Here is a 72089-nt window from a genome sequence, read left to right as displayed (position 1 = left end):
GTAGTCCTTTGAGTTGAATGAGAACCCCAACGTGCAGAAATGAGGCTCTTCTCTCAAGAGGTTCTAGGGTTGCTTTGTAAGTCTGTGTTTCTTAATTTTAGGCACCCACTGATGGCTTCTCACCCATACTACCTGGCTAAGAGATCAGCAGTAGACAATGTGCCTGAAATCTGTTTTTCACCTTCCCACTTGTGTGGAAATTCTACTGTTAGCAATGTCACCATTGTCGGCCTTGGTGATGTAGTTCTTTCACTTGCTGCAAGGTGAGCCATCTTTAATCTACAAAGGAGGCCTTGATTGCTTCACTCTTTACGAGGTTGCATGCTTTTGCAGCTCCTTGTGTTTGTTTTCATTTCTAATGTAGCATTTAATTAAACATAATCACACAGGGAGGAAAATAAGAACCAACACTTGGGGCTTTTGCAGAAATGAATACAGTCTGATTGGACTGCGAAATTGATCATCCTTGTCCCCTGAAAAAATAGTGTGCTACCATTAAAAAAAAGAGGACAGTTATAGAATGAGCAACACATAGATGAAAACTGAATTTGCTAGCCCTGCTTCATTCAACACAAATGTAGGTAGACAATTGACAAGGTAACCCAGTACCTAATTCAAATTTTAAAAATTCACTATAATGGAGACAAGAAGAAAGGCATTAATAACAGCAATGCCATTGATAAGTAATTACTGGAGAGACAGAAACAAAGAAGTCTGGCAACCTCTACAACTTCCCCATTCATGCTTTTCACAAGTCTCTGAAGAAACAGAAGGTATAGGGAGTGACTCTTGAATTGCTCAGGGAAAAGATGCAGAAGATGATGAAGACGTGGGCCAAACAGTTTGTGGAAGATGATGAGGTAGGTGAGAGACTGGAGAGATCTTTTTTTAGGATATGAATAAACTAGATGTCTGCAGTGAAGAGGAAAAAAGAAAATGACCTTTATGTACAACATAAAGGCAAAGCAATCTTAAAAGAAAGTCTGCAGAAACACAAGCCCACATAGTGTATGTGCAGGACAAAGCCAAAACCACTTGATTTCTCTTCACCTTGTAAACAGCATTGATAATTTTGAACATCTTTACCTTAAAGACAAACATGACTCCCCCTGAAAAACCAGGCTTCCGAGAAATATACCCCCCCCAGACTAAGAATGATAATTTCCTACAATCTAGGTTTCATTACCGTATTTCTTTTTCTTTCTTTTTTTTTCTTGGTTTTCTGAGACAAGGTTTCTCTATATAACAATTACAGTATTTGTTGAACTGCTCATTATACTTAAGTCAATGCCAGTCAGCAATCAAATGTATGTGGCTTCGGGAACTGCGGACCAAGTCACTATTCAATGTTACTTGAACCAAATCTACTGACAGTGCATTTTGAATTGCTATAAGGCTGACCTTCAACTTTTAATCCTTCTGTCTTGGCCTCCCTAGTAGTAGGATTACATGTGTGACCCAACAGCACCAGCTACAAAAGAGCACTTCAAGAGACTGTATTTATTGCTTCTTTAGTCATAATCAGACCTGGATTGCACAGCCACCTCTGTGTATTGGGTAGTCCTTTGAAAATAACCCTTATCCTGTATTGGGCCTGATTCCTCACCTGTATCTCTAACAATCATTAACTGCATAAATATTTGTCTATTGCGGGCCGACACTGTGTGCTAGCAATACAGGCTGGAATAGAAAGAGCCAGCATTTACTAAACGTTTACTTTACACTTGAACTTTTGCTAGGGGAGTTAGGTACACTGATAACCTGTGAGGCACTAGTGTGATATTTTCCAAACCTAGCAAAGGAAGGAACCAAGGCCTAGTGAAACTGAAGTCATTTCTCCGGGATATCAAAGGACTTGGCTAAAGATTGGATAGCTACGTGGCTTCAAATCCTACCATCCCAGTAACCAGAGCCAATTCTTTCTCTTCAAAGAGATAACTATTTCAATTTCTTTTCTTTTTGGTTTTTCAAGACAGGGTTTCTCTGTGTATCCCTGGCTGTCCTGGAACTCACGCTGTAGAGCAGACTGGCCTTGAACTCACAGAGATCCGCCTGCCTGTGCCTCCTGAGTGCTGGGATTAAAGGCGTGCGCCACCACTGCCCTGATTGCTTTATGTATGTCTGTATGTATGTATGTATGTGTGTGTGTGTGCATGTATGTATTTGCAATTACTATTTCAATGCCTTGCATTTTGCTTGCAGGCCAGAAATCCTGGGAAGAACACCCTTTTGTCACCACAAGGGTACCAATACACTGGAATGGGTTAGAGAAATGATCCAGAAACCTACAACCGCCAGACAGCACCTGACTCTCCCACTCTGGGAGTTTCCACACCCAGTAGGCGGGCAAGAAGGAGCGTGCAGGCGGGCTTAGCACACGCACGCCCCTCGGAGCCTCTCATTGGGTATAGTTGAGTTACGTCAGGCCTGAATTTAGGCGCAGGGCGGGCCCTTTCAGCGTCCCAGAGCTCGTCCCCCACCCCCACTCTCCCCTTTCAGCTTCCTGTATCGCGCGATCTTTAATGAAACCAACGACAGGACACTGCCTGCGTCTACAGCAGCCTGCATTGGAGCGTAACTGAGTGGACGGGAGAGGAAAGCCGCTTAAGCCTGTGTTTTCCTGCCCTTGAGCCATTCTAGATGCGGTGAGTGCCAATACCGCGGTCCCCACTCCCAAGTGCAACCCAGAGCCGCTGCTCCCCTCCCTCCTCTGGGGAAGGCCTGCACCCTAGCCCATTCCCAGCTTGCCCCACTCGGGATGCCCTGGCAGGTGCGACGGGAAGATACAGCGGGGGTGGTGAAGAGCAGCCTTCCTAGAAGTGCCCCCCTTGGCCACTCAATGGGATCTTGAAATACTCAAGCCCATCCCCTATACTCGGTCTCCATTTTGATCTCCAGCCACTAACTCCGTCTTAAAAAAAAAAAGTTCGTCTCAAAAGCAAAGTTTCTGCTCTCACTGTGTGTGAAGTTTAAAATTCCCTTCTGCTCTGTAGAAAACACTCTATCATGCGGCTCGCTGGTGTTACAGTTTTTTTTTTTTTATTCCTCCACGGAGGGAAAATGTTAGGATACTTTGTGCAAATAAGTTTGTGTAAAATGTGTAGACGTTTGAGTTTTAATAGTATTTTTGCTGCTAGGAGGAGCATCCCTGTCGGGAAAAATTCTGACACAAAATCAAGGGTCTTGTCTGGATTGTTGTGTATTGACCAAAATAATGATTGCGTGGTAAGAGCTGCAATTATAACAGTTAATATTAAGGTGCACCCAACAACACTGTTTTGAGGCATAGCTTTTCTGCTGTTTCTCCTTTCCTATGGAAATTGCTTATTGACCAAGTTCTCTAGAGAAAAGTACCATCTTGCCACTCCCCCCCCACTTCCCCAAATACACTGAGAACTTTCACATGCCAGTCACACAGCTGCCTTTGTGGTGGAAGTCAAAGTTCATTTCCTGTATAGGAAAACAAAACAGCAGGAGCCAGAAGTGGTGCCACACTAACACCAGCAAATGGGCAAATGAAGTGAGAGGATCACAAGTTCAAGACCGGCTGGAGTTACATAGTGAGACTGTCTCACAAACAAAAAAGAAGAAAGAAAACTCAATGTAGCATTGTGGCAAATTTTGGTGCCAGCATCAATTATGCTTAGTAGATCCACATTTCTCATTTATAGCTTACTTCTACCACTGATAGCCTCTGTGACTTGGGGACAGTTACTTAACCTTTATGGTCCTCCATTTCCCTATTTAAAAGAAGTATATGAGTGGCATGAGAGGAGGGTCACAGAGTTGGGTATTCAGGCCAGATAAAGACAGACTTCAGGTAACCTGCTCTGTCACCCCCCCCCTTTTTTTATTCTTTCTGAGCCAGGAATATGCAGAAGGCCAGCAGGCCCCAGTGATCTCCTATCTCCTCCCGCACAGTATGGGGTTGCAGATGGCTCCTTGCCTTGTCCAGCTTTTTATATGGGCACTGGGACTGCAACTCAGGTCCTCATGTTTGCATAGCAAGTTTTTAATCCATTGAACCATCTCCCCAACCTCATAAACTTAAAAATGACACATAACTACATTTTGTTATTTTTTTCAAGACAGGGTTTCTCTGTATAGCTTTGGAGTCTGTCCTGGAACTCTGTTAGACCATGCTGGCCTTGAACTCACAGAGATTCACTTGTCTCTGCCTCCCTTGTGATGGGCTCAAAGGCATGTGCCACCAGTACCCAGCTAACTGTACATATTTTTTAAAGGAGAGAAATTATGTTAGGTAACTTCTAAGGTCCTTTTCAACCATAAAAAACAAAGTAGAAATCTAAGGAGCACAGTAGAACTTTGTGGAGTTACAGAGGAAATTGGTTAATGTTCAGCCTTTACTAGCAAAAATGGAAACCATATTTCCCAGATGTTTTATTTACATTGGCATTTCTTTCAGTTTCTAATTGAAATTTAAAATGCAGGAAATTTTTTCCCCAGTTTACCTCCCCAAGGAAGAAAATATCTTTTGAGGAGATAAAAATATTCATTACTGTCCCCCCAAATATACCTATATTGACTTCTTTCTCCAAACAACTTTCCATTGTGGGCTTTTACTACATCAGTAGTTAGTATACTGCATTGTAAGACACTTAGTTTTAGGGGCAGAATGATACTAACAACATGTGGTATTGACCACAAGAAATGTGATTTACGGGGGATCAAAAAAAAAAAAGAAATGTGACTTAGATGGTTTAAAATATCTTAAGACATTAGCCACCAGTTAAATAAAGCACTAGGTTGAAAAGAGAAATCTGAGGCTAGTAGTGGTGGTCTATGCCTTTAATCCCAGCATTTCACTCAGAAAGCAGAGGCAGGGGGATCTCTGAGTTCAAGCCCATCCTGATCTCGAGACCACGTTCCAGGACAGCTAGGGCTACACAGAGAAGCCCTGTCTTGAAAAAAGAAAGAGGGAAAAGAGACATTTGAGTTGAAATTGAGCATCTGTTCAACCTAAAGTCTTTTGTAATGGCCAGAGGTACTTCAAAACATAGTACAAGTATGTCACACAAAATTTTTAGAGAATGATGGAAAAACAATCTCTATAACTTTGGTTTCTAGGCTAATGCTTTGATTTGCCTCTTGGTTAAATAAATGATGATGTGCAAACATTGTCCCCCCCCACTGCAAATTGTACTTCATGGAGGAGTTTCTACAATGTTGCCATTTCTACCTAATGGTGACCAAATGCCCCTGAAAGAATTCTAAGAGTACTTGTCGCATATCCTACTCACCTTATCTCAAGAATGTGGACCTGCTTTTAAACATTAGGGCAAATCGTAAGTATATAAGAAATAAGCAAGTGAAATTATTAGACTGTTTGAAAAGTCTTTTTCTTTACAGGAAAAATGCTTTCAGAAAGCAGTTCATTTTTGAAAGGTGTGATGCTTGGAAGCATCTTCTGTGCCTTGATCACTATGCTAGGCCATATTAGGATTGGTCACGGAAACAGAATGCACCACCATGAACATCACCACCTGCAAGCTCCTAACAAAGAAGATATCTCGAAAATCTCAGAGGCTGAGCGCATGGAGCTCAGTAAGAGCTTCCGGGTATACTGTATAGTTCTTGTAAAACCCAAAGATGTGAGTCTTTGGGCTGCGGTGAAGGAGACTTGGACCAAACACTGTGACAAGGCAGAGTTCTTCAGTTCTGAAAATGTGAAAGTGTTTGAGTCAATTAATGTGGACACGAGTGACATGTGGTTGATGATGAGGAAAGCTTACAAATATGCCTTTGATAAATACAAAGAGCAATACAACTGGTTCTTCCTTGCGCGCCCCACTACTTTTGCTGTTATTGAAAATCTAAAATATTTTTTGTTAAGAAAGGATCCGTCGCAACCTTTCTATCTAGGACACACTGTAAAATCTGGAGACCTTGAATACGTGAGTGTGGATGGAGGGATTGTCTTAAGCATAGAGTCAATGAAAAGACTCAACAGCCTTCTCAGTGTTCCGGAAAAGTGTCCTGAACAAGGAGGGATGATTTGGAAGCTATCTGAAGATAAGCAGCTAGCAGTCTGCCTGAAATATGCTGGAGTATTTGCAGAAAATGCAGAAGACGCTGATAGAAAAGATGTATTTAATACCAAATCTGTCGGACTTTTCATTAAAGAGGCCATGTCTAACCACCCGAACCAGGTAGTAGAAGGATGCTGTTCCGATATGGCTGTTACCTTTAATGGACTGACTCCTAATCAGATGCATGTGATGATGTATGGGGTGTACCGGCTTAGGGCCTTTGGACATATTTTCAATGATGCTCTGGTTTTCTTACCTCCAAATGGTTCTGAGAATGACTGACAGAAAGCAAGAGCATGCATTTGGTAACCACATTAAGACATGTTATGGATTCTAATTGATGATGCATCTAACACAGTAGTGTGTTTCTTTTCCTTATCTGGTCATACTGGCATAATCACACATTGAAGTCTACTTGTCCATTTTCAAATAAAATGGTATTTTTCCCCTTAAATCACTTGTGAGAAATTTTAATGTTAGAAATAAATGTTTAAGAATAGCAATTTTGCAAATAATGTATTTATAAATATTATATTTATGTGATAAAGACTAAATTATAGACATTAAAATATGTGATGTATCTTTGCTTATTGGTTTTAAATTTTAATGTACCTTTTTAGTTTTCTAACATACGCAAATGAGACCTCTAGTGCATTTGTGATTAAAATGATACTTTTAGCCTTGTGTCTCCTTACTTTTCTGTGTGGGCAGGGATGTTGGAAGGAGGTAGGAGCAGCATCATACTGTATAGTACAGACTGGTACAGACTGGCCTACAACTGGCAGTTCTCCCTAGCCTCCTGAGTGCCAGTATTACTGGTGTGTGCCACTATGCCCAGTTGTTTCCTTTACTTGGTATGTAGATTTGTAAGCCACATCAATGCCGACTGATTTACTCTCCTATAATATACAACAAAGCAATTAAGAAGTGTTCCTTACCACTGTTAAGACTTCAACTCTATCCTTGAGAGATCATGCAAATTATTTACATAGGTTAAGTGATATTCCTGAAAGTGATTAAGTGGCATTCCTGAGCATTTACACTTTCCATTAACTCTATAATTCAGCATTCAGATCATGCATTTGGAATGGTGGCTATGAAAGTTGTAATGTTGTTTCACTGGTTTGCCCCTTAAGCTCTGAGCTGCAATTTGGATTAAATATATGACCTGTGGTTTATTCATGCCTGCTGGACAGTGAGTTTTATGTAGATATCCTTTGAAAAAACTTGGTTTTGCTCATCTGACTGATTCACTTACCTAAGTTAAATGTGGGGTTTTGTTTTGGTTTTTGTTACTTGTGCAAGTTCTAGGATTTTCCCCAGATTCATGATTGTAGCACATATAACCGGCTTTGTTTTGTTACCATTTGGTATGGGTAGGCACTAACCTCAGCATCCATGTTAGATTACCATATTATTTGCTTAATTTCAAGTGACTACCTAAAATGCTTATCCATTGTGGATATCAATATTCCTGTTCTGCTAAATGTATACTATGCTTGGATCTGGCCTGTCCTATAATCTGCTCTCTTAAATTTGATCCATAAGCCCCTTTAGGACATGAGACTATTTTTAGATTCAGTATTCCTTATAATTGGCCTCATGACTCTAATAAAGTCCTTTAGCTTTAGCAAAGCAGGATGAATTTCCTCAGGAAGGCTTTGAGCTTCAGACATTGATCCTCAAGGGCATGTGTCAAGCCTTTGTTGTCAATGATCTCTGGCCTTCCTTGGGATTTTCAGTAAAGCTGAAGCATTATTAATTTCAAAGAATCATAAATCCTATTTAATAAGCACCGTTACAGGTGCAATTTCTACAGATTAAGTCATGTTCAGTGTGACTACAATGATAAAAAGGCTGAGTATGACTCATTACCCTAACACTAATATCGTTACATTTTGATTACATTTATTTTATTGAGGGGAGGGGTGTTATGCAAGCCACAGTGTACATGTAGAGGGCAAAGGGCAACTTGTGAGAGTCAGTTCTCTCCTTCTAGCACTCAGGTCCTGAAGATCAAACTTGTACTGTCAGTATCCACAAAACACACCTTTACCCACTAAGGCATCTGTCTGGATTTATTTTAAATGTCCTATCTTAGGGACTAGAGAGATGGCTTAGTGTCCCATCTTCCAGGTGACCAAGTTAAGTTTCCAGTGCCCATAATGGGTGTCTGACAACTACCTGTAACTTGGATTCAACACCACCCACCTTCTGGCCTTTGCAGACACCTGAACACACATGACAACAGAAACACATATACACATAAGACATAAGTTTTTCTATTTTTTATTGTTACCTTGCCGACACCAGTGTATTTAAAATTTCCATCTTTGGGCTAGAGAGATGTTTCAGCCATGAAAAGCTAGACTCAAAACCAAAACTATAAAATTTTTATCTCTAATTGCATTAGCCTATTAAACATTGAAATTGCCAGGCCCCAGTACTCAGGAGGCAGAGGGATCACTGTAAGTTCCAGGACAGCCTGGTATAGATAGTGAGTTCCAGGACAGCCAGGGCTACATAGAGTGACCTTATTTCAAAAAAAAATACTGGTCTAAATGTCAGTAAATGCATCCTTTTGACTTCTCAGTCAATAGATGACAAGGTAAACATGGCCATTTAAAATAAAATCCATGCTTGGGTTTTTATGCATGATATTGGATACAAAATGTCTCCAATAATATGTAGCCTCAATGAAATTATGTATATCCAGGCTTGTAGATAAAAGATGGTTCACTAACAGGAAAATTGTGACACTGTAGTTATACAGATATACTTTTCATACATGTCATTTCACCTTATGTGTAAAAATACACATTTAGTAGCTAGAAGCCAGCCCTAGAACACTCTGGAATTAGAGAGTTAGTTGAGAAAAAATAGTTGTCCAATGCATATTAATCATGAACGTGAATATCCTTTACATATGGCTAAGGACTAACATAACAGATACACTTAAACAACTGTCAGAAAACAGCCACCGCTATAATGTAAATGTGAAAAAACTTTTCTATTTTGGTTTTTCTAGACGGGGTCTCTCTATGTAGGAATTGACTCTGTAGACCAGGCTGGTCTTGAACTCACAGAGATCTGCCTGCCTCTGCTGGGATTAAAGTTGTGTGCTACCATTGCCTGGCTTGTAGATGTCTTCTAAAAGTTGAATTTGTGTTGACTTTTTTGTTTAAGTAGATATTAGAGCCCAACTGTAGCAGACCCCAGGCCATTTCTTTGCATGAGCTAAATCCTCCTCAAAAATGAAAACATTGTGTCTAGAATAAAAAGGAATTTATAATCCTTGTTTTTTTCTTTCTTTCTTTTTTTGTTTTGTTTGTTTGCTTGTTTTGTTTTTTGAGACAGGGTTACTCTGTGTAGCTTTGGAGCCTGTCCTGGAACTCACTCTGTAGACCAGGCTGGCCTCAAACTCACAGAGATCCTCCTGCCTCTGCCTCCCAAGTGCTGGGATTAAAGGCGTGCACCACCAACTTCCAGCTGGCTTTTTCTTTTTGATGTGGCAAAAATAAATTACTGTGTATCAAATCTGGCTTATAAAACCGAGAGGTTTTTGGGGGGGGGGAGAGCAGAAGAGGATGTCATATCCTCTGGAGCTGGAGTTGCAGGCAATTGTGAGCCACCTAATTTGTGGGTGCTAGGAACTGAACTCAGATCCTGGTTTTAAAAAAGTACATGCTCTGAAACTCTGAGCCATGTCTCCAACCCATTTGGGGAATATGAATGTTTTAATCACACTTGTGTGTGTGTGTGTATTATGCACAGGCACTTGCCACAGCACATGCCTTCTGCCCCGTGAGTTCCTGGGATCATGCTCAGGTCTTCAAGTTTGGCAGCAAGCACCTTTAGCCACCAAAACATCTCTTCACCAGCCTTGTTTGGGGTTTTTGCTGTTGTTTGGTTTTTAAACACTGACTTTCTTTAACCCGACCTGATTTCAGATTCAAGGGACTCGTCCTGCCCCAACCTCCCAAGTGTTGACATTGTAGACATGAGCCACCATGCCTGGCTTTTTACATGTATTTTTGTTGAGAGTCTAAAATAATGGGAATATATCACTGTACTTTGCTCACATCCACCCTCCCAATACACTTCCTCATCCTGCCTGCCTGCTTTTGCTCCTTCTTCCCTCAAATAGCCCCCTTCTGCTTTCATGGTACACACAATCAAAATTCCAGATATGAGAAAAATGTATATTTTTGTGATCCCCTAACCCACTGTTGTTGCATCTACCCCTCCCTTAAGATTCCCTTGACCCACATAGTCTCTAGCAGAAAAATAGTTTTCTTTCAGCATAGGAACAGTTTTTTAAATTTACCTACTTCCCCCCCTCTAAATTTTAAAACTAATGTTATCAGGGTTTAATTGCTCAGACCTAAAATCCCAGCTGAACGGTGGGGGCAGGAAACACTCAAGTTAGATACCAGCCTTTATAAAATCCTGTCTCAAAAAATAATAAAGATGAGCTAGCAAGATGGCTTAGTGTTTAAAGGTACTTGCCACCAAGTCTGATGATATGAGTTCAATTCCCAGGACCCACATGGTAGAAGAGAACTGGCTCCCACAAAATTTTTCTTAACCTCTACAGGCAGATAAAAAAGGAAAATAAGTATTGAAAATCAGCCAAGTGTGGTGGTGCAATCCTTTAATCCCAGCACTTAGGAGACAGAGGCAGGCAGATATTTGTGAGTTTGGGTCCAGCCTCAAGTTCCAGGACAGTCAGGGCTATATAGTGGGATCCTATCTTAAAAAATAACAAAAATAAAATCAATAATATTCAACATGCATCACCATCAAAAACTAAATACAATATTTAATGGGCGGTGGAAAATTCCTGTATATGTGGGAGTCTTTCTAACTTGTACCATTGTGGCATCTTTACAAATGTTTCCTTTTACATGTCAAGCATATTTTAGCTGAATGCTAGCCCTGGGGCCTTGTGGAACACAACAAGAACCCAAAGTCAATTTGTGTAAGGTTTGCATGGCCTGTAAACCAAACCATTGTTTACATTGTATAACACTGTCCTCTGTGCATGGCATGGCCATTACCCTCTTTAACTCTTAGCAGCTGGGGATTACCCTAAGGAGACCCAAACACAATTTGGTCCATTAATTCTATCATGAGGGGAGGGTCTCATTGAGTCTCACCTATTCCTAAAGATATGCAGGCAGGTAGTAGTTGCTTACAGGGGGCAGCTCACAAGGCCCCCACTCTTCTGTGAAAATATATAGGTAGTTAACCATTGCTGAGAGTGGGACTCAGGAGGACCATATCCTACAGGAGAGAGAAAGTTAACAGTTGCTGGAAGAGACTGAGGCCTCACCCCTCCCAGAAGATGGGCAATTAACAGTTGCTGAACATGGGGCTCAGGAGCTCCCTACCCCACCAAGGACAGACAGGCAGTTAATAGTTGCAGAGAATAGGGCTCAGGCAGACATTCCTCCACGGCCAAGGATAGAAAGGCAGTTACGAGTTGATGAGACCCAGGAGTCCCCAATCCTCCCAGAAAATAGGCAGTCAGTAGTTTAACCAGGCATAAATTGCCCATGCTCCTGTAAATATCCCCCAGTAAGTTCATTGGTTCGCCATGCTAGACAGGATTGAAATCTTTTCTTTGATCTGTAGTTTTGGCGCCTTATATGAGGGAAATAGGTATTTGTTCATCACCCTAGGAAAAGTGACACAAAAATAGAATATGGTGGTCCTTTTGCCTTAAAAATCCTGGATTTTGAGAGATACTTATTTAAATTCACATACTATCCAGTTGTGTGCGTGCGTGTATGTGTGATTCCACACAAGAATAGCCATACCATGTATGCCACTGCATTATTATTTTGGCAAAAGTTCTGGCAGAAAAAGGACTTAAAGGTTTGGGGGTTTTGGTTTTGTTTTATGAATTCTTGGGAGGGGACAGGAGAGATGACTCAGTGGTTAAGAGCACAACTGCTCTTGCAGAGGATCCAGGTTCAGTTCGCAGGCACGCACGCACGCACGCATGCGGCTCAAAACCAACTGTTAACTCCAGTTCCAGGAAATGCAATACCCTCCTCTGGGCACTAGGCACCAGGCGTATATGTGGTGTATGGACATACATGCAAGCAAAACACCCATATACATAAAATATTTTTTTAATTCTTGGATCTGATAAGATATATCACCTAAGTACCCTGCTTACTAAATAAACAAGAACTCTCAAAACGTGAGTTGAGTACTACCTGAGGAAGAGGGGACAAGTTGACTGGCCTAACAAAGATCTTTGAATATTGGTACTGGCCATTTTTCTCCCTGTATTTAAAGTATATGGGAGGAAGCCTTAAGAAATAGTGCCTTTTCATGAGCCCATTCCTGACCAAACATTAAATATGAGTACCACATATACAGTTTAAAATTTTAGTAACCACATTAAAGATTAAAAATAAATGGGTAAAATTACTTTTCCTTAATATTTTATTTAACCCAGTGTTTCTAAAGTACTGTCATTTCCGCATGTAATCTACAGGAATAATTACATAGTTGACATCATTCTTTTTTGGTTGAGTCTTTGAAATGTAGTATGTATTTGATAGTAATAACACATAACAATTCATTTACCACATTAACAGTGCTCAGTAGCAACATAGTGACCACCATACTGCATGGCAGAGGACTACACAGTTTTAGAAATGTGCCAGTTTTAAATGTGAATAGGAGAAAACGCCCAAAAGTCCTGTTTGGGGTTGTATTGAATGAAATGGAAACTGGAACCTGACTTTTAGTAGGCTCCAGGCCATCACCTTGCATGAGTTCAAATCCAGGGACCATCATCTTCCAAATCATTGTATTTGAAGCAAAGCATCAATTAGACATCTCAACGTTCCCCCTTATATATATGAACCCAAACTACTTATTAACTTTAATCATCATTAATATTTTCTCCCAACTACCTTCAAAGCAATTTATTAGGCCTGTCTTTACATCTTGCACTTCTCTAATTGACATGCTTTTTTAAGGACAGCCCATGCAATGGCATAGTCAGTACTCTTGCCTCAGAGAGACCCTCCACCTCAGCCTCCTGAGTGTTGGAATTACTCCCATATAACTAGCTATTCCCTTGTTTCATGAAGGATCCAGCAAAAGCCCCTAAATGCCACAACCTCTTCATGGATATAAATCACCTGGCTTCAAGGTGACTGAGTAGTAGCAACAGCTTAGCTCTCAGAAAGGAGCTCAGTTTCAATGGGTTCTAGTACATCCTGCCATTGAAGAGGAAAAGAACATCCAGTCAGCAGCGTAAGATTGTGTAAGCACTCCCCACACCCCATACAAACACACCCACTGTTAACCCACTGTGAAACAGAAGATTACCAATGTACACTTCCCTCTCATGACCCACAAAGATCATTCAACTGTGGGCCAAGATTGACATTTATGGAGTGTCATGGGAAAGTTTTCTGGCTTTGCAGCTGGGTAGCCTTAGGTTCAGATTCCATTCCTTCCATTTACTAGCTGTTCATCTTCAGGTAGTTTAAATAACCCCTGAGCATTATTGTCCCTATTTGTAAAAAACTTAAAAGCTGCTCCCACAGAACCATAAAAAAATGAATGAAAATATATAAGAGTTTGCATGGTGGACACCTGGGAAATGCTATTTCCCTTTTGCTCTTCCTTATTTGGACACATTTAGTACTCTAAATAGTTAATCATTATCACTCCTTGGAATTAAATATCTTGATGGGAAAATATTAAACTACTGACTTGAATGACAGCTGGTATTGAATATTCAAATTAATAAGGAAATAGTTTTAAGATAACATCTGGGCAGTGCATGCCTTTAATACCAACACTTGGGAGGCAGAGGCAGGTGGATCTATATGAGTTCAGTTTAGCCTAGTCTATAAAGCGAGTTCCAGGACAGCCACAGCTGTTAAACAAACCTTGTATCAAATTAAAAACAAACAAAAAAGATAATGCCTGTTCACTTCATCAGTGCTATGTGATAAAACAGCTTTTCCTGAAAGCTTTTAAACACGTATTTTTAGCAGTAAGCCATAAATTACTTTAAAAAACATAAGCTTAGACTGCTTCCCTTTCCCAGTGAATTAGATATTACTGAAGCCTAAACTGGTTAAATTGATGTGGCTCTTATTTCTCACACTTTAATCAAGAGGTTTCTGCTCACATGGTGGGGGGAATAATGCATAAATGAGACTCCTTCATCCATGCAAATGCTTCAGAGCAGCTGGTACTTGGGAGAGGCTTGTTTGGTGACACACAAAGGGTAATAAAGCCAGGTGCCTCTCTTCAGACCTCATTCGAGAGCAACAAAGAATTACATTGTGAATTCCTTTCTGTATGTATTACAAAATAACTAAAACTTTGTTAAATACAACATAAGTACAATGTAAGTACCCAAATTTCTAATATAGTCTTTCTTGAACTATTTTAAAAAGAATAAAGCAGTATCTGAAAAAAATACATTACAGTCATCTTTTGAAAGCTATTTAGTAGATGATGTGTTAGATGTAGCTATTACTATGCTTAATGAAGCTATTTTAAATCTGTACTCGACCGGGCAGTGGTGGCACATACCTTTAATCCCAACACTTGGGAGGCGCAGACAGGTGCATCTCTGAGTTTGAGGCCAACCTGGTCTACAAAGCAAGTTCCAGGACAGGCTCCAACCTACAGAGAAACCCTGTCTCGAAAAGCCAAAAAGAAAAAAAAAATCTGTATTCAAATACATATATTTTTAAACATAATATTCTTTTTACACTTATTTTTGTTTTATGTTCATTGGTATTTGGCCTGCATGTATGTCTGTGTGAGGGTGTCAGAAGCCTTGGAACCTGAGTTACAGACAGGTGTGAGCTGCCATGTGGGTGCTGGGAATTGAACCCAGGGCCCTGGAAGGACAGACAGTGCTGTCAACCTCTGAGCCATCTATCCAGCCCCAAAATTCAATTCTTTAAATTGAATTTTAAGTCCAAATGCTTATACAAGAAAATTTTTAAAAACTTTAGGGGGACCAGGCGTTGATGGCACACGCCTATATTCCCAGCACTTGGGAGGCAGAGGCAGGCGGTTCTCTGTGAGTTCGAGGCCAGCCTGGTCTACAGAGCGAGTTCCAGGACAGCCTCTAAAGCTACACAGATAAACCCTGTCTCGAAAAAAAAAAAGAAAGACAGAAAGAAAGAGAGAGAGAAAAAAAACTTAATTGGTCCAGTGCCTGCCTACCATGCAGGAAGTCCTGAGTTTGATCCCCAGCACTGCATTAAAAGGGGACCTAATGGTGCACACCTATAGTCCCAGTACTTAGGAGGTAGAGGCCAGAGACTGAGAAGTTCAAGGTCATTCTCCCTACATTGAGTAAGTTCCATGCTAGCCTGAGCTACAAGAGACTCCATGGAAAGAGAAAGGAAGTAGATGAAAGGAAATGGAGGAAATAAAGGGAAGAGCTCAGTTATGTGAAAGCATTTGCTGTGCACTAATTCTCAGTAAATTAACTCTAAGAAAGCTGCCCAGCAGTTGATGGGCCGCTGGCAGTGGAACCAGCATTTTTATTCCTAGTGAACAAATGGGCTTTGGGAACCCATTCGCTATGAATGGATACTCTCTTAGCCTAGATAACAGGGAAGAGGGCCTAGGCCCTGCCCCAAATGATGTGACAGACTTTCTTGATTCCCCATTGGAGGCTTCACCCTCCCTGATGAGTCAATGGGGGTGGGATGGGGAATTTGTGGGGAGGCATGGGAGTATAAGAGGGAGACAGAACTGGGATTGATATGTAAAATAAGATTGTTTAAAATAATAAGAAAAAGAAAAAAAGCTGCCCAGAAGGTACATGACAAAAAATACTCTTCACCCTCACCAATTAAGGTCAGATATGTAAGTGAAGTGAATTTTAGCTTTAAAATGTTTATATAACATGGCGGGCATCGGTGGCACACTCCTTTAATCCCAGTACTCAGGAGGCAGAGGCAAGAGATCTCTGTGAGTTCTATGCCAGTCTGGTCTACAAAGCAAGCTCCAGGACAGACTTCCAAAGCAATACAGAGAACCCCTGTCACGAAAAACCAGAAAAAAATGTTTATATAACATCATTTTCAAATTTTTTACATTTATTTCATGTGTGCATGTACACATGTCACCACGCATGTGGTAGTTAGAGGACAACTTTAGAGACCCATTTTCTCCTTCCACCAAGTGGGTGCCTGGGACTGAACTCAGGTTGTCGCCTTGGCAGCAAGAACCCTTACCTACTGGGCCATCTTGTCAGCCTCCTGGAGAACCAACTGAATAGGTAAAAGCCATTCTACATAGAAACTATTTCTCAGCCGGGTGTTGGTGACTCGTGCCTTTAATCCCAGCACTCGGGAGGCAGACACAGGTGGATATCTGTGAGTTTGAGGCCAGCCTGGTCTACAACAGCTTGTTCCAGGTCAGCCTCCAAAGCCACAGAGAAACCACCCGTCTCGAAACCCCCCCCCAAAAAGAAAATATTTCTCATCATGACAAACTTTAGAATGTCGCTGTAAAGAAACAGAAGAATAAACCCTGAAATTATTGAATAAGGAAGCAAAAATCAACATTTTTTACAAGTCAGGTTGGGCAAGATGGCTACAGTTTGTTATCCTGAATTCTGCAGGCAAGAGGTTTGATATCAAGCCTAGCCCAAGCTATATCATCATACTGGTTTGAAAGTTTCCAAGCCTCAGGGCATCAGCATAAGGCACCATCTATCTTGGGGGACAAGGAACCCTAACCCGAACCCTTTCAAAACAGAAATCAGTAAGAAAAAAAATGGGCTTCCAAATCTTAGACTTCCCCAGTAGGTTTCCTTTGATGAACAAGGAAACTGAATTTTAATTTGGTTTTGGTTTTTGAGACAGGGTTTCTCTTTGGCTGTCCTGTAACTCTATAGATCAGGCTGGCCTCGACCTCACAACACATCTGCCTGCCTCTGCCTCCACAGTGCTGGGATTTAAAGGCATGTACTATCACCACCCAGCTCAAGGAAACTGAATTTGTGTTGAAGGCTTATGTTAAAAATGACATTTACTCCAACAAGAGCTTATTTACAACCAATCTTGCTGAAAATCAAGTCCTTTGCCTGCATGCCTGTGTGAGCCAGAAGTTACTTATTACACTACAGGAAGCTAAATGATAGCTGGCAATGATCACTGACAAGCTATATGATTAAAGATTAAAATAGGAAAAGGTAGAGCTTTGAGTCTTGTAAATCTAGACATTTTCCCTATGGTAGAATTCCAAAAGTACTTAAGTGAACTTGAGGGGAGTAAATAATATATTATACCCTATCATTTATTGGTCCCCATTCATCCTGACTGAAATTAAGTATTTGAAAAGCTGGGCATGGTAGTGCACACTGGTAATCCAAGTACTCCAGGGGCTGAGGCAGGAGGATCAGGAGTTCAGGGCAACTTGGGCTACACACATAGCAAGACCTTTTCTCAAGGGGAACCTTTGAAAATGTTTGCATGGTCTGATAGATTTGTCTTTCTATTTTTGCCTAAAAAAAGCAATGTCGTGCATGTTGATATTAAGAAATCTGCAGTGGGTTAGAGAGATAGCTTAGTGGTTGAGGGCAATTGTTATTCTTATAAAAGGACCCAAGTTCTTTCTCTGAAGGCACATGGTGGCTCATGAAGATCTTAACGCCAGTTCCAGGGAGTCTGATGCTTTCTTCTGACCTCCCTGTGCACCAAACATACAAGTGGTGCACAGACATGCAAGCAAAACACTCCTACATATAAAAACTGTAAAAGTAAATCTGCTACACACCATAAACCATTGAACTAGTGTCCATATAAAACTGACACCTATACTTCTATTTAATTAACTACTTCTGATCTTTCCTTCCTCTAATCAAGCGTTCTTTATCCATTTGAGGCATCAGGTCTCACTATTTCTACTTGCTGCATTTCACAAACACACTAACTGCCAAAACAACCCATTTAATTATAAATTGAACATAAGTAAATGAGGTATGTCATTCTCTCCAACTAGGATTTTAAGTGGAAAATAATTTTACTTTGTCTTTTATTTCTCTGAGTATTTGAGGATAAAATTTAGTGTTCTTCAATTGTTACTCTAAAGCAAATGTTAATTCCCTCCCTGTGACTTTTTTATTTCAGGATTTTGTTGTTGTTGGAAATAGCACCTGCGTAGTCCAGGCTGGCCTAGAACTCACATTCACTTGGGATTAATGAACTGCTCCTAATAATATCAGAAGAAACTCCTGAGAGTTTGTCCCTTAATCTGTTCTATGATAGATTTTTTTCACTGAAAGATGGGCTTTAGAGACAAGATAGAATAAACTGGTCTCCAAGCCTCAATGTATCTCCTCCAGCCTTCTGCGTACTGGGATTGGAGGTAATTATAGAGGTGTACTACCATACCTGGCTTCTTTTTTGCTTCACAGGCACATCTCCATAAGTAACAAGGCTCAATTTGAGTTCATGGTAGTCCTGCTTAGGTCTCCCAAGTGTTAGGACTACAGGCATATGCCACCACACTGAACTTAATTCTAATGCTGATTTTAAAACTGACCCTCAGTTTTATTCATTTGCCCTAATCTGATGTCACTGTAGTCCTTTACTGGAAATTAAATAGTTTTAATACAATACTAAACAAACTGATGTTATAGTTGATAAGTCTCACTATTTCTGCCACAAAAAGTTTACTAAAAATATACACAGAAAGCATAAAATAAAATATATATCATTCAGGCTGGAGAGATGGCTCAGCAGCTAAGAATACTGGTTGGTCTTCCAGAGTTATTGAGTTCAATTCCCAGCAACCACATGATGGCTCACAACCATCTGTAATGAGACCTTGTGTCCTCTTCTGGCCTGCAGGGATACATGTATACAGAACACTGTATACATAATAAAAAAATAAAATGTTTAAGAAGAAAAAACATATATATATGTATATATATACATATATAATTGACATATCAGTCTTCAAACAGACTGGTATGGATGGCTTCATTACAAATTGCTATAAGACTATGATACTTAAAGAATTATAATTGGCCTAATTTAATTTTTGCTGTGCTAATGATTGTAATATTTTAATGTATATGCTCTACAGGATTTCATATATATATATATGTATATATATATATATTTGTTTTTTTTATGAGACAGGGTTTCTCTGTATTGTTTTGGAGGCTGTCGGACCAGCCCGGCCTTGAACTCACAGAGATCTGCCTGCCTCTGCCTCTGCCTCCCGAGTGCTGGGATTAAAGGCGTGCGCCACCACCGCCCGGCCCAAAATATTTTAATGACCTACTCTTATAGCAAGTTTCTGACTGCTTGAGACCTCAAAAGTCATAGTTATATTGACACAAGATTTATATGTTTCACTGTTTTTCTTTTATTACAAATCAATTGTAGTAGATACTCCTTTAGAAATTAGAATCATTTTGAGTTTCCTGAAGAACATTGAGAGACATATTCTCAATATTAAGGAACCTAGTAAACAAAATTAAAATATTTACCATATTTTGTTTGGTCATACATCATAGTTCCATTAATACATAATTGCTGTGCTTATGTTACCATGACCAACATAAAATGAAATACCTCTGCAAATTTAGCAAATTGCTGTTCATTTATCCTCTAAAGCAGTATACCTAGAAATAGTGTATCCTCAGTTATGATGTATTTACATGGAGAACTTGCTTGTATAGAATTATCCAACAAATATCGTATGACTCTATTTGGGGAACATCAAATCCCTCATTTTGGAAATGTTTATGACTACCCTTGGAATAAATCCAATTGGTTTAGTGTGAAGTTGATAATGGTTTTTTTTTAACAGATAAAAGAAAAGAAATCGCCGGGCGTTGGTGGCGCACGCCTTTAATCCCAGCACTCGGGAGGCAGAGGCAGGCGGATCTCTGTGAGTTCGAGGCCAGCCTGGTCTACAAGAGCTAGTTCCAGGACAGCCTCCAAAGCCACAGAGAAACCCTGTCTCGAAAAACCAAAAAAAAAAAAAAAAAAAGAAAGAAAAAAAGAAAAGAAATCATGAGCTGGTCCTGGTGGTGCAGCCCATAATCCTAGTTTCCTGAGAGGCTGAAGCAAGAGGACCAAGTACCAGGACTGTTGAATTCTAGAGCAAGTTCAAGGCCAGCTTAGGTAAATTAAGACCCTGCTTCAAAATAAAAAGCAGCCTGGGGATACAGCCCAGTGTCAGAGCACTTGCTTAGCATGTACAAAGTCTTTGGTTCAAACTCCAGTACTGGGGGTTGGATAGGGCAGGTGCTAACAGAACAGTAACAAAACGTGAGTCTGCTAGAAGCCTGACTATTCAAGCTTGAAAGCACTGAACTGTGGGATAACCATCTAATCTGGGATGGGAAACTGTTACAACTCCAAAGCCTATTAGATTTTTTTTAAAAATTTAATCTATTCTATGCTAGGTGTTTTGCCAACATGTATGTCTATGCACCACGGATATGCCTGGTACCAATGGAGGCTCTTTTAGTTCCTCTGGAACCAGAGTTACAGACAGTTGTGAGATACCATGGGGTTGCCAGGAACTTAACCCAGTCTTCACAATAGCAGCCTGTGCTCTTAACCACTGAGCTATCTCTCCATTCCTACATTTGGATTTTGTTAAAAACTGCATACTGGATACAATGTAAGAGCTACTTGTATGGTTACTTTATGTATAATCTGTAAATTTTTTTTGAGACAGGGTCTCACCATGTAGCCCTGGTTATCCTAGAACTCACTGTGTAGATGACACTGGCCTCAAACTCAGAGATGTGCCTATCTCTGCTTCCCAAGTGCTGTGGTTAAAAGCGTGAGGCACAACACCCAACACAATTTTGCAAAGTTCTGATGACTAAAATTGGAAAAATATCATTAATTCTGACTTTATAAATTGGTCTTGGGGCTATCACCATTGCCCATTTTTTTCTCCATGAAATTTTCTATACCCTTAATTGTAAGACCTTCTTGTATATTTTTTCCTTTGTGCTGTTCTATATAGGAACAATACCTATTGAGCTCAAGTGACCTCAGTGAAAATAAGCCAACTACACAAGAATAGCTGGAATGTAAGTTAAGTGTGACACAGATTGAATTTTGAAACTAGTGTCACATTGCTCAAAAGATAATGGGCCCTCTCTGTATCACTCTCAGGAATACAGGTAAATTAAAGTTTCCTTCAAACATGCTGCATAAAGTGGCTCATCTTTCTGCCAGGGCTGCTACAAAGAGAAACCCTGTCTTGAAAAAAGTGGGAAAAAAACCTGCAAAGGTTTTCACGAGTAGAGAGGCACCCCTGATTAAAACTGATGAGATGAGGCCCCAGGAGAGGCAGGCGATATACTTACTTAGTTCATCAAGGCAACAGTCAGTGTACCTTAGCATAGTAGAAAAGCAAGCACAAATATTGATGTTTTTGTTTACTGAGACAGAGTTTCTCTGTAGCTTTGGAGGATGTCCTGGAACTCACTCTGTAGGCCACGCTGGCCTGGAACTCAGAGATCTGCCTGTCTCTGCCTCGCGAGTGCTAGGATTAAAGGGCTACACCACCACACCCAGCTTGATGTTGATCTTTTAAAAGTGTTCTCTACACCCACTGTGACAATGGTTAGGTACAAGGATGAATTATTCACCGGGCGGTGGTAGCACACGCCTTTAATCCCAGCACTCGCCAGGCAGTGAGTTCGAGACCAGCCTGGTCTACAAGAGTGAGTTTTAGGACAGCCTCCAAAGCCACAGAGAAACCCTGTCTCGAGAAACCAAAAAAAAAAAAAAACCTATCAAAATTGAGCAATATGGTAAGTTATAACTGTCACAATAAGAGGAAAATATTAGACACAGAACTTGAAAAGGATATAGGAAGTAAAATATAAGGGCATCTCTACAGGCTAGGAAAGACAGTGATAAGCATTCTAATTCAGGAAGAAGCAGGAAAATTTCTCCAAGCCTTACCCCAGCCCAGATGAATTATCCCAAGTTACCAACCTTTCTCTCCTCTCGGTATTTACCAAGAACCTCCTTGTTTACTAATCGTTTCCCCTATGTAGGTCCATTACACAGATTAATATATTTCTATTCTAACTGGGAAGTCTCAAAGTCTTACACGGTCTATCAGTGGGGAATGACTTGCCAGTCTGAGGGTCAGATCTTATATCTGTATTCGTCTATGTTATATCCTGGGAGGCCCAGCTAGAACAGCCAGCTGCATGATCTCTCTTTACTATTTACCCTCACCATTCTCACCAACTTCTAACTGTAACATGGGCACCACAATCTTGTAAATGTCTGTATCCATCTGAAAAATAAAATCACAGATCAAGATTGGTAAACAACCAAAAATAGGTGGCTGAGACACTAGCATAACAAGGTCAGTGGGAGGAAGGCCTTTATCACTAAAACTCACAAGTATTCTTTTAACTCCCAAACAGATTACTGTTCTTTCTGCAGGTGGTCCACTGCCCTCAGGATAGTAGATAATACACATTTTGCAGGGAATATAGTGGAAGATAAAGCTTAAAGTTTAAATATTTCATGGCATGATTTGACTCAAGAAGAAGGCACTACAAATGAATCTTAGTGTGGGTAAAAACTGTTTTTTACAGGATTGTATACTATACATTCCTGTGTACAAGGAGCACAGAAACAATGGGGGAAAAATAAAGAACATGGGAACTTCCTAAGACAAAACTACATTTCTTAAATGATTTAACAAGATAAAAGGAAATGAATTTAATATAAGAAATATTAACCAAATACAAGAATCTTGTCTGGCTGGACAGTGGTGGTGCACTCCTTTAATCCCAGCACTTGGGAGGCAGAGACAAGAGGATCTCTGTGAGTTGGAGGCCAATCTGGTCTACAGAGTGAGTTCCAGGACAGGTTCCAAAGCTACAGAGAAACCCTGTCTTGAAAAATAACAACAACAAAAAAGAATCCTGTCTGGTCCCTAGCAAGGAAACTAACAGTTTATAAAACTTGAAAAGAGACAATAGAGGGAATCTGCCATGTTTAGATAGTTGATCATATTACAAAATAAATTTTTAAGCATTTCCAGGGTATTATGATAATTTTTTAAAGACTACCTTTTAAAAGAAACAGTAAAGAGTTACAAGTGAAATAAGCTAAGACTTGCTTCACAGTAACTGGGGAACAGGGAAGAAAACAAGCATAGATAAAGGGAGACTGGTCATAAAGTGAAGCAGGCTGATGAAGGAATTAAGTCTACTATACTATTATCCATATTTTAGAGTATGTTTGAAACATTTCATTATCTAATTTAAAACAACAACAACAAACACACACATAAACAAGGGAACACTGCTGGGTGCCTCTGAATAATGGAAAAAATTCCAAATCTAGCTTCCAGCCTCATAACTAGACAAAATGTCTAGGTATCCAACATAAACTGGCAAACACATTTACTAATCGTATATAACTAACCTAAATAGGACATTGAGCTGTCTGCTGAGTTACTTACCAGATACCTTTTAATGTCCAAGTTTGCTGCCCAATTATAATTTGTGTTTAGGTTAAAATAATTTTGAAGCTAACAGAACTTAAGTATCCGCAGAATTTATTCAGCATAGCCACAGAGGCATTATCTTCATGCTGTCACACACAGACACAAACACAGATACAGCACAATATCCATATTTAGCCCAAGCACATTCCTTTTGAGGCTCATTTATATGTCTTCATATGCCACAGCCCATCATTTAAATAATGGATATTTTCAATGCCAATTCCTTTGTTGACTTTCTCACTGTAGAAGGAAAAAATACATAAACAGGTTTTATGAATTTTATAGGCTTATTCATTCATGAAAAACAAAATCCAAAGTGTCTTGCTACTTTATAACCATTGAACAACATGTAAGAAATTTATTGCTATTATATTATTGTCTATATTATTGTAGCAGTTTGTGTGGTTTTGGGATTTGGTTGATCTGACTTTTATTTCTATTTTATTTTATTTATTTATTTTTTGGTTTTTCAGGACACAGTTTCTCTGTGGCTTTGGAGGCTGTCCTGAAACTAGCTTTTGTACACCAGGCTGGTCTGGAACTCACAGAGATCCACCTTGCTCTGTCTCCTGAGTGCTGGCATTAAAGGTGTGCACCACCACCGCCGATGACTTTTCTTTTAGTTGGCTATTTGTTTTTTGTGGTACTACAGAGTCAAACCCAGGGCCTCACAAGCTACACAAGCACTCCACCACTGAGCCACATAATCACTCTTGAAATTCATATTTAAAGTGATTCTAAAGCTGAGTGTGGTAGCACACACCCATAATCCCAGCACTGAAGGCAGATCAGGAATTCAAGGTTATCTTCAACTGCCTGGTGAGTTCAAGGTCAACATGGGCTACAAGAAACCCTGTCTCAAAAGCCCAAAAAAATTAGCAGGGTGTTGGTGGTAAATGCCTTTAATCACAGAACTCAGGAGACAGAGGCAGGTGGTTGTTTGTGAGTCTGAGGGCAGCCTGGTCTACAAAGTGAATTCCAGGACAGCTAAGGCAACACAAAGAAACCCTGTCTGGGGGAAAAAACAAACCCAGAAAATAAATAAAACACTGACTTTAGCAGTCTAACAAGCAATCAAACAGAATAATACCAACAAAATAGGCAAATATCAATACACCAAATCTCAAAGCAAAATTAGCAGAATTTTGCTTATATAGGTTGGAAACATGCTACATTTTTTTCTATCACCAGATCAGAATGTAAAATAGTGTATAGTGCTGAACTCTATGATTATGTTTTTGAGACAGTCTCACTTTGTAGTTCCAAGTAACCTCAAACTCACAATTCCCCTGCCTCCATCTCCCAAGTGCTAGGATTACAGTCATGTGCTATTACACCCAGCTGTATGTGTGTTTTCAAAACTAGCAGTGAAATACACACCCTTTATCACCAATTTAATCTAGATACTAAAGAGAAAATCCTAAAGTACCATATACATAGGTATAAAACACCTGTTTTAGCACATGTTTCATTTCAAAATGCTTAAGAATGTAACCCTGACAACAAAACGAGTAGTAATGGCTTCTTAAGTGTTAGGAAAAGAAATGAACTACTTTGCTTAGATATTTATAAGATGCAGTATGAATAACATCAAACTTCATCTGTAATTGATGCTTCCTGAGCTACCACTCATATTTCAGTTAAGGAAGCCTAAAGTGAGACTTACATATCATCTGCAGACATCTTCATGACACCAACACACAAAGCATGTTGCTTTCCTTCTGCCATGATTGCCTGAAAACAAGCTAAGAAAACTATTTCTCAATTTGGGGAAGGGAAGTGTGAGAAACAATGATTGTTTTGCCATTTGAGCCCATCTTTTGTTTTCTCCTAAGCCACTGACTCCTCAAGAGCAGGAACCTAGGGGTCTTTGGGTACAATATAAATATACAATAAATCCTACATGAATCAATCACTTTATAGTTTCAAGCCAAATATCAGTACTACACCTCTTATGAACCAAACCAGAAAGTCAGGCAAAAAGAAGATAAAACTTATTGCAGATAAATACTAAAATCTGTGAAACATATACCAATTGTTTTAGTTATTTCCACCACCAAATGGTGGCTTTATATAAATAACACATAAGATAATATTTATATTCCCAGCTGGGCAAGATACAAGCTGATAATTGCCAGTCAGAAAGTTAGGGAAGGAAAACAATTTTCAGGAAAGCCTGAGCTACACAGCTTAAAGTCAACTCTATGTTACATAACAAGATTGTTTCAAAAAATATACTACATTTCTATTGTATTTTGGAGAGCCCCTTGAAACAGTTTCAACCTTTATACAACAGAAACAATGATTTTGGTTAACCTTTGAAGTTTCTATGTTTTATGCTGCAGTGTTTGTTTTGAGTTCAAATATACACAGAATCTACTATTCTTTGCAATTCCTGTAATCTATCATTTCTAATGAGTGAGACTGCATCTCTAAAAGGGAAAGAGGGGTGATGGTAAAGTTTAGGGACTAGGAAAATCTCCCAGTCAAGGAAAAATTCAGAACTGAAAATATACCATTGTTCCAATATATAAACATAAAAGGTAAACATATCCTCATAGAATACTTCTCTCCATTGGCTTTCCAGTAGCCCATTCAGTGTAGCACAAATATTTGAGCACCTAGTATGTGACTAGTATCTATGTCAATACAATGTGTGTCTAACACATACACAACTTATTCTATCCTTTGGGTATAAATGCCACAAAAGAGAAAGCCTTCTCTTGAGCACAAGACACACAATGTACTTTTTTAAAGATAGTGTCACAGTATGTAGCCCAGGCTAATCTGGTACTATGTAGACCAGGATGGTCTCAAATCCACAAAGATCCTCCTGAGTGCTAAAAGCATGTACCTACCACTACACCTGGTATTTTTGTTTATGTTTTTGAGATTGGCCTCAAACTAATGACAGTTTTCCTGCCTCAGCCTTCCAAGTGCTGGGATTACAGGTATAAGCCACCATATCCAGTTAAGACATCTTTCAATGCATTCCAACAGTCCACAATGATTTCCTTGTTCCTACCGATTACTATTCCTTTTCTCAGTATGAGGCAAACGACTGGAGCCCTGTCCTAAAGGACAAAAACTTATTTAATAGATAACATAGATGAAAAATTGCTGCGAAATGGAAATGATGCAGAATCACTTAGTCCTATTCATGGCATAAATATAACCTTTAAAGAGTTAAGGAGCAGGGGTGAGATGGTGCAAATCTGTAATATCAGCAGTTAGGAGGCTGGGGCAGGATTGTGAATTCAAAACCAGTCTGAACTACCTAGTAAGATCCTGAAATGGGCAGTGGGGGAAGAGGCAAGGCATGGTCAGGCACACACTCAAAAACAAACCATTAAACGAAATGTGGGGTTCCTCCCTAGCAACCCCTAGGCAAAGAAGATAATAGGAATCATTAACTATGATCATGGCCTAAAAGACCAGCATGGCCGAATGTGGTGGTCAGACCCTTATTCCGAAAGTTTAAGAGGCAGAGGCAAGATCTCAGTGAATTTGAGGCTAGACTGGTCTGCATAGCAACTTCCTTGCCAGCCAAGGCAACATAGTGAGATGCTGTCTCAAAGGGAATAAAAAAGACCAACATAACAAGCTGTGCTGAACATGAAGACTATTCCTTGATTTGAAGCTGTCTGTTTGTCCCTAGTTCTTCTACTTGTGGTTTGTTTTTGAGGCAAATTCTCATGTACTCCAGCCTGGCCTTGAACTCGTGGCACTTGTCCTGTCTCAGCTTCCCAGGTGGTAGGAATACAGGTGTACACCACTATGTACAGATCCTTGTACATTTCTTTATAGATTATATTACTTTTTTATTCCTGTGGTTATTTTTCTTTCTTCTTCTTCTTCTTTTTTTTTTTTTTTTTTTTGGTTTGGTTTTTTGAAACAGGGTTTCTCTGTGTAGCCCTGGCTGTCCAGGAACTCTCTTCAGACCAGGCTGCCTCAAACTCATCGAGAGCTGCCTGCCTCTGCTTCCCTGAGTGCTGGGACTAAAGGCATGTGCCACCATCATCTGGCCTGTGGTTGTTTCTCTGTGGATTTGAAGGCTATCCTGGAACTAACTCTTGTAGACCAGACTGGTCTCGAACTCACAGAGATCCTCCTGCCTCTGCCTGGCGAGTACTGGGATTAAAGGCATGTGCCACCACTGCCCGGCCTGTGGTTATTTCTTAAGAAGGTCTCACTTGTTCCTTGTTTGAAGCTACATTGCAGCGTCTCTAAATGAATTACGTTCATTATTAATATCTGCCACCTTCTTTTCTAATGAGACCTGTAAGACTGTAAGAACACAAACTAAGACATTCAGTCTGGGGGCCATATAGTCCTTCCAAATTGAGCTCCATTTAAAAATTCACCCATAGGAGGAAGAGTGGTGCTGGTGGAGGTGGAGGTGGCACACGCCTTTAATCCCAGCATTTAGGAGGCAGAGGCAGGCGGATCTCCGTGAGGTAAGTCTGGTTCACATATAAGTTCCAGGACACTCAGGACTATGTAAGAGAGACCCTATCTCAAAATAACAAACAAAAGCCCAAGTCTGACATGGCTCATGTCTGTGATGCCTGTGATGTAACACTTGAGAGCTGATACAGACAGATCACCAAGAATTCAAGACTAGACTTTTTCCAAAAAAATTCTATTTAAATATTTTCAAGTTGGATAAACTAAAAATCTTAAAACATTCTCTCTCTGTCTCTCTGTCTCTGTGTGTGTGTGTGTGTGTGTGTGTGTGTGTGTGTGTGTGTGTGTGTGTGTGTGATGAGTGGTGATGCTCACCTGTAATCCTAGTACGTGGGAAAGCTGAACTAGTGAGTTCAAGGCTAGCTTGTGCTGCATATCAAGATTATTTTTAAATATAAAAATACACATTTATCTTAGAGAAAATATATTCTCAGGTCCCAAAAACCTTCTAAAAGTCAATTTTTAGGCTGGTTGTAGTAAGGGATACTTGTAAGCCCAGCACTGGGACACTGAGACAGGAAGATTCAAGGCTACCCTGGGCTACCTCTCAAGTTCCAGGCTAATCCTGGCTACACAGCACAAAATAACTGCCACTCTCTCTCCCTCTCTCTCTCTCCCTCCCTCTCTTCTTCTCTCTCTCCTCTCTCTCTCCCTATCCCTCCCTCTCTTTCTCTCTCTCTCTCTCACATACACACACACAAACACACACACAAAGTGAATTTTTAAAATATTGAGGACTTCTGGTATTTCTCCTAATACAGAGTTGTTGCTTGAGATATGAGAACTATTAACTGCTGCCTCAATTCAGTTCCTTCTTGAATGCTTTTACTCCACTATATCTGGATGGTCAAACTAAATGTTAAAGTGGCAAGTTCACGTGCAAAAGAGGATCCAACCCTATCACGTATAACCTAAGTCTGATCATGGGTAATAAATAGGCTGCAATGACTCTGGAACTCCTTCATAACTTTTCAATTAGTTTCTATGAATCCATGTAAAATGAAACATAATTTCTCATCAAGAAATAAAGGGTAGGGCAAGATGGTTCAGAAGATAGAAGTGCTTAAGATACAGATCTGATGAGAAGAGTTCTAGCCTAAGATCCTATAGTAGAATGAGAATTGACTCCTGAAAGTTGTTCTCTTACCTACACACACACACGCACACACACACACACACACACACACACTCGAAAATTATTTTAAAGAAATAAGAAAGGGCCAGGAGGTAGTAGTGCAAACCTTTAATCCCAGCACTCGGGAGGCAGAGGCAGGTGGATCTCTGTGAGTTCGAGGCCAGTCTCATCTAGAGAGCAAATTCCAGGACAGCCAGGGCTGTTACACAGAGAAACCCTGTCTCAAAAATGAAATTAAAAAGGAATCAGGCATGATAGTATATGCCAGTAATCCCATGACCCATGAGCAAGAAATTCAAGACTAGTGCTGGCTACATAGTAAATCCAAGGCCAGTTTTAGACTGTCAAAAAAGAAGAGAACTGGGAATAGTGGTAAACATCTGTAATCCCAGTACTCAAGAGGCAGAGGCAAGAGTATAACAAAGTCAAGGATAGCCCAGGCTATATAGTAAAATCTAAGCAAGTCAGGGATATACAGTGAGAATCTGTCTCAAAAAAGAAAACAAAAGATAACTGGGTATTGTGGCACATACTTCAAACCCAACACTCAGGAGGCAGAGGCAGGCAGATCTTTGTGAGTTCGAGGTCAGCCTGATCCACATAACAAGCTCTAGGCCAGCCAAGGCTACATAGTAAGACTCTGTCTCAAAAAAATAGAGAATGCAATTGGGGTTAAGAGGAGGGAGTATTGCCGGGCGTTGGTGGCACACGCCTTTATTCCCAGCACTCAGGAGGCAGAGACAGGCAGATCTCGTGAGTTCGAGGTCAGCCTGGTCTACAGAGCAAGTTCCAGGACAGCCTCCAAAACAATACAGAGAAACCGTCTCGAAAAAAAAAAAAAAAAAAAAAGAGGAGGGAGTATGATTATAATACGTTGCATACACGTGTAAAATTGTTTTAAAAATCTTATCTGGAAAAAAAGATTGAAAAGGGGGAGCCAGATTGGTGGTGGTGTCACACACCCTTATTCCCAGCACTCGGGACAGAGAGGCAGTTGGATCTCTGAGTTTGAGGCCAGCCTGGTCTACAGAGCGAGTTCCAGGAAAGCCAAGGTTACACAAAGAAACCGTCTCAAAAAAACCAAAAAAGGGGAAGGGGGGAACAAGAATGATGATAATTAGAGAACTTGGAAGGTAGAGGTAGGAGTATGAGTTCTGGAGCATCCTGAGACCACCATGGGCTACATGAGATACTTTCTCAAAAAAATAAAAAGGTTGCTTGATTCCAAGTTTATTTTTCACTTCTTTTCATGGCCAAGAATATGCCTCCTTTAGTTCAACATATAATCCTATAATCCCAACATTCAGGAAGCAGAGGTAGGAAAAGTTCCATCACTCTCAGACATGGTAGAATACATGGTGAGTTTTAAACCAGCCTGGACCACATACTGAGCTCCAGGTCCAGTCAAGACAGCAAAGTAAGACCACATCTCAAAAAAAAAAAAAATCAAAAACCGTTGGTGGCACTCGGAAGGCAGAGGCAGGCAGATCTTTGTAAGTTCGAGGCCAGCTTTGTCTACAAGAGCTAGTTCCAGGACAGCCTCCAAAGCCACAGAGAAACCCTGTCTCGAAAAACCAAAAGACAAAAAAAAAATCAGAAAACAAAAACAAAGAAAAACTTCAAGGTTGGTTGATTTGAGTTTATCTCCCATTTCTCTTTAGCCAAAGTTAAGTCTCCTTCCAGAGGGTATGATAACACATGCCTGTAATCCCAGCACTTGGGAGACTGAGGCAGCAGATTCACAAACTCAAGGCTAACCTTGGCTACAGAGTGAGACTCCTCTATTTCTGAGAAAATACTAATAAAAATTAAAAGCGCATGTAATATTCTCCTTTCATCTTTCAGTAATGGCAAGAAAACAATGAACACTTTTCAGTCATTAAATCCTAGGAAGGATACAACAATAGTATCTACGGCAGCAGGGTAAAGCTTAGCTCCAGGAGAAGTTAAGCCGGGACACATGATATTTGCTCCACTGAGGACAAATTTGATGGCTCCTTTATCAACCTGCTGATGTGGCAAGATAAAAGGATCTACAAGAGAAGAAACAAATTATATAAATTAACATGATTGAAGACTCAAGATAATGGCAAAGAATATAAGCAATTATTTTCCAAAATTATACTACTTTTATGGTTGCAAAATAAGAGCCAAACCACTCTCCTTTACTGACAAAGTTGATAAATATTTTCAAGAAAAGAGTATAGGAATGCACATCCTAATAGACTGCTACAAAGCTTGTAAATGGCTATAAGCTCCCTTTGGAATGACTTAGCAGCATGCATTAATAGCCTTGAAAAAGCACTTTGATCCAGGAACTCTACTTCTGAGTTTGTCCTAAAGAAAATGGAGGTAGAGCCGGGCATTGGTGGTGCACGCCTTAATCCCAGCACTCGCGAGGCAGACACAGGCAGATCTCTGTGAGTTCAAGGCCAGCCTGGTCTACAGAGGGAGTTCCAGACAGGCTCCAAACTACACAGAAAAACCCTATCTCAAAAAAAAAAAGCTGGGCGGTGGTAGTGCACGCCTTTACTCCCAGCACTCGAGAGGCAGAGGCAGGTGGATCTCTGTGAGTTCGAGACCAGCCTGGTCTACAAAAGCTAGTTCCAGGACAGCCTCCAAAGCCACAGAGAAACCCTGCCTCAAAAAAACCAAAAAAGAAAGAAAGAAAGAAAGAAAGAAAGAAAGAAAGAAAGAAAGAAAGAAAGAAAGAAAGAAAGAAAATGGAGGGATGTGCAGTATGTTGGATAGGACAGCTAGGCCTACAACACAAAGAATCCCTGTCTCAAAAAAAAAAATCAGTGGTTACTAGGACTCCTCTAGGTAGACTCCAGGGGATATTTAAAGCAATAAATTTATTCTGTATGATAGTAAACAATAGACTTGACATTATGGGTCTGGCAAAGCATATAGAATTGCTTCCTATTCCTGTGAATTCCAACATTTATGTGTATATGTTCGTTCTTTTTGTAATCTTTTAACAGAAAGTATCTGCATGTATATACCAGTAACTTATAAACCAACAATTAAAGACTTTCTAGAGGCTTTCACATGGTGATTGGAGGTTTTTAAATTTTTATTTAGGTATATATTTTATATATGTGTGTGTTTTGTCTGAATATATACACAATAGAAGAGGGCATTATATCCCATGGGATGACAGTCAGAGATGGTTGTGAGCCATCATGTGGGTGCTGGGAATTCAACTCAGGACCTCTGAAAGAGAAGCCAGTTTATTGCTAAACTATCTCTTCAGCCCCTAGAGGAAGAATTTTTAAACTTCTCTAAGCTCCCTAGAAATAATGACGGTAGCTAGGTATGGTGGTACAACTTTATAATCCCAGCACCTAGGCAGTAGAGACAGGAGAATTAAGTACGAAAGCAGCCTTGGTTACCTAGTGTTTGTCTCAAAGAACAATAACAACAAAAACTTATTCCCGATGCATCTGAATTTAATTTCTATGAGGTATTAACCTAAAAAATGCTTAATTGGATAATTATAATTAGTCTTATAAATATTAAAATATTAAAGATTTACCAGTTTGGCTACTCCTGACATCTGTAATACCAGGCAACTAAAAATTTATCTTGGCCGGGCATTGGTGGCACATGCCTTTAATCCCAACACTTGAGAAGTACAGGCAGGCAGAAGGAAAGGTAGTGATTTACAGGCTCTATTGATGATGGCCAGTGGTGATTGAATTTATCTCCTTGTAAAAGCAAATCATTAAGTCACAAGGAGATACATTATTTTATTTTATTTTGGTTTTTCAAGACAGTGTTTCTCTGTGGCTTTGGAGGCTGTCCTGGAACTCACTTTGTAGCCAGGCTGGCCTTGAACTCACAGAGATCCGCCTAGTTCTGCTTCCCAAATTCTGGGATTAAAGGCGTGGGCTACCAACGCCTGGCTCTAGTAACAAACTCAAAACAAAAATCTTCAAAGCCCTTCTCAGCTTATGAATATATATGTTTACAATTACATACTGGTCTATTCTTCCAACTACAATAAGGACAGGGGACTATATCTGTCTTGCTTACAACTGCACTTCTTAGTAACCCCTAGTGCCACCATACAGAAAGTTCACTAAATAATTACTGAATTAATATTTCTGGGGACTTTGTGTGGGGGCAGGGTGTCACCTGGTAGTCCAGACAATTGTGTCAATCTCATGTCTCATCTTCCCAAGCTCTGTGATTATATCTGTGAGCCACCACACCAGACTTTTATTGAATGGATGAACTAATGGATACTTTTTGTAGAGGGAGGGCTCTCTCTAATACATAAGAAAATTTGCATTTTTTAGACTTACCACAAGATGAGGGTCCACTTTTACTTTTATATTCCTTATTATTTAGCACTAATAAATAACAAAGTATCAGAAGACACTTTCCATTCATATGGTTTTCAACTCCTTTTATGTATTTTTATATTCCCAAATGCATATTTCTAACAAGACTTACATTTATGAAGTAATCTTAGGGTCGGATAAAAAGGCCCTTCTCTTTGTCTAAAAAACAGTAATTCACCATTAACTGTAAGGATTTCTATGTGTTCATGGCTGTAAGAGAAATGTCACAAAGTACCAAGTTAGATATTTTCCTTCAAAAATGAATGTAAGTCATCCTAGTAAAATTATAACATGAAATAACCACATACATAGATACATTAAGTTTAATAATCCAGTAAAGATCCTGATAAAAAAATACCTATCCAGTAGAGAAAACCAAAGAGGAAAGAGAGGAAATATGACCTGCTACAGCCAATTTCATTCCACACATTATTATTGTAATTACATTGTCAAGTAATAAAATAAATCTCTCAACAGCAAGCTAAAGTAAATCCAATTATAAATAAAAACAAGTCTTTGATAAAACAATACATATTTTTCATGTATTTAGATAAGATTTGAAGATAGAAATATTGACAACTTTAGAGCTAATTCTGTCTATTCTCATCATTAGACTATCTATAGCTAATGTGGAAATAATTTCCATTTAGACTGAGAACAATCTAACATAATGTTCAGCTACTCAAATCTTTACAAGGAGAAAAACAAGGACTTACCATCGGACAATTTTCACAGGATCTTTCTTAGGCATGATTTGATTAAGCCATGGTTCAATACCTGGAAATTGCTCTATCAATTGATTTTTAATACCCTTAATAACCGAGGTTTTCAACTGGATGCAGTTGGATACATTTTCTTTTTCATCAAATCTGGCAAATGATTTTTAAGGGAAAAAAAAGGGCATTGCTAAGCAGAAGAATCAGAAAATCTAAAAGTAAGGTTCTAATTAGTCATCTATTCCCAAGTAAGTATTCATGCTTAAAATAATTATGAAGTAAATTGCTTCTGTCTTATACAATATAAAACCAATGTTTTAAGACAGTATTAGAATAAACTGCCATGCATGCAGCAATTAATGGGGGCAAAGCGATTGTTATGCTAGATCTGTTATCAGCTACACAAAGCCTTTTACTGAAAATTCTTGCTCAAAAGGAAAAAATAGACTCCCATCCATAATAAAACGCTGAGTTTTTTTTAACCCAAATGAATCCTCACACATTAAAATACAAAAGAGCAACCCAAAGAGAAGAAAAGAATGAGCCCTGGAAGGTTACATTGTCTGCAGGGATTTTTTTTAAGGAATGGTGGTTATAATTTTAAGATCCATATCAAGATCTGCTCAAATGTGCATGCACAAACCCACGTTCCTTTCCCATGTTTCCCCTTTGCCTTCTGCGTCTACCAAGTCTGGAAGATAAACCCACTGGGTAGGTTTCCAAAGAATTTTGTCTTCCTTACACTGACTAGCACACAGGGCTATCACGTTGTTTAAGACAAGGTTAATCTGGCAGCTAAGCAATAGGCTTGACAGGTTGCTAGCTTCCTGTCACCCAGACTCCTTCGCTGCCATGACCCAGGAAGTCAAGCCTTCCCCTTTTCAGTTCATAACTAATAAACATATGGCAGCCAGCGCAGGGCTCTCCTCTCAGCTAAGGAGGATGTGCCCCTAAATCACAGTGCAAGGATGTGATTGGTAGAAACCTAGGAATGGAGATAGCACTGCCGGAGGGGGCAGAACAGGGTTAAGGAGAAAAAAAAATGGGAGCAGACCCCGATCGAAGACTAGAGATGAAAAGCTTAAAGAAGTGTTCCAAGTCTTGAGTGAGAGCATAGTACTATATATATTTAAAAAATAGGAATTCAGGATGGTAGGGGCGGGGGAGAGAGAAAGAGGACCTTTGCTCTCGCCCTCTTCCCCACCCCCACCCCCACCGCCTTTGTGAGCAGCCGATGGAGGCCACACGTGTCCTTACTTCTTGAACATGATCCAAGGTGAACGGGGCGACGATAGGGAAGGGCCCGGAATGGGAAGGAAATTGAATTAGGAAGGGTCCGGCACGAGGAAAGCCGGTACTGACAGTCGGATCTGCTGTCGTTATCCGGAAGGCGAAAACACTATCCGCTTTACGGCCCTCGGCGAAATCTGACTACTTCCGCTCCTCTCAACTCCACGTTGACGCTTTTGTCGCCTCCTTTTGAGTAACAGCTTACTCTCCATTGGGGACAGCCAAAAGGGCGGGACTTCAGAAGGAAGAAGTGATCAAGCAATTCTTTCTGGTTGCTGGAAGAGAAGAATGGAGGAGGGCGGGAATCAATCAAAGCAGCATTTATGGCAGTAGAGTCAGCTACGGGTTCCTCAAAGGGTCAAGATTCTTCCGTCTTTTTGTTGCTAACTGCTTTTGTACCAGATACTTTGTAATGACATTCGTTTTTGTTTCCTTTCTGAGGCTACCTAGTAAATTAGTACTTACCAAGCAGCAGAAACCTAGGCAAGCCTCATAGCTTCATGTTAAAATAATTACAAAGTTGTCGGGTTCAGCAAATAAAATTGCAAGACACCCAGTTAAATTTGAATTTCAAACAGTGAACATCTTTCAATGCAAGTATATCTCATCTACGTTTTGAACACATTTAAGCTAAAAACTGCTTGTTTATCTGAATTTAATTGAGCAATTTTTTTCTTTTTTGTTTTTTTCAACATAGAGTTTCTCAGTGTGTCCCTGACTCTCCTGTAATTTGCCCTGTGGACCATACTGGCCTCAGACTCACAGAGATCTGCCTGACTGTGTCTTCCCAGTGCTGGGATTAAAGACTTGTGTAGAACAACCTATTTTTTTTTTATTTTTTATTTTTTTGGTTTTATGAGACAGGGTTTCTCTGTATTGTTTTGGAGGCTGTCAGTTGAACAACCTATTTTTTTAATGTGGAAGTCCTAATCATTAGACAGTGAAGTGCGCTCATAAAATTATCAAATAAGTCACCAGGGTGCTATCCCCTGCTTCACTCTAATACTTAGAAACTGATCTATAAATAGAGTGTAGCAGACATGGTGGTCCATGCCCTTAATCCCAGCACTTGGGAGGCAGAGATAGGTAGATCTCTGACTTCTAGGCCAGCCTTGTCTACAGAACTAGTTCTCAGACAGCCAGGGTTACACAGAGAAACCCTGTCTCAAAAAACAAAAAGTGCAATTTCCTGTCAGGCATGGTTAACAAGTGCTGTAATCACAGCACTTGAAGGATTGGAGGAGGCTTGAGACCTCATCTCAAAAAAAACAACAAATTTAAAAATAAGGTAATTTCTTTAAAGACTAAAAAGACCGGTAATAATAAAGGGCCAGTAATATAATAGTCATAATCTAAATGAACAGATAAAAAATCCATTTTGCTGATTTTTAATGATATTCTGCTATACTCTGCTAAATGGGAGCCTAGCATAATCATCATCAGAGAGGCTTCATCCACAACTGATGGAAACACAGCCCAAAATGGGCAGAGCTTAGGGAATCCTGTGGAAGAGAGGGAGGAAAGATTGTAGGAGCCAGAGAGACCAAGACACCTCAAGACACAGTCTCACAGAATCAACTAACCAGGGCTCATAGGGGCTCATAGAGACTAAAGTGACAACCAGGGAGTCTGTATAGATCTGACCTAGGTCCTCTACATATATGTTATGGCTGTGTAGCTTGGTGTTCTTGCAGAACTCCTAACAGTGGGACCAGGGCCTATCTCTGACTCTTTTTCCTGTTTGGGGGACCCTTTTACTCCTACTGGGTTGCCTAGTATAGACTTGATATGAGGGTTTTTGCCTGGTCATGTGGTAATGTGTTATGCCATGTTTGTTTGATATCCCTGGGAGGTCTGCTATTTTCTGAAGGGAAATAGGAAGAAGAGTGGATCTGGAGGAGGGGGGTGCTGGGAGGAGACAGGGAGCTGGGAGGAGAGAGGGCTGGGGGACACTGGTCAGGATAGAATATAAGAGAGAAGGAATTTTAGAAGAAAAAGAAGAAGAAATACATTTTGCTTCTGTGTGTGAGATTTCCTTTTGAGATAGGAGATCACTGTATATCCCCAGCTGGCCTGGAGCTCCTTATGTTGATCAGGTTGGCCTCAAATTAAGATATCCACCTGCCTCTGCCTCCCTAGTACTGGGATTAAAGGTATGAGCCACCACACTCAGCTTTATATAATTTTTTTAAACAAGTCTTTTTTTTTTAGAAAACAAAATTATGCTTCAAAAGAAAGGTTTTTTTAAAAAGGAAGTATGATGGGGATTAAAGACTGAACAGGCACTACTTAATGAGACACATGAACCTTGACCTGTAAGACAAAAATAGCAGTCTCTCTAGGGACAAAAATTCTAGTCCTCAATGGGGAGGTGAATCATTAATGTATTCCAAACAAATGTGCTATGCATTTAAATTGCTCAATTGTTTGTGAATAATTGGTGATTAATATGCCTACCTGGTCTTGATTCTATAGTACCAACTATTTTCGTTTAACAATTTGATATTTTCAAATAAAATCTGCCTGGCCATTTGGTAATGTTTGTCTTTGTAAATTAATAATTTGGTATTCTGGTTTACACAACAATCTTTTTTAACATCCTTGATGTGTATCTGCATTACTAACATCAATCAACATGGAAGCATTTGGAATATTGGATTTATGAACATGCAAAATTGAAGCCAAGAGCCTGGCACGGTGGCCCACACATGTAATTCTGGCAACAGGAAAGCATGGAAGTTGAGACAGGAAGATGGAGAGCTCAATGGCAACTTGATTACAAAATGAAACTCTGTCTCAAAAACAAAAGAAGCTAATGCGCTTCTTGCCAAGTATTAGTCCTTGTCTAGCAATTCTCATGCCATTCCAGGAACCTAGCATTTAACAATTGCATTGTCAACAGCAAGAAACAGCCAAAGCTAAGTAATGTTAGTGAAAATGAATAATTTTCATTAGAATGTATACAGATGCTTTTTGATTTAAGATGGGATTACGAACCCAGAAACCCACTCTATAAATTGAAAATATCATTAAGTTGAAAGTGTGTTCAATACACCTACCCTAACAAGCAGCATAACTTATCAACAGAGAACACTGTCTAGAGAGAATCCTTCATTATCATGACTGGTTGAAGAGATGGGTTTTATTGTTGCTACCCAGCCTAGCAAAACAATACACTATGTATCACTAAACCAGAAAAAGATCAAAATTCAATATTTCTATGGCAGGCTTATTATTTTTGCATCCACCATTAATCCATCAGGGCAGCTGTATATGGCAACATTGTATGTATAAGTACATGTTCTACAAGCAAATCAGAGTTAATTTATTGGGCAAAGAAATTAGGAATAAATTAACAAGGTGTGGTGGCACACAACTTTAATCCCAGCACTCAGGAGGCAGAGGCAGGCAGATCTCTGTGAGTTAGAGGCCAGCATGGTCTACAAGAGCTAGTTCCAGGACAGCCTCCAAAACAGTACAGAAAAACCCTGTCTTGAAAAACCAAAAAAAAAAAACAAGAAAAGAAAGTATCATGGTAAAAATTCATATTACTAGAAATAATAACTTTTTCCCCTCATGCAGTCAAGCTTTTGCTAGAGCTGGTAGCATGTATTGCCAGTGCCCAGTCGATGACATTTTTGTTTTGTTTTGGGCTTTGGGTTTTTGAACTTTCTGTATGTGACTTGTAGTGATACTGGGAATGGAGCCCAAGGCATTGTGCATGCTAAGAAAGTATGCTACCACTAAGCCACGTTCTCATTCATCTTTTCCTATTTTTAAATTTTGAGATAGTCTCACTAAGTTTAAGATCTTTCTCTCTCAACTTCCTGTGAATCTGAGATTATAAAACAGTGCTATCAGTCTGGGAGTGGTAGCTGTTGCTTGGTTGCTTATAGTATTTATTGTTCTTTTTTTTTTTCGAGACAGGGTTTCTCTGTGGCTTTGGAGCCTGTCCTGGAACTGGCTCTGTAGACCAGGCTGGCCTAGAACTCACAGAGATCCGCCTGCCTCTGCCTCCCTAGTGCTGGGATTAAAGGCGTGCGCCACCAACGCCCGGCTTATTCTTTTTTTAAAAAGATTTTATTTACTTATTATGAATATAGTATTCTGCCTGAATGTACACCTGCAAGCCAGAAGAGAGCACCAGATCTCCTTATAGATGGTTGTGAGCCACCATGTGGTTGCTGACAATTGAACTCAGAACCTCTGGAAAAGCAGTCAGTGCTCTTTTTTATTTTGTTTTGCTTTTTGTTTTTGTTTTTTTTTCGAGACAGGGTTTCTCTGTATTGTTTTGGAGCCTGTCCTGGAATTCGCTCTGTAGACCAGGCTGGCCTTGAACTCACAGAGATCTGCCTGCCTCTGCCTCTGGAGTGCTGGGATTAAAGGCGTGTGCCACCAACGCCCGGCGCAGTCAGTGCTCTTAACCTCTGAGCTTTTGTGATGTTGTTTTTGTTCAAGGCAGACCCTTACTCCATAGGCTGACCTGAAATTCATCAAGTAACTCAGGCTGACCTCAAACATGACAGTTCTCCTGCTCAGCTCCCAAGTGATAGAATTGGAGGCATCAACCATCACACAATTCAGCGGCACAGCACATACCTAGTATGTGTCATGAATACACCCCCACCCCACCCCCGCATTCATGCTATACTGTTAGTTATTGTTTCTTTCTTTGTTTTGTCCTAGCCTCCTCTGTCTGGGATGGATAGCAGTTTCTGTACACCATCCCAGGGGAAAACCAACAGTGTTACATACAATATAATAATGAAATGGAGTCTACTTTTCCAAGATTATATTTTGGAGTTGACTCCTGAAAAAAAAGACTTTATTTATTTATCTGTTTGTTTATTTATTTATTTTGGTGTGTGTGTGTGTGTGTGTGTGTGTGTGTGTGTGTGTGTGTGGTGTGCTCATGTGCATACCACAGTGTGATTATGGGCAAAGGGCGGATTGAAGGAGTCATATCTCCCCTTCTGCCGTTGGGACTTGGGACTCAAACTCATGCGGTCAGTTGTACCTGTTGCACCATCTTGCTGGCCCAGGACTCACCTTTAAGGAAAACGTTGCTATAACATACCAGTGCCACAGAAGACATAATTCGAAATTATTCTTTTCCAAACTTAAAAATTGAGCTGGATAGTGGTGATGCACACACCTTTAATCCCAGCGCTCAGACAGAGGCAGGTGGATCTCTGAGTTCAAGGCCAGCCTGATCTACAGATCGAGTTCCAGGACAGCTGGGGCTGTCTCAGAAAAAGAAAATTGAAGTAATGATAATTCACCACGGTAAGTGCTACACTTGAGTGTTAGAAGAAAGAGGATCACAAGTCTAAGCTCAGCCTAAGGTATATGAGACTATCCCAAAAATACAAAAAGAAAAAAAGAAAATTGAGCTGCCAGGTGAGATGGGGTGGCATGGGCTTGTAATGCCAGCACTCAGGAGGATGAAGCCTTGCAAGTTCAAGGACAGCCTGGGCAATACAGAGACACAAAGTCCTAACTAAAACAAAAACCCTAACCCTGAAATTTTAATCATGTCATAAACAGTTATAAAGTACTTTTATGTTTTTGCTATACATGATCTGTGTCCTATAATTTGTAAATATTCTCTGCATCTTATTTTACAAGGATTCCCAGTGTCCACATAGGACAGGACATAATACCCAAACCAACCATGTATTTTACTAAAAGCGCTAATAAGCATTAAACATGTTACAGTTGTTCATCCACTTAAGGTTCTGAAAGTGTTTTAGAGCATTGTCTTGATACAAGGCTCTAAAGTGCAACTCTCAGGAAGCACTTTTTAAGCAATAAGCATAGCACCCAGACCCTTTATGGAAGCTAGGAAAGAAAGGGTTTCTTAGGAGACAGGGCACAGATTTGAACAATGGAGAAGCTGCTTACACTGCAAGAAAGAACTGAGCCACTGCCAGACCCTTGCTGGGCCTCCCATCTCTCAGAGTCTATAGCCTGTGAGGTCTCCTCATAGGCTCATATTTCCCAGACTGCCTCTCAGCCTTCTTCTTTAGAGGCAGCTGCAGCCTGGCTTTATATCCCCTCCTAGATGAAAACATACCTAAGAATCACAATACTCCCCCAGCCCCCGCACTAACTCTGAACAGCATACATTAGCCCTTCTTGTCCAGATCTTCCTATACCAGGCAACAAGTATGACATCAGTGAAATAAACAACTCCCACCTGCAGTCTCAAACACGGCTGGGCTGCGTTTGGAGCCTTGAGAGTGCCTATCTATCAGAAGACTATCAGGGCTCACCAAACAGTGAGACTGGTGAGGAGCCAAAGTCACTTTCCCTCGTTCACACCCCTGTTTTCTTCTGCTACTGCCAAACATGAAAGCACCCAGTTTGACTGCGAGCAAGTTGGGTTTGTCCCCTCTTTCTTAGAGAATTTCGTGAAATGCATTTTCTTCACTCTCCACTTCTCCTCCAAGTTCTTCCCAGATTCATCCCTCCCTCCCTGCCACCCAGCCCCGCCAATTCCCTGCCGTCTTTTAAAAGAAAACTCATTAACTCTAGTTTGCCCTGCCTGTGCTCTCTTGGGTGTGGGCCACCATATCTTTAAGGGAGTCACACCCTTAAAGAAAACTGACTATGTCTCCCCCAGAAAGTATCAGTTGTCTGTAGGCCTCAGTTAGGTGTGGGAACCCATGAGCCCCTTCCCACTCCATCCTAGAATATTGATGAACTGGATCCCTGCTGTGAGTCTTGTTGAGTCAACTCAGATGCTGTGAGCTCCTGTACTCAGTAGTTCTGTCAGGTCCAGAAGACACAATTTTCTTCCAGTCCTCGCCAACCTCTGGCTCTTAACAGTCTTTCTGTCTCTCTTCCATTATGGTCACTGAACACTCCACGGAGACTTATTCTCTACATTTCACCTGTTATGAGTTTCAGGGTTAAGCACTGTTCACTGCCAAAAGAAATGCCATGGATGAGGTGTAAGAGTTACATTATTCTATGGGTAAATAAAAATGAATTTAGCAAAAAGGGAAAAATGAATTTAGAGAGCGGTTTGATACTTGTCTATTTATCAGGTTGACCCCTGGTGCCAGTGACACAGGCTCAAGATAAACAAGCCCATGATTAGGGTCTGGGGGATCCAGGTGTGTCCTGGCCACACAGATAACACAAAGGTCGCCAGACTATTAACTACCTCTGTCCCCAGACTTCTGGATGGAAAACAGGTTATACATCTCTCTCTTTGAAGAGACAACCCTGCATGCTTAACATTCCTGGATTCCCTAATGCTTATCTGTGAGCACAAGGACCTCTGGGTCTGTACCTTACAGGGGCCTAAAAAAGATAATTCACAGTGGTGTTAGACTAAGATTTTTGTTCCTCCTCTTCCTTGTTCCCTCTCCCACATTATCCCACTGCTCTATTCTTCTCTTCCGGGTACTCTATGTCCCATTTTTGTCTACTTTTCCAGGTGCTTCTGCTGAAGTGCAAAGGTAACTCGGTGGTAGAGCATTTGGCTAGCATGCAGAAAGCCCTAGGCTCAACGTCCAGCACATTTTAAAAAAAAGTGCAGGCCAGATACATTCTTGTAATCCCAGCCCTGGAGAGGTAGAGGCGTGAGGATTACAGGACTGATGCCAACAAAGACTGTCACTATTGTCTCAAGTACAAAATAAATAGATAAATACATGTCCGTACCCAGAAACAACAAAACCCCATACTTTTATAACACCAAAAAAGACACACATTAGCCTCTAATATTTTTAGACTGCTATAATAGAGTAGTCTTAGTTGCCAATCTCTTCCTTTAAATGATACTTTCTAGGCAGAGGCTGGCAGATCTCTGTGAGCTCGAGGCCGGGCTGGACCGATAGCCTCCAAAACAATACAGAGAAACCCGGTCTCGTAAAAAAAAAAAAACACAAAAAACAAAAAAAAAATTGACACTTTCTTTTAAGACTAAAAAAAGAGTCTCTGTGTTAAGTGCTGCCCATGAAGCTTTGCTCAGAGAAGCTTCTTTTTGCAATAGATGGCAAATAACACAGAGCCCAATAACCAGTCAGTGTGCGGACTGTGGGCTGCTCAGCTCTAAATGGGACAACTATATCACACCCGCTCCCCACAAGCCTCATCGAACATCTTGGAAGATGGGATGTGGGGGGGGGATTTTAAAATCCAAATGGAGCAGATGACTGTAGTAAAACTGTATTTGCCTGTTCTAACAGTGTATTTGCACACATGAACTCACACCCACTAGGACTACCTGCATGAGGCCAACCCGGCTAAAGTACCAGCATAGATGGGGAGAGGCTCATGAAGACCCACCTCTAACTGAGGAGTTATTGGCAGTAGATAGCTGCTTGGAGAGGAAGAATCATTTTTATTCGGGGATGTGGTCCCTGAGGGACTTTAGCAGATGGTCCCACATCCCATGTACATACAGCCAGAACTAAACAGACTCAGTGTATGTTAAATTGAAAATAATGCACACACACACACACACAGGACTCAGAGACTGAATGGGACTGGAGAGATGACTCAGCAGTTAAGAGAACTTGCTGCTCTTTAGAAGATCTAGATTCAGTTTCCAGCCCCCACATGGTGACTCACAACCATCAATAACTCCAGTTGCAGGAGATCTGATGCCTTGTTGTGACCTCTGCAGGCAACAGGCGCATGCATATATACAGGCAAAACAGTCACACACATGAAGTTCAGAGGGGAAAGCTGGGGGTGGGGTGGGGAAGGAATGCACTCATTATATGCATGTATAAATATTAAATATTTCTTCTTTTTAAAAGCTCCTCTGATCAAGTTTGAAACCAGCCCAGGTTCGAGGGTGTAAACATAAATAGTAAGCACCCATGCATGGAGAGACAGCACTAATTGGATTCTCTGGGAGATTTCAAAGAAAGAGGACATCACGTTGGGATGGGAAACACATTGGGGAGAGTCTTGGGGGTCTTGGGGGTGAGAATGGGAGGTAAGCATGATCCTAATGCATTGTATATATGCGTGAAATTCTCAAAGAATAACAATCCCCACACTTCCCTGACTTTCTCCCTTCTGTTAACATCAACCAAGAGGAAACCCATACACTCCAATCATGGTCTCAGAGCAGAACAACGATCAAACTTCACCACCCATCTTCACCCTTAACAGCAAAAGTCAGAGTGTTGTCCCAAACACTCTTGGCTCCCTATAGCCTCACTGTCACTATCCACCTTACGTCCATCAGGAACCATTCTGGCTAGAACATCAGTTTTGTGAAATCGGAGGAGGGAGTGTTTGTGGAGAGAAAGAGCCAGCCGGAGGGAGGAAGGGGAACAGGTGAGAGTCATGTGGAATGAATATGAGTGCCATGTTATACATATCCAACATGTCATAAGGAAATCCATCATTTTGTACACTAAGTTAAAAAAAAGAAAATGAACAGCTGTTGCCACTTAAGTTAGTCACTGCACGAAGCCCCAGACTCTGTGGGAGGGCGTGGGAGGAGGGGAGGGAAAGGGAGAGGGACCTGGGATTGACATGTGAAGCAACCTTGTTTCTAATTTAAATTTAAATTTAAAAATAAAAATTAAAGGGGGGGGTTGAGGGGAAGGCACGGGAGGAGGGGAGGGAAAGGGAGAGCGACCTGGAACTGACTTGTGAAGCAACCTTGTTTCTTATCTAAATTTAAACTGGAAAATAAAATTAAAAAATTATAAAGAAAAAAAATAAAATTAAAATTAAAAAAAAGAAGCCCCAGACTCCATAACTAGCCAACATCTAACCCATACTCATTTCCATTTGGCTCTGTACATCTTCCACTCTGTCCCCATCTTCCATGTTTCCCTAACTACTTAAATCTTTCCACTATATCCATCATGAACAAAGCCTATATTCTCAGTTCCCTTTCCCTGGCTCTCTTCATCTTATTCTTAAAGACGCCGGGATCCTTCCTGAAATCAGTGTTTTCTCTGCAGCTTTGAAATTGTTTTCCCTCCCACAGGAAGTGGGGGCAGGGGAATAGGTTTTGCCCTGTTCATTACTGAAATTTACACATTCCCCACTGTCACATATGTTAATGGTATTTGAATATGAGACATTTAGAAGATATTAAGGATCAGATGAGGTCTTTAGGGTTGGTCCCTCATGATGTATTTTAGTGGCTTTACAAAAAGAAGAAAAAAGTTGGACAGCGTTACCACACACTTTTTTTGTTGGTTTATCGAGACAGGGTTTCTCTGTATCGTTTTAGAGGCTGTCCTGGAACTCTCTCCGTAGACCAGGCCAGCCTCGAACTTTCAGAGATCTGCCTGCCTCTGCCTCCAGAGCGCTGGGATTAAAGGTGTGCGCCACCACCGCCCGGCCCAGCTCCACACATCTTTAAACCTAGTGGTTGGGGGCAGAGGCAGGTGGATCTCAGTGAGTTCAAGGCTAGCCTGGTCTACAGAGTGAGTTCCAGGACAGCTAGGACTATTACACAGAGAAACCCTGTCTCGAAAAAAAAAAAGAAAAGAAAGACCCAAGTTAGCAAGGGTCGCTGTGTCTCATAGTGTAATGCTCTCTACCATGTCATCACCTGCTCTTGGACTCCCTAAACCATGAGCTACAAAAACCTCCTTTATTCATAAAGTACACAGTTTATGGTATTCAATTATGGCAACCGAAAATGAACTAAGCCACACCCAAACTATGCCATCTACCCATTTTGCGTAGGTCCAGGTAGCTGAAAGTGGCTAGAGAAAAACAGAACCATACGGACTGGCTTCGTTGTAAATTCATGAATTTGAATCTTAAGTGGTCTCCTAATGCTTCCTGGCAATCATATATCACTAGACTAGTGATAGTCAATATAAATCTCTGCAGCAATGTCAATATTCTATAATTTGTACCACCCAAAACAGGAGGTATGAGTACATACAGTTACTTATGTTGACTTTCAGATCATTAAGTGGCTCTTTTAAATCAGCTCTTTAGTTCAAGCTTAATAATCACATGTGGCTAGTGGTTATGTGATAGACAATTTAGTCTAGACCATTTACTTCCCTACTTGTCTAGCTATTTCCATTGTCCAATGTTATCCACAAACTCGTATCACTCCACCTACCCTCCTAAACCAGCATATGTACCCATATATTCTGTCTTTTCTCTTGTCAATATATACATACAAATATATATAATATATGTGTATGACATGTATGTATGTATGTAGACAAAGACATACACACATCAGTGATTCACAAGGTATTATCTGAGGACCACACAGAATGTCTATGAAGTTGATTTGATATCTGTCTTAGTCCATTTGTGCTATTATAACCAAATATCTGAGGCATGGTAGTTTATGCATAATAAGAATTCATTTTTCAGCCAGGCGTTGGTGGCACACGCCTTTAATCCCAGCACTCGGGAGGCAGAGGCAGGCGGATCTCTGTGAGTTCGAGGCCAGCCTGGTCTACAAGAGCTAGTTCCAGGACAGCCTCCAAAGCCACAGAGAAACCCTGCCTCGAAAAACCAAAAAAAAAAAAGAATTCATTTTGCATATATTTATCATTACTGGTTTGTTATTGTGTGTTAGTGGAAGTCCATTTGTTTGTAGCTAAAATAAAATAATGTCACAAACTGGTAAGTTTTAAAGAAAAGAGGCTTTTTTTTTGTTTCTTTAAGACAGGGTTTCTCTGTGGCTTTGGAGGCTGTCCTGGAACTCACTTTGTAGACCAGGCTGGTCTCAAACTCACAGAGCTTATTTTGGCTCACAGTCTTAGAGGTCCAAGGACAGTAGGATGCATCTGATGAAGGCCAAGGTGCTGCAGATTATCACATGACAAGGGGCAGATCTCCCAATGTAGCCCAGGCTGTCTTTAAAGTCACTGTACTACTGTCTAACTCTCCCAAGTGTTGAGACTTATAGGACCGGACCACCTTGTAGGAGATACAGAGGTCCTTGTGCTTACACATAAGTACTAGGTAAACCAAGAATGTTAAACACACAGGATTGTCTCTTCAAAGACAGATGTATAACCTGTTTTCTGCCCAGAAGGCTGGGGATGGAGGTGGTTAATAGCCTGATGACCCTTGTGCTATCTGTATGGCCAGGACACATGGACTCTTGCATTTATCTCAATTTATAGTGCCATTCTCCCCCAGACCCTTATGAATATTGTTTACCTTGAGCCTACTTCCTTACTTAGTTTATAGAACACACCTTTATGGAAGATGTCACTTGTAATTTCAAGAGCCTTGATATAATCATGTCTTAAGCTTTGTACACATGGGATTGAGTTAATTATCACCAGGAAATGGTTTTTGTTTTTTGGTTTTTCGAGACAGGGATTCTCTATGGCTTTGGAGGCTGTCCTGGAACTCTCTCTGTAGACCAGGCTGGCCTGGAACTCACAGAGATCCACCTGCCTCTGCCTCCCGAGTGCTGGGATTAAAGGCTTGTGCCACCAACGCCCGGCAGGAAATGTTTTTTCTAAATTGTGCTGCGCTTAAATATGTGTGAAATAAACTACCCAGTATCAGACTCTCGAAGTTTGAACCAACACCAGGGGCTGAGTTGTGTTGAACCCAACTTCCTTCTTGCCTTACATGATGAAACACTCCGCTGGCTGTGGTGTTTTCAGAGACCCCTCCCAGGAACCATTATCCCTGTCTCTCTATGAAAACACATTGGACAAAAGTGAGTTCTACAAAATATCTCAACAGACTCAGTAAAACTGTCAAATCCATCCAAATTTAACCTCTACTACTTTGGTTAACCACTACGCCTGTTAGGTGAGTGAGCAGAGAAGAGACAGAAAGTCTAGGTGGGCCTTTCCTTCATTTCTTTTACACCAGCAGTAGAGGATATATTTCTCTTCCCATCAAAACTGAGTCATTTTTCCTATACTTAGTGTAGGTCCAGATTATATTGATATCTGTTTTGTTTTGTGTTCCCCGTTTTGTTTACATTTTATTGGCTACTATAGTATAGACATTGAAACTGTATCCATCCCTTCCCCCTGTCATGGGGTCAGACCTTTCCAGGAGCCCCCTGCCTTCACTGCCTGGACCTGCTGGAAGTTGTGCTGCCGCTGAGCAAGTCACTGCCTTTGTTGCTCTAACTGTTGCTCAATGTCACAAAGCTGGGATTCACATTGCTCAATTTCTGCTGTGATATACTCTGGCCTCTTCCCCACAGTGGCTGGAAGTCTCCCCACCCCCAAGGGTTTACTCAAGTCTCGCAGCTGTTGGTATTTGTCCATTTCTCCCTGTAGCTTCTTTTAGACCATGTCAGGCATGGTAACAGTGAAAGCCTCAGGAACCGGGGACGCTGGGTCTCAAACTCTGCAAGATACTTGGCCTCACTTTTCTGGCCCTCTTCACGGGCTCCCCTCTACATTAACAAATCTTTTTTGTTGTTTAGTTTGTCTTTTTGTTATTGTAGGTTTGGCTTTTCGAGACAGGGTTTCCCTGTGTAGCCCTGTCTGTCCTAGACCTCACGCTGTAGACCAGGCTGGCCTTGAACTCACAGAGATCTGCCTGCCTCTGCCTGACTGCTGGGATTAAAGAGTCACAATTGTATGAATGTTCAGTCCATCATGGAGAAGGAATGGGGAAATAGTTTAGTTAGTTCACCATGACAGTAGCAAATAGGGGTGGCTGTTCACGTCACAAGGACCATCCAGAAGCAAAGAGAATGCCACAGGAAAGAAGCCAGGAACAAAATCCCTAGAAAGATCATTCCCAGTGACCTACTTACTCCAGCTAGGCCCCTCATTCTACAGGTTCTATTTTTTGGGGGGGAGTTTCGAGACAGGGTTTCTCTGTGGCTTTGGAGACTGTACTGGAACTAGCTCTTATAGATCAGGCTGACCTTGAACTCACAGAGATCCACCTGCCTCTGCCTCCCGAGTGCTGGGATTAAAGGCATGCACCACTACCGCCCAGTTCAAGGTTCTATATTTTTTAAGCATATATTTTTTTTCAAAAAATGTCTCACTATGCAGCTCTGGCCAGCCTGAAACTCCCTATGCTGAACTCACAGAGGTCGGCTTGCCTCTGAATCTGGAGTTCTGGAAGTAAAAGCATGTACCACCATTCCTGACCATGGTTCTGTGTTTTTGGTACTTTTTTATGCATGTGCTCACATGTTTGTATGGGGAGTACATGTACACATGTATGCATATTATGTGTCTGGAAGTCAGAGGACAACCTCAGATGTCATTATCAAAAATGTTGTCCACCTCCTTTGAGACAGGCTCTTTCATTGACCGGAAAGCTCACCAATTGGGCTGGACTAGATTGCTTCATGTCTTCTCTTCCTGCACTGCGATTACGGGCCCAAGCATCACTACACTAGGCATTTTTATATCAGGTCTGAGGTTCAAACTGAAGACTTCATGTGTGTGAGGGCAACCACATTACCAACTGAGCTGTCCACCCAGCCTGTTTTTGTCCTTCTAGGCTACTACACTCAGACTAGCAACTTTCCCTTTCTTTAACTTTAGAATAATTTGAGGGGAGGAGGACAGGTCAGGTACTTACAGAGGTCACCAACTGGCCTTTCTTTTCTGAATGCCTTCTGTTTTTAATGTTTGTTTTGCATGATGAATTATGCATAACAATAGATCTCATGACATTTTCATTTGGGTATGTAATGTATTTTGAGCTTAATAATCCTCTACTACTCTCTCCTTTTCCCCTCCTACTCCTGCTGAACCCCTTCCTAGTTTCAGCTAGTCCCTCTACTTCCAAGTTTGGGTTTTGTTTTTATTTGGTGACTGGAGGAGTTTAATGAAGGTTACTTACAAAACAATGAGCATGTTCTTTACAGGAACATGATCCACTCATCAGTGGCTAAAGCCACTGAAAAAATGATCTCCCCATTCTCCAGCAACCATTAACTGCCTATACAGCCTCAGGGCAGATTGGGCCTAGTGAGTCCCTACCCCAGGCAACTGTTAACTGTCCATAAATCCGTAGAAAGGTGTGGGACTTTGTGAGCTCCCTACCCCCGGAAGGAAGGTTGACAGGCCCAATCTTAGGCAGGTCTTATTCAGGTAATCACATCTGCTGGGAATTCTAGAGTGTGGTGGCCATGTCCTGGGCAGAAGACAGAGAATCACAGTGCCCAGCCTTTCCTCTTTCTGGTTCTTAAATTGTTTCTCTATCCTGAGACATTCCCTGAGCCTTGGAGGAGAGTATAGATGCCCCATTTTGGGCTAAGTGAATAAAATTATTTAATTATCCGTGGGCATCCCTTGCTTTTTGTGCTCATTTATTCTGAGATTTTTATTTTCTCTAAATTTGCTGAAGCAATTTCATCTTGCAAGTTTGTATTTATTTATTTGGTTTTTTTTTGAAACAGAATCTAACTGTGCAACTCGGGATGTCCTGGAAACCTACATGTAAACCAGGTTGGCCTTGAAGTCATACAGATCCACCTGCCTCTGTCTCCCTAATACTGAGATTGATGACTTGGGTCAGCTACTTGCTCCTCGCAGGTTTTAGACTGGGCTCTTCCTTCTCTTTTATCAATGGTATTGATATTTCTGGACTGCTAACAACCCCCCTCTTTCTCCTCTATCATTGAAACAGTCTCATCCTGTAACCCAGGCTGGCCTGGAACTTCCTATGTAGCCCAGGCTGCTGGACTGAAACTCAGAGAGATCAACCTGTCTCTGTCTCTGGAGTGCTGGAACTAAAGGTGTGTGCTACCACGTCTGGCTCACTATCACCTTTTGTACACTTAAATAAATCTTTACTGTCCTTTTCCCCTAGAGCCCTGTCCTCCTGCTTGAATATACTGAGTCAGATTTTCTGCTTCCTGGATCTCATATCTTCCTCTTTCTTGTTTCAGTCTCTAAGTTTAGTGGAGTATGTCCTCTCGTTGCTTCCTAAGAATCAGTGTTAGAGAAAATGTGTTTATTCAACCTAAAACTCAATTGATATATATTGGTTAAATGCATAATTCTATGTTGGAAATTACAGTCACTATGAATTTTGAGACATGGATCCATTGTCTTTCATCTTTACTGATTGTTTGATAAGTTCAATGATCTTATTGTGATCTTTGGTATGAAAGCTTTTACTCCGCTCCCCTCCTTTAGAAGATTGTTAAGGTCTGTTATAATTCTATTATTCTGAAATTTCACACTATTTTGTCTTTCCGGAGGTGCTTCACACTTTATGAACACAGCATTTCCTCTTATTTCTATGCATATGCTAATTAGGATAGTGACTGTGTTTACAGGTTTTGTTCCTGCACTGTGTCTGTTTTCTCCATGCTCTCCTTTTCTGGTTAGCTGCTTTAGAATCTGGCTTTCTCACTGGAACTGTCCTTGAACTGTTTATATTTAGTAGAAGGCCCTAAAAGGTTGACCTGATGTCCAGGGAATGGTCTTTGTTGTACAGAAAGATGGCAAGATGCTTTTTAATTCTTTGATAATTTCATACAATGTACTTTGATCATATTCATCCCCAACCCTGACACCCAACTCCTCCCAGGTCCACCACACCTCCCCAACCTCCAACTTCATGTCCTGTTTTTTAAAACTTTTTTTAAAAGATTTATTTATTTATTATGAATATAACATTCTGCCTCCACTTATGTCTGCAGGCCAGAAGAGGGCACCAGATCTCATTATGGATGGTTGTGAGCCACCATGTGGTTGCTGGGAATTGAACTCAGGACCTCTGGAAGAACAGTCTGTGCTCTTAAACTCTGAGCCATCTCTCCAGCCCTTCACGTCCTGTTTTAACATCTGTAACTTTTTATGTATGTGAGTGTGTTTGCCCACATGTGTGTGTTCCACATGCATGAAGTACCCATGAAAGTTAGAAGAGGGTGTCAAATCTCCCACAGTTGGAATTATGTTGGTTTGCTATTTGTCATGTAGGTGCTAGGAACCAAACCTAGCTCTACTCCAAGTGACACAAGTGTTCTTTTTTTATGTTGGCTTTTCGAGACAAGGTATCTTTGTATATATAGCATTGAAACCTGTCCTGGAACTCACGCTGTAGACCAGGCTGGCCTTGAACTCACAGAGATCCGCCTACCTCTGCCTCCCAAGCGCTGGGATTAAAGGTCGGAGCCACTACTGCCTGATGCCACAAGTGCTCTTAACTGCTTGCCCACTCACCAGCCCCATATTAATTTATTTTTGAGACAAGATCTCATGTAGCCCAGACTGGCCTCACGCTCACTATGTAACCAATGATGATCTTGAACTTTTTATTCTCCTCACTATCTCCCAATTGTTGGGATTACAAGCATATGCCACATGACCAAGATTGTGTTGTATTGGGATCAAACCCAGGACATTGTGCCTGCTAGGCAAACATTCTACAAACCGAGCATTATCCTCAGCCCAAAGAAGGATGGTTTAATTTTTATAGCTGGGACATCATAAATTTGCTTGTTTATATTATGGAGACTGTATATGAGAAGTAAAATCCCAGACATTCTTCTTTTCCCTCTTTTTCCTTCCTTCTTTTCCTTCCTTCCTGACAGCATCTCACTATGTGGTCCGGGCTGGCCTGGAACCCTCAGTGTTCCACGTGTCTTTGTTTTCTCACTGGTGGGATTAAAGGAATGTGACTCCATGACAGATTTTCGCCTCTTTTCAATGCAACAGTCTCTATTACCCCTATTTGTTTCCACATCTATACTTGTCATATTTAATTTTCACTGATTTTTACTAGCATAAATCAATAATATTTATTTGGTGTTTAGAATGAGAAATATCCACCACAGACTCAGGTGTAGTTGTTTTTTTAAAACTCTTTGTTGTTTTGGGGGCCCACCACCCACCTCCCAAATAAATCGCATGGAGTCTTATTATTACTTATAAATGCCCGGCCTTAGCTTGGCTTGTTTATAGTCAGCTTTTCTTAACTTAAATTATCCCATTTACCGTTTGCCTCCGAACTTTTTCATTTTCTTACTATCTTACTCCATGGCTGGCTATGTGGCTGGGTGACTGGCCCCTTTTCTCACTCCTTGATCTTTTCCCCAGATTTCTCCTTCTATTTGTTCTCTCTGCCTGCCAGGCCCACCTGTCTTTCTTCTGTCCAGCTGTCAGCTGCTCAGCTCTTTATTAGACCGATCGGGTGGTTTTGACAGGCAAAGTAACATAGGTTGACAGAGTTAAACAAATGCAGCATAAAAGAAAGCAACACATCTTCGCATCATTAAAACAAATGTTCCACAGCATAAACAAATGTAACACACCTTAAAATAATGTTCCTCAATACTCAGGTATTTTCATTTGAGCACTTGGTTCCCTGTTGATGGTGCTGTTTGGAGAAGTCGTGGAACCTCTTAGGAGAAACAGCCTTGCTAGAGGAAATATGTCACTGGGGAGAGACTCTGAGAGCTTGTAGCCTCACCCCACTTCCAGTTCACTTTCTCTGCTTTGTGTTTGCAGTTGAAAGTCTGAACATCCAGCTTCTTCCTCCAGTCACCTGCTGTCATGCCTTCACAGACATTATGGACTCTCCTTCTGCAACCATAAGCCAAAATCAAAACCTTTCTTTCATAAGGTACGCTTATTCCCGGTGTTTTAGTACAAGAATAAAAGTGATTGATGCAAACCATGAATAGATTCTACTATGACATTTTCATACACGAATATATAATGTACTCTGAATGTACTCACTCCTTCTCTTCTCTTCTTCCTTTCCCATTCCCACTGCTCTCCTTCCTCTTTCCAACCAACCATGCCCTCTTGTACTTTCATGTCTTTTTTGTTTGTTTAGGCTCAGATTTGAGAGACACAGTTTCTCTGTGTAGCCCTGGCTGTCCTGGAACTAACAGAGATCTGCCTGCCTCTGCCTCTGCCTCCTGAGTGCTAGCATTAAACGTGTGCGCCACTGTGCTCAGCCTCAGGCCTTTTTGTTTGGCCCAGACCTAATGAGTTTAATTAGGGTTGCTTACAAGGGCATGGGTGATAGGTTATTCATGGGAGCATAAGCAGCTTACAGATGGCTTACACCACTGAAAAATATCTCTTCCAGCAACCATTAAGGGCCAATGGCTACTCAGAGAAAGATGGAACCTTATAAGCCCTTCTCCAATTTTCACTTACTTGTTTTTAGTCTATTTTAGTTTAAAAGTTTTGAATAATAGCATGCAGAAATGAACAAATCAAAAGTGTACTGTTCAATTAATTTTCACAAACAAAACCAGCTGTATGATGAGCATTCAAATGTCTCTAGCTCGGTCTCTATAAGTAATAAACTTCTTTTGTTAGGATGACATACATAAAGCACTCAGGGTAGCCTATGGCATATAATGAATGCTTTACTGGTGCTAGCTAAGCTCATTAAATCACCTGACTTCGTTGTGTTTTGGATTTTGGTTTTTCAAGACAGGGTTTCTCTGTGTAACAGGTCTAACTGTCCCTGAACTGGCTCTGTAGGCCAAGCCAGCCTTGAACTCACAGAGATCTGCCTGTCTCTGCCTCCCGAGTGCTAGGACTAAAGGCTTGTACCACCACTGCCTGGCTAAGTCATCTAACTTTATAAATGGTGCTTTAATAGAAGAGTTGTTTCCTGGTTTCAAAGAAGGTAGTGACTATGTTCCAGTTTTCCCATTTTCGATGTATTTATGCTTATTAATTTGTTTTCTGAGACAAGGTTGCACTATGTAGCCTGGCCTGGCTGCAAACTCATGGCAATGAACCAGTGTTATCATCACTCCCAAGTATTAGAATAACAAGCATGATCCACTATAGGGAACCCTTATGGTTTCAGATGTGGTTTTTATAGCTCACTATTCTGTTACATTTTGCATTATGTGTGATAGGGATCAATTCATGCCCTTGTGCACACCAGGCAATTGTTGTAATATTGAGTCATAACTCCAGTTTAAATCTTAAGTAAAACAAATAATACTTTGGGTACGATGGGAACAGAGAGGTATTTCTTTTTTTTTTAAATAAATTGTAGGCCGGACGCATGCCTTTAATCTGAGCACTCAGGAGGTAGAGGTAGGTGAATCTCTGTGAGTTCGAGGCCAGCCTGGTCTACAAGAGCTAGTTCCAGGACAGCCTCTAAAGTCACAAAGGAACCCTGTCTCGAAAAACAAAATAAATAAATAAATAAACAAATAAATAAATTGTGTTTTATGTACATTGGTGTTTTGCCTGCATGTATGTCTGTGTGAGGTCTAGAACAGGAGTTACAGACAGTTGTGAGTTGCCATGTGGGTGCTGGGAATTGAACCTTGGTCCTCTAGAAGAACAGTCAGTGCTCCTAACCACTGAGCCATATCTCCAGTCCAAAAGGAATTTCTTAACCATCAAGAGTGGTAAACTGACCTCCAGGTCTTGGTGGTGCACACCTTTAGTCCCTACACACGGAAGGCAGAGGCAGGTGGATCTCTGTGAGTTCAAGGCCAGCCTGGTCTACACAGTGAGTTCCAGGACAGCCTCCAAAACAATACAGAGAAACCGTCTTGAAAAACAAAAAACAAAAAACAAAAAACAAACAAACAAAAAAAAAACCAAAGTATTAAACTGAAGAGTACAAAGAGAGTCAAAAGGTCATCAGGGTTGACAGGTGATTTGAAAGGGATGAATGTTGTTGTTGTCGGGGGAAAAACATCAACAAGTATTATAACCAAAATTTTTCCCCTAATTACAAGTGGTGGGGCATGCCAATAATTCTAGTTGGGAGGCTGAGGCAGAAATATCACAAGTTCTTGGAGAGCCTGAGCTACATAGGAAAACCCTTTCAGGAAAAGGCAGGCAGGAAGAAAAAGTTGCTTCCCTTAAATTCCAGGAAGAGTGACACAGAAGCCAGGCATTGGTGGTGCACGCCTTTAACTCCAGCACTCGGGAGGCAGAGGCAGGCTGATCTCTGTGAGTTCGAGGCCAGCCTGGTCTACAGAGTGAGTTCCAGGACAACCTCCAAAACAATACAGACAAACCTGTCTCAAAAACACCAAAAAAAAAAGAGTGACACAGGTAGATGTGACACAGATAAATATGCACTACTGTGTCTTGAAGACCCTGAAATGCACTAAGAAAATAAAATGAAATCAACTATACCCATTTAAAGGAATGAAAAAGCTAAGCATGGTAGTGCACACCTTTAATGCCAACACTCAGGAGGCAGAGGCAAGCAAATCTCTGTGCATTTGAGATCATCCTAGTCTACAAATAGAGTTCCAGGACAGCCAGAGCTACATAAAACTATCCTGTCTTAAATAAACAGCAACAATACTAACTAGAAGAATGAAGAAGAAAAATGTACTTATTTGAAGTGATATGATTATATGCATTCGATATCTAAGAAATGCAATTAATTTTTTTTACATCCCAACCACAGTTTTCCCCTTCATCCTCTCCTCCCAGTCCCTCCCCAACTCCTCCCTTCTGCCCCCCCATCCACTCCTCAGTTTTTCTACAGAAAAATGGCAGGCTTCCCACGGATATCAACCATACATGGCATATTAAGTTGCAGTGAGACTGCACACCTCCCTTGCTATTAAGGCCAGACTCTACAGAGTGGGCATCTGTTGTTTAGATCTGTCTACCATTTCCTCTTGCCAGCTTCCTAGGAAATTCTGCTCAGACAGGCAATTTCCTTACCATACACCTCACAGCAAAAAAGCTACCCCAAGATGAACTAGCCACAGAATTAAATGCTGCTAGTAGCAATGTCCCTGTAGCAATGTCAAGAGGTAGAGATGAGACCCAGGTTAGAGATGCGACTTTGCATTTTTTGATCAGAGAAGTGTGGAAGGAAGTTTCTGTCCTGCCCAGTCCCACAGCCATTTAGTCCCAAATAAACACAAATAGGCTTATATTGATTATAAACGGTGTGTGTCTGATTGCTCAGGCTTCTTGCTGACTAGCTCTTTATTAATTATTAACCCATTTCTATTCATATGTGTATCTCTACATAGTCTTGGCTTACCAGTGATGCCCTGGTCTCTTGCTTTCTCAGCAGCTACATGGCATCCCCCTGACTCTCCCTACTACCTTTCACTATCCCTGGTGGGATTCCCCTCCTTGCTAAATCCTGCCTGTCTATTGGTCAAAATAGTTTTATTCATCAACCAATAAGAGAAACATATATACACAGCATACAGAAGGACATCCCCCTTCAAAGAAGCCCTTGGATCATGGGTTTGAATTTCTTTTCTTTGTATTGGGACAGGGTGTTGTGTAGTTCAGCTGTATAGTCAAGGCTGACCTTGAACTGTAGATCCTCCTGTATCTGCTTCCCACATTCCCGCATGCATCATCACACTAGCTTTTTTCTTCAGCTTCCAAGCTGTAAAGTAAGGCCATTAGAAACCCTGTTGTGTCTACCAAAAAAGACTCTTGGTGGCACACGCTTTCAACCCCAGCACTCAGGATTAGACACAGCCAAACCTCTGTGAGTTTGAGGCCAGCCTGGCCTACAGTGCTAATTCCTGTACAGCCAGGGCTACACAGAGAAACCCTGTCTCAAAAACTAAAGCAAACACTCTTGGAGAATAAAGTCCTATAGAGAGAAGCTGAGATGAGAGATGAAGAGATGGAGTGTGAATCAAGATAGTACTTGAGTTCCTGGATCTAGTTGTAGCTGAAGTTTGCCCTTCAAATGGATATATAAATGCCCTTTATATGGATATATAAATCAATCAAACTTCATTTTCTTCTTAGGCTTGTTCAAATTGGATTTCTGGCACTGGGCAAAACAATCCCAACAAATGCAAGTTACAAGTTAGACTAGAGGTCATCAGAATCTCATGGCTTTCCCGTGTGTGTGTGTGTGTGTGTGTGTGTGTGTGTGTGTGTGTGCGTGCACATTATAAAATACCTTCATTTTTTTTGTTGTTGTTGTTGTTTTTCCAGACACGGTTTCTTTGTGTAGCAGACCTGGTTGTCCTGGAATTAACATTGTAGACCAGGCTGACCTTGAACTCAGAGAGATCCACCTGCCTCTGCCTCCCAAGTGCTGGGATTAAAGGCATGCACCAATACCAACTGGCTCCCGTCCCCTTTTTTAAGTTATAAGGAAAAGAGATTGATTTTTATTATTTTTATTTTTTTGGTTTTTCAAGAACAGGGTTTCTCTGTGGCTTTGGAGGTAAGAGATTTATTTTTTTGTTCTTAATTCTGGTCCAAGTTTGAGGGGTCAAGTCTGATGCTGGCCAGTGTTAAGGCATTAATTTCCCTTTTGTTTTGGTTTCTAACATCTATTATGAAGCATTTCAAACATTCTGAAAAGATTAAATTAGAGCGAACACTGATATAGCCACCACCATTTCTACTTACAATTGTAGCATTCTATTGCAATCTCTTTCCCTTATCCAAGCAATAACAGACCATGTACCACATTCTCATGCATGAAAGGAGTGTATGGGAGATGCTAGAGGCACAGATAAAAGTTTGAGAAAATTCTACTTTTTGTAGACAAAGGCCCAGGCAAGAAGTAACCTAGCAACACAGAGAATTTTAGAGCTGATAAATGCTGAGGGGAAATTTTACACGCTCTGCAAGTGGATGAGTTGAAGAACCCTTAACTCCCCTTCGTGGAAGTCTATGAGAATCCCAACTGTCTGTCTTCCTTCAACCTTAACTCTCAGTGGAGACCCACCCTGTAAGAAACCTGATCCCGGGTCCCCTCTAGCTTAGCATTGTATCGGTGGGTCCTAGCTGAGAGTAAAGATTTCCATTAGTCTCCTAGAAGTAATGCGCCCACCTGCCCTCTTACTGTCCATCTTTCTGTCACTTTAGGGACTTTTCCAAAGCATATAACAGCTTGGTGACCTCTTGGTGTCCCAAAGGTGGTATGGTTAGAGCAAGTATAAATCAGACTTTGGGAATGAATCAAATTATTACAGCGTTCTGAGAGTTATTATGTTTGCTGGTTTTTTTGTTTTGGTTTGTCTTTTGAGGCAAGGACTGTATGTAGCTAATGTAGTCTAGGATGGCCTTGAACTCAACAGCCTCCTGCTTCAGCTTCACGGTGAATGCTGGGATTACCTCAAGCGTTCAAGCAGGGCTTCATTTGATTGGCTATGACATCACCCAACCCCTTTGTTGTCCAGAAATGTGTCCTTGTATGGATTGGTCAGCTCTGCTGTCAGTTATCAGAGAGTCTACCAATTCTGGGTGGGTGGGGTTTGAAATAAGGCCAGTGCCCTCGGGCATACCATCTACAACGGACATCTTTGCGAAGGTCTCTGTGGTCCTCAAGGTTTGAGAGCTCGCATGAATGATAGAACAAAACAATTTTTTGTTGATCTTCCAGTGACTGTAAGTGAAACAAGCCTTGTGAAAGAGTGAAAATGTTTCCTTTAGAAACTATGAAGGTGGGCCCGATGTAGGGTCTCCTAAGTGGAACCTGATTGTGAGGTAACTTTTTATTCTCACTGTCGTACTAAATGTTATTATCAAATGTTTACAAGGGGTATGTCAGAAGTCATAGCCTTATTGGTGATGTGAAACTTCTTAGAATCAGTTAAGAACGTCAAGTGAGAGAAAGTTCGTAGCTAAGGTTCTAGAACAGAGAGACCCTCAGTTACAGCAGTGTCTGGGTATGGATGGAGGACCAGAGGTCATAAGAAGCTTGGGGCGCTGGGAAGAGCGCAGTCAAGAAAGTTCTCGGTAAGCCCAAACGGGAGAGCCTGAGTTTGTATTGCCCTCTTCCTTCCCCAAACTCTTGTGGAGACAGGAGGATACCTAGGACTTCCTAGCCAGTCAGTAGTCTAATCAGTGAGCTCCGAGTCAATGAGTGACCCTAACTCAGAACAGTAAGGAAGAGGACACTGGGACCTCCCCTGAATCCCTCACTCCCCTCCATTTAATTCTGACCCACCCCGTTTCTACAGCCTCCTCATTGTCCCTTGTGCCCCCACCCTTCTACCCTTCCTCAACCCTTTCCCTCCCTTGTCTCTTTCTTTGCCGCTCTACCTCATCTCCTGCACACCTACACCCCTGCTGACCTGTTCCTCCTCCTCTTCTCTTTCCACATTCCCCTTCCATTTCAGCTTATCTAGTCACTCTCCTTTCTGCTCCTGCCCCGCCCTCTCCCAGGCCCTCCCTTTTCCTGAACACTCCTTTATCTCCTTACTCGCTATCATTCCCCTCCCTTTTCCTTCCTCCTTCCCTCCCTCATTTCTCTCCCTTTCCCTCCTTCCTCTCCTTACCCTTCCCTTACGCCTCCTCAGCACCCTCCTCCTCTCTACCCCACTCAATCCTCGACCTCCCTCACTCATTCCCATACCCCTCCCTGCCCCATCTTCACCTCCCTAACCATCATCCCCATCTTCTTCCTCCCTGCCTCTCCTTCCTCAATCCCCCTCATCTTCCACACCCCTCAATCTACCCCCTACCACTCCCTCCTCAATCTCCCTCCTCCCCAACTCCCCTCCTCCAACAATCCCTTTCTTTCCTCCCTTGATCACCCTCCTCCCTCATCTTTCTCATTCCCCTCCTCCCTCAATCCCCTTCCTCCCTCACCCTCTTCAATCATCCTCCTCCCTTAACCTCCCCCTCAATCCTCTCTTCTCTTGCTTCCCTCAATCCTCCCTCACCAGCTTCCTCAACCCCCTTCCTCCCTCACAGTTCCTTAATCCTACCCCTCCCTTCCCCTCCATCAATCTTCTTCCTTCTCACCCTCCTCCCAGTCTCCTTCCTCACACTCTTCCATCAATCGTCCTCCCTCAATCCCCTTCCCCTCACACATTCTAATCAATCCTCCTCTCCATTCCCCTCCTCCCTTCCCTTCTCCCTCACTCCCTGTCCTCCTCACTCTCCTCCCTTTTGTCCTCAATTCCCCTTGTCCCTTCCCTCCTTACTCTTCCTCCCTCACCCTCCTTCACTTACTAGCCTCCTCCACACTGTCTCCTTATCCTCTATGTCTCCCTCCTCCCTCACCTTTCTCCCATTCTCCTCCTCCCTGCCCTTTCCCCACTCTTCCTCAGTTCTCCTCACTTATGGTCCTTACCCTCAGTCGTCATTTCCATCCCTATCCCCCTCCCCATTCTCCTCCTTACTTACCTTCTGCCTCCTCCCTCATGCTCCTCCCACTCCCTCCTCCATTTTCTCCCTATTCCCTCTCACTCTCCCTCCTCCCTATGTCCTCCCTCCCTCTCCCACCCTCTTTATCTTTCACCATCCTTTGCATCACCTTCTCCATCCCCTGCTCTGCATGGTCCTACTCCTCCCTGTCCTTTCCCCTCCCTCTCACTCTCCCTTCCTCTTCCCTTTCCTCCCTTCCTCCCTCGCCCTCCTGTCATTCTTCCTCTCTTCCTCTCCTCTCCCATCATCCCCTCACCTCCCTCTTTTCTTCCTCCTTTTCCCTCAACCTCCCTCCTCCTCCTCCCCATCCCTTCCCCTTTTTAACTCTCCTCTCTTCTTTTTACCCTCTCACCCCTCCCCCTGCTCATTCCCTGCCTCCCCAGTGGTCCCACATCCTTCCTATTCCTCACTCTACTCTCCCCTTCCTTGTTTACTCTCCCCTACCTCAGCTCACTCCATCTTCCTATCATCCTGCCCCTCACTCCCTCACAAGGAAACATAATGACAGACTATCAGGTATGACAATCCTGTGGATATAGATGATCCATATAAGGGGTGCCATTTTATTTTTAAATTAGTTTATTTTGAAATTCCAGTTAGTAGGTGCTCAAGGCATTGCAATTATTATTACTATTATTGGAGATAGGGATTTTTCTGTGTAATAACCCCGACTGTGCTGGGAATCTTTCTGTAGACCAAGCTAGCCTTGAATTCAGAGATCTGCCTGCCTCTGCCTCCTGAGTGGTGGAATTAAAGGTTTACTATACCCTGCCTGGCTAGGCATTGTAATTGAAAACAACATGCTAGACTTGGAATTCCAATTTCAGATATTAAAAATAAAACACATTTTACTCTTCAAATTTGCTTTAAATGGGAGAGGAAAATTAAATATATGAATAGTATTGTAGGGGGACCTGGGCTTCAAAAGTCAAAGGAATGGAAGGCAATTAAGGTGAGAGTATAATTAGTCTACCCAAATTTGAGGATTTTCTTAAAACCGCTTTTCAAGAGAGTTCTCTGTTTTCTCACAGCTCCCAAAGAGAGGATGTCACGTTCAACTAAGTCTAGAGAAAGAAGAGAGAATGACTCCAATTCAGACGATAACAGTGAGTGAACTAGAAAACCTACTTACAGCCACATGATTGGTACCCAGGTGTCTAAGTAGCAAGTAACTGATTAAAATGACAAAAGAACAAGGTGGGAATGCATTTCCCTAGAGGGAGTTGGGACAGTTAAAAGGACATTCCTATTTTTGTTATTTTAGAATAAGAATTAACTCATGTGACATTTCCTAACTTTTAAAGTTTAATGAAATTTTGTGTTGGTTATTGTGTGGGCCAATAGCAGTCATCAGAAGATGGAGTCATATACAAACATCTTTCTGAGGGGTTATATGATAATCTCTCACAAATTCAAATATAACTCTCACTTGATCAAATTCGGCTTCAAATATATTCTGTGGAATATTCATTATAGAGTTTCCTTTTCTGAGACAGGGTTTCTCTGTGTAACAGCCCTGGATGTCCTGGAACTCAGTCTGTAGACCAGGCTGGTCTCGAACTCTCAGAGGTCCACTTGTCTCTGCCTCCCAAGTGCCGGGATTAAAGGCATGCACCACCACCGCCCGGCATGAATGTTTTGGTTGTTGTAAAATGTTGAAAATACAGTGTGCTTAAATAATCTCTGATATTCTCCAGATTAAATACAATATAGCATTTGTTTGATTGTTTTGAGAGAAAAGAATGCTCTAAATCTCAGGCTGGCCTAACACACCATCCTCCTGCCTCTGCTTCTCAAATATTGTATTTATAGCGTATGTTAAACTGAAGTATTAGCCGGGTGTTGGTGGCGCACGCCTTTAATCCCAGCACTCGGGAGGCAGAGGCAGGTGGATCTCAGTGAGTTCGAGGCCAGCCTGGTCTACAGAGCTGATTCCAGGACAGCCTCCAAAACAATACAGAGAAACCCTGTCTCGAAAAACCAAAAAAAAAAAAAAAACAAAAAACTGAAGTATTAGCAGTATGTTATGGAAATATACAACGTTTAAAATGGTTCATCCCTGATACAAAAAAGTCTTTAGCATGCTTTAAATCACCTTCCCTTTTTCGGACCTGTGAGTTCCAGGGCTAAACAGAGAAACCCTTTCTCAAAAACAACAACAACCAAGTACAACTCTGAACTCTGTTTTAGTACAAATACAGCTACAGAGAATATGCAAAGGAATGAGTATGGCCATGATGACACAATAAAACTTTATTTACACAGACAGCAAAAAGCTGGAGTTGGCACACTGATCCTAGTTTTCCAAATGATGGTTTGGTTCATCTGAATCCCTCATATATTAATAGTATAATATTCTGCTTTTATTAGGTCTACTCTTGCTTCTGTTTTGCATGCTTGAACCTTTCTCTACTTTGAGGCTCTCAGCCTGATTCCTAAACCACTGCAGCTCATATAAAGCCACGGCTTCAACAGAAAGTAGGATTTATGACTAAGCATTCGTACTAAGGTGCTTAGGAATCGCTGGCAGACTGGTGACAGAGGTGTTGTTGCCTTGCTTCCCCTCTTTAGTGCTCCAGAATCTAGTGATGGAGAGGAGTGTGCTAGTAGCTCATCTCCTGATATTTTGGCCATGTTGTGTTCTCTAGCTTCTAGGATTTACACACGCACCTACATTCTTCCTTGATGCTCTCGGCAGCTCCCTTTCATTCCTACCTGTCTATCTCCAATGCTTTCAGTTCAATTTCTTTCTCAGAAAGTGATGCTCATTTTTGTCTCTTTTGCCCCACTTCATCCCACCAGTCTGTTTCTGTCTCTGGAATAGCCAGGTGTCTCTGGCACAACACCTTTCATGACTTCCTGGAAGTAATTGGTTCCCTCACCTGCTAGGCCGATGGAGAATAGTTTGAGAGTAAGGGTTGTTTTTGTGTACTCTGTGACCAAATTCGAAATGGGCTCTCAGGCAAGGTTTGCTTGTTCAGCATTTACCTGGATTTTGCCAGGAGGAGGATCTGCTTTCTCCCTCCGGCTGAAGGTCTAGCTAGGGAATGAACTGATTGTCTAGAACCAAATACCACTCTTAGCTGATATGTATATTTCTTTGTGTGTGTGGGCGGGTTCAAGACAGGGTTTCTGTGTGGTTTTGGAGGCTGTCCTGGAACTCACGCTGTAGATCAGGCTGGTCTGGAACTCACAGAGATCCGCCTGCCTCTGCCTCCTGAGTGCTGGATTAAAGGCATGCGTGTACCACCACTGTCCGGCAATATCTATATTTCTTGTTATGTTCCTTCTTCATGCCTGAACTGCATACAAGCTTGGTCTTCGTATTAGTTACTGTCCTCATTGCTGTGACAACACACATGCACACACACACACACACCAAAAAACAACAAAAGCAGCTTAAGGAAGGGTTTGTTCTGGTTCAGTCTGATTCTATCATGGCAGAACATTTCTTGTATGCTATTGGGAAGGAAGGGTTTGTTCTGGTTCAGTCTGAGTCTATCATGGCAGAACATTTCTTGTATGCTATTGGGAATGAAACCTAGGACTTCATACATGCTAGGCAAATACTATACCAGACCAAGATTTAAAAAAACACAGAAACCCCCCACAAACCTTCCCAGGTGGTTCTAGTATGATGTCAAAAGGAACAGCTGATTTAAATTAAACTGGCCTTGCTTGTGAGACAACCCCCCTTAACCCAATGTAAGAGCAAACATTGAAGCAGGGGGGTGGGGAATTGTGAATCTCATTGATGAAGTGAGCAGCAGTATGTATGGGGCCCAGCAACTCCATAGTGAATGAGTGCTTGCCATCACCATAGGGAGATTTATCTGTGGCTGGTCTAGTTCCTCACCATCAAATCCTCAGGAAGCATGGCCTGCTTCTTTCACTTTATAAATCTGCCTCCCAACGGTCCATAGCCATGACTGATGAAGTCTCTGAGTTGAGAGGCTAAAAAGTTCAAATGTTTTAAGTCTTTGGCTTTGGCTTATTGTTTATATGCATTACACTTATTTTCTTTTTTTTTTTTTTTTTTTTTTTTTTTGGCTTTTTTTTTTTATTTTAATTTTAAATAGCTTGTTTCACATGTCAATCCCAGTTCCCTCTCTCTCCCCTCCTCCCGCACTCCCCTTCCACCCTCCCTCCCACCCTATTGCCAAATCCCTCCACATAGGGGATGTCTAGAGTCTATCATTTCACTCTTGGTAGGGTCAAGGCACTCCCCTAAGAGTCCAGGCTGAGAGAGCATCTCTCTTTGTGCCATAGGCACATGAAGACAGATTGTATACCAGGGATAGACACTGATCCACAGCTCAGAGCCCCATAGGTTGCCCAGGCCTTCTCACTGACACTCACATTTGGGGGGTCCAGATCAGTCCCATTCTGGCCTCCCCACTGTCGGTCTGGGGTCCAAGAGCACTCCCCTGTTCAGATCAGCCGTCTCTGCTGGTTTTGCCAGCCCATTCCTTGCCAATTTGCTCATCACTCCTCTCTCTCTGTCACTGGGTTCCTTGGGTTCAGTTCAGTGCTTAGTTGTGTGTTTGCCTCTGCTTCCATCAGTCCCAGGATGAAGGCTCCCGGATAGTTATAGACATCAAGTTCATTATCAGGAATGGGCATTCGAGGTGGTCCTTCCACTATTGCTTAGCTTGCCAATTGATGTTATACCTTTAGATCACTCGAGGTCACTCTGGTGCCTGATCTGTCTTCGATCCTATGATTCCCTCTTCCCCCTATTTTACCCCCACCCCCTCAACTTCCTGTTCCCCCATGACCAACTCCCTTCCTCTTTACCCCCTCTACTCTTCCCAGGTCCCACTACCCCCCCTCGCCCTGTTCCCCATCCATTCAGAGGATCTTGTCTCCATCCTCTTCTCTTGGGTACTATGCATATATGCATATCTTTTAGGTTCTTTCCTGTTTCCCAGACTCTCTATCTGTGGAAGTGCAGACTGGCACTATCCTGATCCATATTTAAAATCCATATATGAGTGAGTACATACCATGTTTGTCTTTTTGCGACTGGGTTACCTCACTCAGGATGGTTTCTTCCAGTGCTATCCATTTCCCTGCGAATTTCAAGATTCCATTGTTTTTTTCTGCTGAGTAATACTCCATTGTGTAAATGTACCACATTTTCTCTATCCACTCTTCAGTTGAGGGGCATCTAGGTTGCTTCCAGGTTCTGGCTATTACAAACAATGCTGCTATGAACATAGTGGAGCAGATGCCCTTGTTGTATGAACCTGCCTCATTTGGATAAATGCCTAAGAGTGGAATTGCTGGGTCTAGTGGTAGATTAATTCCCATTTTCCTGAGGAATCTCCATACTGATTTCCAAAGAGGCTGTATGAGTCGGCATTCCCACCAGCAATGGAGGAGTGATCCTCTCTCTCCACATCCTCTCCAGCATAAATTGTCTTCGGTGTTTTTGATTCTAGCCATTCTGACAGGAGTAAGATGGTATCTCAGAGTTGTTTTGATTTGCATTTCCCTGATGGCTAAGGATGTTGAGCACTTTCTTAAGTGTCTCTTGGCCATTTTAGCCTCCTCTACTGAGAATTCTCTATTTAGCTCTGTGCCCCACCTTTCAAGTGGATCCTTTGGTGTTTTGGAGACTTGTTTCTTGAGTTCTTTGTAAATTTTGGAGATTAGCCCTCTGTCAGATGTAGGGTTAGTGAATATCTTTTCCCATTCTGTGGCCTGCCTTTTTGTCTTTTTGATTGTGTCCTTTGCCTTACAAAAGCTTTTTAGTTTCAGAAGGTCCCATTTGTTAATTGTTGATCTCAGTGCCTGTGCCACTGGTGTTATGTTTAGGAAGTGGTCTCCTGTACCAACTCGTTGAAGAGTATCTCCCACTTTCTCTTCTAAAAGTTTCAGTGTGGCTGGATGTATGTTGAGATCTTTGATCCATTTGGACTTAAGTTTTGTACAAGGCGATAAACATGGATCTATCTGCAGTCTTCTGCATACCCTTACCCAGTTATGCCAGCACCATTTGTTGAAGATGCTTTCTTTTTCCACTGTACAGTTTTAGCTTCTTTGTCAAAAATCAGGTGTTCATAGGTGTGTGGGTTAAAATTAGGGCTTTCGATTCGGTTCCATTGGTCTACCTGCCTATTTTTGTGCCAATACCAAGCTGTTTTCAGGACTATAGCTCTATAATAGAGCTTGAAATCAGGTATGGTGATGCCTCCTGAAGTTCCTTTATTGTATAGGGATGTTTTGGCTATCCTGGGCCTTTTGTTTTTCCATATAAAGTTGATTAATGATCTTTCCAGGTCCTTGAAGAATTGTGATGGAATTTTGATAGGGATTGCATTGAATCTATAGACTGCTTTTGGCAAGATTGCCATTTTTATTATGTTGATCCTACCAATCCAAGAGCATGGGAGATCTTTCCATTTTCTGGTATCTTCTTTGATTTCTTTCTTCAAAGACACAAAGTTTTTGATATACAGGTCTTTCACTTCCTTGGTTAACATTATCCCCAGATATTTGATGCTGTTTTTGGCTATTGTAAAAGGTGATGTTTCTCTGATTTCTTTCTCAGTCACTTCATCATCTGTATATAATAGGGCCACTGATTTTTTTGAGTTTACCTTGTATCCTGCCACTTTGCTGAAGCTGTTTATCAGCTCTAGGAGTAACCTTGCGGAGTTTTTTGGGTCACATATGTAAACTATCATATCATCTGCAAATAATGAAAGCTTGACTTCTTCTTTTCCTATTTGTATCCCCTTTATCTCCTTTTGTTGTCTTATTGCTGTAGCTAGAACTTCAAGTACAATATTGAAGAGATATGGAGAGAGTGGACAGCCTTGTCTTGTTCCTGATTTTAGAGGAATTGCTTTGAGTTTCTCTCCATTTAGTTTGATGTTAGCTGTTGGTTTACTGTATATTGCTTTTATTATGTTCAGGTACGTTCCTGTTATCCCTGATCTCTCTAGGACCTTTATCATGAAGGGGTGCTGGATTTTGTCAAAGGCTTTTTCAGCATCTAGTGAGATAATCATGTGGTTTTTCTTTCGCAGATTGTTAATATGGTGGATTACATTGATAGATTTTCTAATGTTGAACCATCCCTGCATTCCTGGAATGAAGCCTACTTGATCATGGTGGATGATTTTTCTGATGTGTTCTTGAATCCGGTTTGCAAGTATTTTATTGAGTATTTTTGCATCAATGTTCATGAGGGAAATTGGTCTATAGTTCTCTTTCTTAGTTGTGTCTTTGTGTGGCTTGGGTATCAAGGTAATTGTAGCCTCGTAGAAAGAGTTTGGCAGTGAGCCTCCTGCTTCTATAGTGTGGAATACTTTGACGAGTATTGGAATGAGCTCTTCTTTGAATTTCTGGTAGAATTCTGCACTGAAGCCATCTGGGCCTGGGCTTTTTTTGTTTGGGAGACTTTTGATGACTGCTTCTATTTCATTAGGGGTTATAGGTCTGTTTAGATTATTTATCTGTTCTTGATTTAGTTTTGGCAAGTGATATCTATCCAGGAAATTGTCCATTTCCTTTAAATTTTCAAATTTTGTGGAGTACAGATTTTCAAAGTATGCCCTGATGATTCTCTTGATTTCCTCAGAGTCCGTTGTTATGTCCCCTTTCTCATCCCTGATTTTGTTAATTAGCATGTTCTCTCTCTGTCTTTTGGTTAGTTTGGACAGAGGTTTGTCTATTTTGTTGATTTTCTCAAAGAACCAACTCTTTGTTTCATTGATTCTTCTCAATGTTTTCCTGGTTTCTACTTGATTGATTTCAGCCCTCAATTTGATTATTTCCTGGCGTCTGCTCCTCCTGGGGGAGTTTGCTTCTTTTTGTTCTAGAACATTCAGCTGTGCTATTAATTCTCTAGTATGACTGTTCTCCAGTTTTTTCATGTGGGCACTTAGTGCTATAAACTTTCCTCTCAGCACTGCTTTCAAAGTGTCCCATAAGTTTGTGTATGTTGTGTCTTCATTCTCATTGAAATCGAGGAAGTCTTTAATTTCTTTTTTTATTTGTTCCTTTACCCAGGGATGGTGCAATTGTGCATTGTTCAATCTCCATGAGTTTGTAGGGTTTCTGCGATTTGTGTTATTGTTGAATTCTAATGTTAATGCATGGTGGTCTGATAAGATGCAGGGGGTTATTCCAATTTTTTTGTATCTGTGGAGATTTGCTATGTTTCCTATTATGTGGTCAATTTTAGAGAAGGTTCCATGTGGTGCCGAGAAGAAGGTATATCCCTTTGTATTTGGGTGGAATGTTCTATAGATGTCTGTTAAACCCAGTTGGGTCATAACTTCTATTAATTCTTTTGTTTCTTTGTTAAGTTTCTGTCTGGAGGTCCTATCTAGCGGTGAGAGCGGAGTGTTGAAGTCTCCTACTATTAGTGTGTGAGATTTTATGTGCATTTTGAGCTTTAGTAATGTTTCTTTCACGAATGTAGGTGCCTTTGTATTTGGGGCGTAGATATTTAAAATCGAGACTTCGTCTTGATGTATTTTTCCTTTGATGAATATGAAGTGCCCTTCTTCATCTCTTTTGATTGATTTTAATTTGAAGTCTAATTTGTTAGATATTAGGATTGCTACGCCCGCTTGTTTCTTGGGGCCGTTTGATTGGAAGATCTTTTCCCAGCCCTTTACTCTGAGATAACGTCTGTCTTTGGTGTTGAGATGTGTTTCTTGTATGCAGCAGAAGGAAGGGTTCTGTCTTCGTATCCATTCTGCTAGTCTGTGTCTTTTTATAGGTAAGTTGAGGCCATTGACATTGAGGGATATTAATGACCATTGATTGGTGATCCTTGTTTGCGCTTGATTTATTGTTAGTGATGTTATTTTGTGTAGTTTCTCCTCCCTTTTTCTTTTAGTGTTTTGTAAAGTATGATTCTATATTGCCTGTGTCTTTGTGAATGTAGTTATCTTCCTTGGCTCTAGGTTTTCCTTCTAGCATTTTCTGTAGAGCTGGATTCATGGATACGTATTGTTTAAATCTGGCTTTGTCATGGAATATTTTGTTTTCTCCATCTATGGTAATTGAGAGCTTTGCTGGATATAGTAGTCTGGGCTGGCATCCTTGTTCCCTTAGCGTTTGTAGGACATCTGACCAGGATCTTCTGGCTTTCATCGTTTCCATTGAGAAGTCAGGTGTAATTCGGATAGGTCTGCCTTTGTATGTTACTTGGCCTTTTTCTTTAGCTGCTCTTAATATTTTCTCTTTGCTCTGTAGGTTTGATGTTTTGATTATTATATGGCGAGGTGACTTCTTCTTCTGGTCAAGCCTATTTGGTGTTCTGTAAGATTCTTGTACTTTCATAGGCATATCTTTCTTTAGGTTAGGGAAGTTTTCTTCTATGATTTTGTTGAATATGTTTTCTGTACCTTTAAGTTGAAGTTCTTCACCTTCTTCTATACCTATTATTCTCAGGTTTGGCTTCTTCACGGTGTCCCATATTTCCTGGATATTTTGTGTTAAGGATTTGTTGGTTTTGAGATTTTCTTTGGTTGACGATGCTATGTCCTCTAATGAGTCTTCAACACCTGAGATTCTCTCTTCTATCTCTTGTATTCTATTGGTGATGCTTGCATCTGTGATTCCAGACCGTTTACCGAGCTTTTCTATTTCCAGCATCCCTTCATTCTGTGTTTTCTTTATCGTTTCTATTTCAGCTTTCAATCCTTCAACTGTTTGAGCTGTTTCCTTAATTTTCTTGGTTGTTTTTTCTTGGTGCTCTTTAGATTCTTTGAGAGATTTGTTTATTTCTTGAATTTTTCCCCCCATTTCATGGATTTTTTTGTTTGTTTTTTCTTCTATTTCTTTAAGGGATTTCCTCGTTTCTTCCTTGAGGCTCTCCATCATCTTCATGAAATAATTTTTAAGGTCTGTCTCCTCTTCTTCATCTATGTGGTGCTTTTCAGGTCTTGCTGGTGTTGGATCCCTGGATTCTGGTGGGGTCGTGTTGGTGTTTCTATTGCTGAGTGATCTCTTATTCTGTCTTCTTCCCATCTCTTCTTCCAGTGGGTGCTGGTGGGGGCTTTCTGTCTCCACTGGTCTCCTTCTTTACTGCAGCTGAAGCTGAAGCTGGCCTCGCTGGGGTTGGGGTCTTGGAGGGGCTGATCTCTTTCCTGTGTGGGTGGCTCTTCTGAAGCTGGGCTCGCTGGGTTGGGGTCTTGGAGGAGCTGATCTCTTTCCTGTGTGGGCGGCTCTTCTGGAAGCCGGGAGCGGCCCCGAAGATGGAGGGGGATGGGTGATGGGCGGGTGGTCCCAGCCAGAGACCCAATCTCACCTGAAGCTGGGCTCGCTGGGTTGGGGTCTTGGAGGAGCTGATCTCTTTCCTGTGTGGGCGGCTCTTCTGGAAGCCGGGAGCGGCCCCGAAGATGGAGGGGATGGGTGATGGGCGGGTGGTCCCAGCCAGAGACCCAATCTCACCTGAAGCTGGGCTCGCTGGGTTGGGGTCTTGGAGGAGCTGATCTCTTTCCTGTGTGGGCGGCTCTTCTGGAAGCCGGGAGCGGCCCCGAAGATGGAGGGGATGGGTGATGGGCGGGTGGTCCCAGCCAGAGACCCAATCTCACCTGAAGCTGGGC

The 72089-nt window shown here is 41.3% G+C and overlaps 2 protein-coding genes and 1 pseudogene across 3 annotated transcripts; 1 reads left to right on the top strand and 2 right to left on the bottom strand.

Moving 5' to 3' along the window:
- Nucleotides 1-2464: 2464 nt before the first annotated feature.
- On the top strand, nucleotides 2465-6504 carry C1galt1c1 (C1GALT1 specific chaperone 1). Its single transcript, XM_005083107.4, has 2 exons — nucleotides 2465-2645; nucleotides 5371-6504. Exon 2 carries the CDS (start codon nucleotides 5376-5378, stop codon nucleotides 6330-6332), a length of 957 nt encoding a protein of 318 aa, XP_005083164.1. The 5' UTR covers nucleotides 2465-2645; nucleotides 5371-5375; the 3' UTR covers nucleotides 6333-6504.
- Nucleotides 6505-23619: 17115 nt separating this feature from the next.
- Nucleotides 23620-35833, bottom strand: Mcts1 (MCTS1 re-initiation and release factor). Of its 2 annotated transcripts, none has more exons than XM_005083108.4 (6): nucleotides 35510-35833; nucleotides 34253-34405; nucleotides 33649-33746; nucleotides 31087-31220; nucleotides 25252-25319; nucleotides 23620-23825 (listed from the first exon to the last, which is right to left on the bottom strand). In XM_005083108.4, exons 1-6 carry the CDS (start codon nucleotides 35518-35520, stop codon nucleotides 23744-23746), a joined length of 546 nt encoding a protein of 181 aa, XP_005083165.1. In that variant the 5' UTR covers nucleotides 35521-35833; the 3' UTR covers nucleotides 23620-23743. The 2 variants fall into 2 exon arrangements, with proteins under 2 accessions (XP_005083165.1, XP_040600496.1); XM_040744562.1 differs by lacking the exon at nucleotides 35510-35833 and adding an exon at nucleotides 34995-35100.
- Nucleotides 35834-48513: 12680 nt separating this feature from the next.
- On the bottom strand, nucleotides 48514-48789 carry LOC110343398 (annotated as a pseudogene).
- Between the last annotated feature and the right edge of the window lie 23300 nt (nucleotides 48790-72089).

The sequence above is a fragment of the Mesocricetus auratus genome, unplaced genomic scaffold (genome assembly GCF_017639785.1).
Source record: "Mesocricetus auratus isolate SY011 unplaced genomic scaffold, BCM_Maur_2.0 Super-Scaffold_100003, whole genome shotgun sequence".
Lineage (NCBI taxonomy): Eukaryota > Metazoa > Chordata > Mammalia > Rodentia > Cricetidae > Mesocricetus > Mesocricetus auratus.
The sequence above is the reverse complement of the archived record's forward strand: the minus strand, read 5'-3'. Positions and strand labels throughout refer to the sequence as shown.

Excerpts from the sequence above, each read along its gene's own strand:
- C1galt1c1 (XM_005083107.4), top strand. The coding sequence starts at position 5,376 with ATGCTTTCAGAAAGCAGTTCATTTTTGAAAGGTGTGATGCTTGGAAGC.
- Mcts1 (XM_005083108.4), bottom strand. Across the intron at positions 33,747-34,252 it reads CCTGTGAAAATTGTCCGATG|CCATGAACACATAGAAATCC; the intron begins GTAAGTCCTTGT and ends TTTCTCTTACAG. Across the intron at positions 23,826-25,251 it reads AAGATGTCTGCAGATGATAT|TGAGAAAGTCAACAAAGGAA; the intron begins GTAAGTCTCACT and ends TTCCTTCTACAG.